The sequence below is a fragment of the Mauremys reevesii genome, unplaced genomic scaffold, assembly GCF_016161935.1.
Source record: "Mauremys reevesii isolate NIE-2019 unplaced genomic scaffold, ASM1616193v1 Contig131, whole genome shotgun sequence".
In the NCBI taxonomy this organism is placed as follows: domain Eukaryota; kingdom Metazoa; phylum Chordata; order Testudines; family Geoemydidae; genus Mauremys; species Mauremys reevesii.
The window spans coordinates 67334-135580 of record NW_024100751.1 but is presented as its reverse complement, the minus strand read 5'-3'; the positions used below and the strand labels follow the sequence as shown (position 1 = coordinate 135580).

The window sequence follows — 68247 nt, the reverse complement described above, 5'->3', positions numbered from 1 at the left end:
ATAAAACAGAGTGGTCTGACAAACTGTGAGACCTGAGTCTAACTTTGACACGGGTGTTGAGTGACATACCAGGCAGAACCGGAGCCAGGGTTCATGTCCAGGCCAGAGGTCGAAGCCGGGTGGTCGGAAGTACGAGCCAAAGTCCATATCCACGCAAAGGTCGAAGCCATGTAGTCGAAATCGGAGAGGTTGGGGAAGATCAGGAGGAGAAGGAGGCAATGCTGTGGAGCGGGTGGCTGGAGGGCCTGCAGCGAGGCTAGAGAAAGGCAAGGAGAATACTGAGCCGGGGTTCATAGCCCAAATCCGGAGCCAAGAAGGGTCACGCCAAAGTAATAGCCAGAGCCCAGAGTCAAGAGTCCAGCCAGAGTCAACAGCGAAGAACCCAGAGGGCAGGGTAGGGCAGGGCAGGGCAGGGCAGGGTGGTACATGCGGGCGGGAATGAGGATTGCTTACTGGAGCCCTGGAGACCCCTCATCGGGGGACTCCCTTCCTAGCAATAACAGAAGGACAGTGGGATGACAAAGATGTCTCTGAGCCTGGGGACCAAGCCAAGGGGAGCTCCCATCCAGGCTGTGTGCCAGGACCCCGTCACCCTCCCTGTTCATTTCACACGCACAGACCCCCTGGCCGGAGGGGAGACTAAAGGGCAGACGCGAAGGTGCCCCTGGGGGAAAGGCTCTAGGCCGGGACCCAGTCCACTTCCCAGATCTACACCCAGGATTGTGTGACCAGGCCCACAGCCCTTCCTCTGCGTCTCAGTTCCCACCTGCCAGACGGGGAGGCTCCTCCCCTGCCCCAGGGTGTTCGGGGGGAGTTTCATTCCTGGCTGGGAAGGGTTCAGATACCAGGTGGGTGGATTGGGCCCCGGCTGGGGATTGGTCGGACATTCGCTGTGTCAGGGGTGACAGGGGCCATGGGAAGGTCTGAGCAGTGACGACGGGGGAGGGGCTCCACGTCAGGCCACCCCTCCCAGACTGCAATGGCTATTGAGCACAACCCCTGGCTCTGCGGATGCTCTCACTTCTGGGCCAGCCCCACAGCCTGATTCTTCCCAACCAGTATCTGGCCTGGCCCCAGCTCCAGGGGTCGGGGTGGGGCAGGGTGCCCAGAGCGAGGTGCTCGGCCTTGGTTTCTCTCAGTGCTGCGGGCTCTATGGCCGCTCCCCCCAGCCCTTCCCCCCAGGCACAGGGAGACAGAGCAGTACCTGTGGCAGAGGGTGGGAGCTGGTCATGCGAACGGGGGGGGGGGTCTTCAAGGCTGCCCCACGGAGCACAGCCCCTGCAGGGCGGCCGGCACCTGGCCCAAGACCCGGATGTTAAATAGGTGGACCATGATGTCGGCTGTGATGTCCCCCTGTTGCAAGGGAACAAGGATCAATCAGAGACTCCGACGCCCACGAGAACGAAGGGTATTAACGGCACCGGGAGCCAGCAACATTTCCTCCCCATGTCTGAGGGACGGATTCCCCCGCCCAACCCCCGAGATGAAATCTTCTCTCTTCTCTGGTGACTTCCATCCCCTCTCCCACCATTGTGAATGAACTCCTGCCCCCACTTCTCTCAGGCCCCCTGCGGGCTGGTCTGCCTCCCAACCCAGCTGGGATTCAGCTCGCTCCCTGAGTCCCCTCAGCCACCCTCGCCCCCCGCCTCACCCTGCCCGCCTCACCCACGCCCGGCACTGCCCGCCTCACCCACACCCGGCACTGTTGTTCTCTCACCTTGGGACTCCCGTCGGTAAGAACTGATTTCACTGATTTGATGCACAGGTGTTTCCGGCTGGCCAGCCCCGGAACTGGAAGAGACGGGCACACAGCGTCACTAAGCCAGAGCCACAGACTAGCTCCGCATGGCCTGGGGCAGGATCACAAAGTCCCCCCACCTCATTGTAACAATGTACCCGTGTGTCACCAACAAGGCCACCTGGTGAGGGCTCCCATGCTCATCCTCACTCCCCTCCTCCCCATCTCTGAGTGCCCCTTGCAGGCTGGGCCCAGGCAGGGGCACCACACCCACACCTGTCCCCAGCCATGGCTGGTGCAGGCAGGCTCACCCTCAGTGTCCGAGTGTGCAGAGCTTTGGGGTGTGTCTGCCCAGCACAGCATGGGAGCACGGGGGGGACTGTCCATTGCTACAGGGAGCAGGTCACACCCAGCGCCCTGCAGCCAGACCCACGGGCCCTGAAGCTGCAAAGCGGGCCCTGTGCTGCACCAGGCGCTCGCACTGACATGATATACGGGGAAGTCTCTGAGCTCTTGCTCCCCTGCTCCTACCTTCAGCACCAATAACATATGACATCAGGGCCAGGATCCCCACACGGGTATCTCCCCTGCCCATCAACAGTTTTCAATGGAAAATCCCCAACAGCTGCGATGGATGGGAACGGGCTACGGGGAATAGGAAACAGAATGATGGGCAGTGAGGAGTGAGCTCTCCTCTCCTGTGCTGAATCAGGGATCTGGGCCCAGCAGCGGGAGCTTCGAGGCACCCCATGCACCGCTCGTCTGGGCTGCAGCCTCTCACCACCACCCCCTTACCGAGTTGCAGGAAGACGTGGGGAATCTCTGTGTGGTTCTCCCTGCAGAGCTGATAGGGCCGCTGAGCTTTGGAAGTGACCTGCAGGGAGATGGGAACAGGTCAGAGGAGCCTGCTCGCTCAAACAGGAACCTCCCAAAGGGACCAGGGCCCGATTCTGCAACTCCTCAGACTCCAGTGCAGATTCACACTGATGGGGCTAGGAGTAGGATTCAGAACCGGATTGGGCCATGTGACCATCACAGACCCTGCGGTACGTACTGTGTATGACATAGCCAGAGCCCTGAGAAGGGACTAAAGGGCCTGATCCTGCTCTCACTTATACCAGAGTAAATCAGGAGAAACACCCCTGGACTCCACACAAGAGAGGAGAACTGGGCCCACAGACACTGCGCGGTGCTGAGCACTGGCGACTCCCGCTGTATGGGATGCTGAGGGCACAGGGAGGTCTCCAGTACAGGGGGTGGGGAGCACTGTGCACGCTACGGATGCCTGCTGGCGTCCCCGAGATCTACTGGCCCCAGCACACCCATGCCAGCCCCACTTCCGCATACCTGGTAGCTCAGCGTGTGGGAGATGGCCGCCACATACACCTCTGGGATCGGGTTCTTGGAGGAAGAGGCCTGCAAGATCTGTCCCAGAACCTGCAACAGACAGGGAGAGATGTCGGGCAGAGCCGGCACAGGGGAGCAGCAGGTCCCAGCTGCACTGACATCAACTCATCAGCCACAGAGGTGTCTGCTTCACCCCTGGCTGAAGGCTCTGGGGAGAAAGAGGTTCTCATCACCCTGGAAGGGTGGTGAAGGGGGGAATTCTGCTTAGTGCAGAGGTCCAGATTCTGCTCTGACCCTGGGGCAGCAGCTCACTGGCCATGATGGAGTCACTCCTGCCTGACATGGGTGGGATTGGGAATTGGAGCCCCAGATCTGAGCAACCCTGACACGTGGACTGTTGGAGTTCTGGATCCTGGTCCAGAGTCGGCCTCTCAGGCAGCCCTCCTCCACACAGTGAGAGCCATGAGCGCTCTGCAGCCTGGGTGCTGGCTGGGTGTATGCTCTGCACCCTTGTGGAGCTGGTGAGAGATCTCCTTCCCTTCCTCCCTCCCTCCCCAGCTACTCTGCACAAACCTGACTGGCTGGGGGGAGTGCCACTCAAACACACAGACTTAACTCGGACCCTGCGGGTGGGGGGGTTGAATGAATGGTGTGGGGCAGCCTGGGAAATTTGGAAAGAAAACAAAGACGCTGCCGGACAGGAGCCCTGAGCTGGGGCAGGGCGGGCGCTGCTGGCAGGAGAGCCGGCTGCTGGTAAAAGGGGATTTGTGTCAACTCTCAGCCTTCAGCAGACAGGAGCTGAGACCACTAACCAGCCCACCATGCTGAGCTCACCCAGCCCGCCAGCACCACCCAGAGCACGGTCCGGCTGGACTGACCCCAGGGCACGGGGCAGAGTCTGTGTGTGTCGAGCCAGGCGTGCAGGCGGGGGTGGGGGGGGACACAGCTGTTTTGCTGTAAGCTGTGCTGTGTAACCCCTACTGGGGATCCTGGCCTGGGTCTGCTCCGGCCTTTGCCGGGGTCACAGAACAGTGTTGTGCTGTTGTTATGTGTGATGGTTGTTCCAGGAGTTAACTCTGACCCCCTAGGAGGGGGGTTGGTGTTGGGACCCCTTCCCAGCCCTGGGAACCCCCATCCAACATCCTGCAGCTGATCTGACAGCTCACTTGCTGGCCCATGGAGCCTGCAGGAACGCCCCCACCTCCTCACCTTGGTGATGTAAAGGCCTCGATGTTCTTCCCGTACAGAGCCAGGAGCAGGGGGATGTCCCCATAGATCTGGTTTTGCAGATCCTTCCTGGGCAGCAGGATGTTCAGCACTGGCCCCAGGGCCTTGAGGACAGCCAGTTTGACCTGTCGAGAGATGGGTACGGGGTCACTGCTGGCTTGGTCCCCTGCGGCTCAGTCACTGGATCCAGTACTTCTCCTTCCAGCACTGGCTCAGGCACCCAGAGCAGTAGGGACCAGCCTGAGATGCAGGGAGACCAGTTTGGCCTCTATGCTGCAGGAGGACATTGGCCAAGGAATCCTGGCTCTTAGCCCTCCACCTCCACAGCCCCCAGCATCCGGTGACATTATCCACCCCAAGACAGGAGAGATTTCCACCCGGGTCTGCTCCTTACAAAGGGGCCAGGGGCGAAAGGGCTTGTGGGGAGATGCAGAGCGAGCGCCCCGTGGCCACAGTGCCTGTGCGAGCCCCTCACCTCTGTGTCCTCGCTGGGCAGCCAGGCGCTGAGGAGGTACCGGTACGTGGGGAGCAGGTGTGCAGAGAAGCGCTGGAGCGTGATTTGTGGATAGGTGCTCCTCTCCCAGCTCCTCAGGTAAGTGCTGATTGCCCCACACGTGCACTCCAGGGCTGTTGGGGGGCAGGGGGCAAAGGGCAGCTCAGTCCAGGGCTGAGACATGGTTCATTACAGAGCAGCTCAAACTCTGCCACTCTCAGGAACTTCAGTCTCTGCAGGGGTCTACTCCCACCTAGCCCCCTGTGTGCCAGGGTTCATGCTGCAGACTCTGCCCCCTGCCCTCTGGGGTTCATGCTGCAGACTCTGCCCCCTGGGGTTCATGCTGCACTCTCCGGCCCCTCCTTCCCAGGGTTCATGCCGCAGCCTCCAGCGGGCAGACAGTGACGTAGGATTGCCAACCCTCCAGGATTGCCCCGGATCTCCAGCAATCAAAGCTGAATCTTTCATTAAAGATTATGTCATGTGATGAAACCTCCAGGAATACATTCAACCAAACTGGCAACCCTAAGTGAGGGTCCTCGGGGCATGACATGAGTCCCTGCAGTCAGCAGGCGTGACAGAGACAAGGCCGGGCCCTGATGCCATGGAGCCAATGATGACACACCTGTCAGTGTGCCGAGATCCAGCACCTACACACCCTTTCCCCAAGACATGGAGGGAACCAAGACCTCCGCTAAAAAGTGCCTTCCATGTACAGGTGTTTCTACGACTCCCACCATCAGAGTAACTGGAGCGCATCCCTGCCCAATGAATTAACCTGCCAGCCCCACCTTCCCCCGGCAGGGAGAAGAACCCAGGGGTCCAGACCATACTGTCCCTCCCCTTCCTCCACCTCCACAGACTAGAGACGGGGCCAAGAGGCAACGCTGGGGTCTGGATCAGGGTTACACACTCAGAGTCCAGGGCTGTTCAGATCCCAGGGTCATGGGGTGCCGGGATCTGGGGCCGAACCAGCTCCATCTCGACCCACCATCTAGAACAAAGGCTTGGCCCAAGTGGTCCCCTCACCGGTGCAGAAGGCCCCTCGTCTCCTGCTGTCATCTATCCCTCGCATCACGGTCTGCATGGTGGTCAGGGTGATGCCCAGGAAAGGGACGCACCTGTACACTGCACAGAGAGATGGACGGGACCGGCTCTCAGGCAACTGCAGGCCCAGGGACACTGCAGGGTGCAAGCATCCCCGAAGCAATGGGCCCACGCGGGGGATGGGGTGGTACCGTACCGCTGGCCGCCATGACCTTGCCCAGGGTGAGGAGGGTGAACTCCGCTGGCAGCACAAAGGGCCTCAGGTGTTTCTGGAGCTCCCGCATCACCGGCCCGAAGTAGCTGCCAGCGAGGGCGGCCAAGGTATCACTGGCAGCCGCCTGGAGCTCGCTCGAGGCCTCCTGCAGAAGGAACGGCAGAGCCCATTAGTGATCCAGAGCCGGGGGGGGGGCATAAGGGCGCCAGCCCCAAGGGGGGTAACATGCCCGGCTGAGGGGGCAGGGATTCAGGTACTAGAGGGGGCACTCACCGAACACTGACCCCGCAAGGCAGAGAATATTTGGCCTGGCCCCTGCCTAGGATGGGTCTCCTTCTCTTCCTGGGTGACCTCCCACCTTGCCTTCTCCCTTCAGTGAAGCTGGCCCACCAGGCCAGAGCACCCCGACATGCAGCCCTGTAAGTGCCCCTCTTCCAGCCTGACTGAAGCCACCCTTGGGATCTGCGCACCGTCTCAGGCCAAGACTCTCAGAGCCACCAAGGGGATTTACATACAGCTCCTCTGAACCCAGTGGGACTTCTGTGTCTAAAACCCCTAGGGGGCTTTGAAAATCTCAGCTCCAGGCCAGAGAGTGCCCTGGAGAGGCCCCACCCCAGACAGGAGGTCCTGGTCAGACGTCTCTTTGGAGCAGTGGATGTGGCTCTTCTAACCAAACTCCTGGGCTTTTCCTCTGGGCAGAGGCACTTTACCCTGATCCTGATCCTGTGGGTGAGCAGAGCTGGTGTAACGGGACAGGACCCCACTGACCCCACTGCACCCGCTCACCCCAGATGGGAACCTGGCACAACAAAACTGGCACTGCACCCGCTCACCCCAGATGGGAACCTGGCACAACCCCACTGACCCCACTGGCACTGCACCCGCACACCCCAGATGGGAACCTGGCACAACCCCTGACCTCACTGGCACTGCACCCACGCACCCCAGATGGGAGCCTGGCACAACCCCACTGACCCCACTGGCACTGCACCTGATCACCCCAGATGGGAGCCTGGCACAACCCCACTGACCCCACTGGCACTGCACCTACGCACCCAGATGGGAGCCTGGCACGACCCTACTGGCGCTGCACCCGCTCACTCTGTCTCCTGAAGGAGCCTCTGGCTCGGGGGAGGTTCTCGGGGGAGCTGTGGGCCGCCCCCTCTTCTGGCTTCTGTGCCTAGGATGGTGCATCTCCTGGTAGGATCCATACGGACCCAGGGGCGGCTCTCACTGAGGGAGCTGGGAGCCCTCTCCAGAGGCCTGTATCCCACGCGGGGCCTGGGGCTCAGCTCCCCCAGACCCACGGAGGGAAGGTTTCACCGCGGGCGTCCCCTGTAGCTGCCCTGGGAGAGTCACTCACCTCTGGAGCCGCCCTCATCTGCTGGGAGGCCACAGCAATGAGGCTGCCGATAAGTCCTGCCTCCATCCCCTGCTCCAGCGGCACAGTCCTGAGGTCCTCGTATGCCGCCACCTTCTGCCCGACAGACACCTGGGGCGGAGAGCCGAGGGGTGGGGGGAGGTCAGTGGAAAGTGGCCTGTGGCTTGGGACACGGAGCCAGCTCCCAGGGACGCCCGCAGGGCTCCAGTCAGGCCAGGAAATGGTGGCATGTGTGAAGCTGGGCTGGATTCAGCTCCCACTTACTCCAGGGACCTCTGGGGACTCCCTGCGGACACCCCTGAATTACGGGGATCAGGGTCGGGCCCTGACTGCCCAACACCTGGCTCTGGGCCATGAGGAGCTCGGGGGATAATGCACCCACATTCAAATCAACCCCTTTGGCCACTGCCTGCTGCCTGTGCCGCTGGTGTGAATCTGGAGTAGCCCCACTGGAGTGCATGGAGTCACTCCAGATTGAGCGGCTGGAACCCGGAGCAGGATGTGGCCTTTTGTTTCTAAAGCTCCTTCCATGGGGGAGACTCGAAGTGATTTACAAACACAGGGACAATCCCGACTCTTCTGACACCAGCAGCCCACTGGCTCCAACTGCACGGCTGGCAGCAGGGCTGGGAGCAGCGTTTGGTCCTCCTCTGTAGGGGTCACTTCACCCGCCACTGAAGTGCGGCCACCTCTGGGGAGGACAAGCACTGTTTAACTGCTCACAACAACACAAGGCAGAACAGGAAGTGTCCTGGCGAGACACAGTGCTTGGGGGCATTATCCTTTGCTGTAGGTCAGCTGGCCGGCCACCTGGAGACAGACAGACCGGTGTGTGACTAAAGGAGCTGCCTTACCTCATCCTGCTGGAGGATCTGGACTAGGCGGGAGGCCACAGCAGCTGGCTGGACCCTGGCTGCCTGCATGATGCCTGCCACGATGTCCTTGTGGCCTCCCTCATCTGCCAGCCGCAGGAGGTTGGAGATCTGATGGGGCACACCTGCAGAGCAAGCAGCTGGTTATTACCCCCCACCCTGGAGCTGCCTGGGGCTGGGAAGGGGCCAGCATTCCCCTGGTATCTAACGGGCAGGACCTGAGTGAGATCTCAGCTCAGCATCACTCAGGCTCTCAGCTAGAGATAGGCCTGGACAGTGACCTGCCCTCAGACACCCCCAGCTCTGGGTGAAATGGAACCTCAATCCAACTGACCCTGCACTCGGAATGGGCTCGGTTCCCCCCAAACAGCTGGGATAATGGTCAGTCTTGGGGCTGGTCTATTTGCTCTGAACCCCTGATCCATGAACAGCACGTCAGGATCAAGGCACATGCAGGATGGATGGAACGGCCATGAGGACAATCCCTCCGGGAACAGCAGTGTCCCTAGGACATGAGAGCTGATTCCCTGACGCTCCTCCTGTATCTCAGGATCTCCCTAGAGAGGAGCCAGTGACTTTTCTCTGAGGCCCATGTCCTACATCTCACAGAGGTTTCAGTCTCTCAGGCCCCAGCCAGGCCTGGTGCTCACTGTTAGTGCTTAATGCAACCGTGCAGAGCTGTGGCTGACAGTCCCAGCTCCTTCCCCCTGCACTGGCAGCTCTGGGAAAGTGTGGCCGGCTGGGTCCAAGCTGGGAGGACACAATGGAAAAGTGGCTCTTCTAGTCTCTCCTTTGCTGCCCTTCCACGGGGTTCAGGGGCAATTCCACCCCAGACCGTCCCATTCTACTCACCTCCAGGAGGTGCTGCAGCTTCTCCATGGTGGGGGTCTCCGTCAGCAGGCCCCTGAGCAGGATGTCCAGGCTCTGGGAATAGGTGTTGTACAGAGCCTGCAAGAAGAGGAAGCACCCATCAGTCATGGGGCTACACCAGTCAGGGGACAATTCGGAGGATTCTCCAGGAGCCCTGGAAAGACTCAAAAGGCACATCCTGGCCTCTCCCATTCACATCACTCCAGGGACACTTAGCAAGAGTTCATGGCCGGATGCCTGCTGCCTCGTCAATCCTTGTTCTTAGCAGTTCTCTGTGCAGGGCCTGGTACCCAGCAGAGTATGGACCAGCCAAACTGCAATGGGTGGGAGGTAGGATCGCCGGGAGAGTCCAGGCAGGAGATCAGAGAATGAGGAGAGGAGGGAGGGCTGGGATCAGCCAGGGAGGGGTAACGCAATCCCCTCTGGAGGGAAGGGGCCCCCCTGCCAGTTTGTCCCGGGCCTGTTCCCAGCTCTGCCCACCCCTCCCCTATTCTCAGCAGCTCCATCAAAGCGAGGGAGCAGGGACCAGAGCCTGCTCCTGCTCCTGGGCCAGAGAAGTAGGATCAGGACCTACCCGGCAGTGTGTGGTGTCCTGCCCAGTGCCCAGGGTGCACATCCTGCTCAGAAGAGCCCGCAGGAGGCGAGATTCTAGCTCCAGGGCGAGCGGTGGCTTCAGTTTGCTGGAGAGGAGCCCATGTTACACTTTGTAGCACCAGCGTGGCGCTGGCACTGCCATGGCCATGACCACCCCGCCCCCCCGCAGTGATCCCCTCCCTACTTTCCTGGAGTGAAATCAACCCCCCGGCCAGGAAAGAGGGGACGCTCCCGCCTCCTCTGCTGGGGGATGGGAACAGCCACAGCCGGGGGGAACCTAGGCGGGGGAGGAGCTGTGACTCCCGGCTCTGGGCCCGGTCAGCACCAGGGTTAGGGCAGCTGGACGGGAGGGTCCTGGTACCTGAGGCTGCAAACTGCGGCCATGGAGCTGGGCATGATGGAGCTCGGCTCTGACGCACCAGGGAGATTTTCAATCAGCTCCTGGGAGACCCCAAGGAAACAAAACTGCATGTGAGACTCAGGCCCTGCAGACGCACTGGCACTTCCCCGGGAGGAGCCCAAAGTGCTCTGCAGAAACAGCCAGTGTCACCCCCACCCCCAACCAGCTGCCCCCCCCCATTCCTCCCATCCATCAAACTTCCTTCCCCCTCTTCCCCCCCAACTCCACCCTCCCCTCCCCCACTGCCAGCTCCCCATCTGTGTCACAATTCTCCCCTTCCCTGCTCCCCAGCCCTCCGCCCCGGGACCCCCTGTCTTCTGCGTCCCGCTCCGGCCCCACTGACGCTTCCTCCCATGTCTGGCTCCCTCGCCCCAGGGCCGGGCATGGGGTCCCACTCACCGCAATGCTCTCCACGAGGGCCGCTTTGGAGACCGGGGGCTCCAGGGTGTCCCGCCCCTGCTTCTGTGCCGAGAAGCAGAGACGCGGCACAGCCTGGAGGAAGCGGAGCTGTTTGGCCCTGTCCGCCACCAGCTAGGGGTGGGGTCGGGGGAGAGAGAGCCTGTTACATAGGGACCTCCCCACCCATCCCAAACCAGCTCCAGGGCTCAGGACCTCCATGGGGCTGGACAGGGAAAGCCGCCCCCTTCCCGAAACCAGTGTCGCCCTGCACAGACATGGGGTTGGGACTGGGATAGTGTCTGCGAGTAGCGGAAACCTTGGCCTGTGTGGGACAAATGTCCCCACTTTGGGGTGCCAGATAACAGAGGAGCTGTGTCCCCCCATTGCGGGTGAGGGATTCTCTGGGACAAGCCCCCCTGCCTGGGTGGGGATGGAACAAGGAGCAGGACAGACTGGGGGGCAGCGCAGCTGGGGGATTTTTGTACCTCAGCTCTGCCCTGGAGGTGCTGCTGGATCACCGTGATGGGGGACGAACCCTCCTCCTCCTCCTCCTCTTCTTCCTCCTCCTCCTGCTCCTGCTCCTCCTCAGGCCACAACACCTGGGCACTGGGGGTGTCTGCACCAGGGAGGGAAGGAGAAAATTCAATCCCTTCTGCTGCTGGGGGGATGCAGTGGACAGAGAAGGCTCCATGTTTCCCCTTTCTCTGTAAGGAGCCCCATGGCAGCGAGGGCCCCACCCTGCCCCTCCCAGAGACGCCCTCAGCCCCATCAGCCTCAGGGCCCCATGGCAGTCAGCCCCCCCCCCAACATGATCAGGGGAGGCTGGAGCTCCCCGACTCCGCCCAGCATCCCCTGCCATGGGGCGTGGCTGTGCCACCCCCACTGGTGTCAGTGGGGCTCACGTGGGTCAGTCCCGGCGCCTTGGCGAGCCGATGGGCACAGCGTGTTACTAGTCCCCCACCGCCCCAGTCCTCCTCCCTTTCCCCTGGGTCTCCCCTCACCTCCAAAGAGGGAGCCTAGAAACTCTGGGCTGCCAGACCCCACGGAGGAGCTGCTGGCCCTGCAGGAGTACGCGGAGCTCCTGGGGTTTGTCGCGCCGTCGCTCAACTCCTGTTCTGGGCTGGCGGGAGGCTACTCCGTGGCCAGTGTGGTAATGGCGGGAGGCTCCTCCAGGGCCAGGGTGGGGCTGGCGGGAGGCTCTTCCGTGGCCAGGGTGGGGCTGGCGGGAGGCTCTTCCGTGGCCAGGGTGGTGCTGGCGGGAGGCTCCTCGGGGGCCAGGGTCGGGCTGGCGCAGGGCCCCTCAGTTGCCATGGTGGTTGGCGGCTCCTGCTGGGCCCTGGGGCGCAGCTCCTGGCTCCTTGGCTTCCTGCGAAGGAAGCCCCAGAGCTGCCTTCCCCGGCTCCTGCCCTCCCCTGGCTCTCTCCTCCACAGCTGTACCCGGGGCCACCTCCATTTTGTCCCAGAAGGTGCCTCAGGGTCAGCTAGGGGAGCTGTTGTCTTCCTCCCCCTCCAGCAGGCGATGCAGCTCCTCTCTTTCCACTGGCCACAAGCCTCTTCCCCGCCCGCGGGGACAGAGGGGCCGCTCTCCTCCTGGGCAGCCTGGCTGATGTTTGCTGCCGACTCTGGAGCCACCTGCCCGGCCTTACTCCTCAGCATCTGCCTGATTCGCTCCATCCTGGAACTAAGTGGGGAGCAGCCATGAGTCTGGCTTCAAAGCAGCCTCTCATTAACGAGCCTGCCTGCTCCCCTGCCCACCTCCCCTCTGCTGAGGCAATTTCTCCTCCCGACACATCCCACCCCAGGGCACAGGAACCCTCAACCTGGGGAACAAACCCTGACAAGGGACGGGCTGGGTGCCCTAGTGGTGGGATATTCCTGGCTTCCTTCACCCTTCTCCTCCATCTCCTGCACCCAGGTGGCCTGCAAAGGGTGCCACACAATGCCCGGCCAGCAGGGCAAGGGTTGAAACCAGGAGATCGAAAGTGGCTGTGAAAACAATACAATGCCACTAGCGGAACACTCCCTTCCAGAGCTGGGAAGTGCCAGCAGGACTCTATTCCCAGTCTCCCTGGCTCCGAGTGTGACCTGTTGTAGTGACTGATGGATTTGCTCCTTGTCCCCCATCCCAAGCCAATAACACATCTCTGGGTTGGCAGTCATGAGTTAGACCTTCTCAGCACCCCTCTGTCTCCCGCAGCCCTCAGCTGTTCCTTGCATTACGGTGGCTTGGACGGGAACAGGACTGGAATTTGTTACTGGCTCACTGGGTGGTTCTAGCCAATGAGAGTCTCAGTCTAGCATCAGAGGCCCACACCCCCAGACACTACAAGTCAGGGTGGATTGATTTCATTCCAAATGTTTTGTAGTTCTATTTTTGAGTTATTTTCCTAATGAGAGATTGATTCTCGTGAAATTCTTAGTGGTGGCCGACGACAGAACGCAGAGCAATGGTCTCAAGTTGCACTGTGGAAGGCTTAGCTTGGCTATTAGGAAACACTAGTTCACTAGGAGGGGGGTGAAGCCCTGGAATGGGTTTCCTAGGGAGGTGGTGGAATCTCCATCCTTACAAGTTTTTAAAGGTCAGCTTGACAAAGCCCTGGCTGGGATGATGAAGTTGGGGTTGGTCCTGCTTTGAGCAGGGGGGTGGACTAGATACCTCCTGAGGTCTGTTCCAGCCCTAGTCTTCTATGATTCTAGGAACAGGGATCCATTCAAACATGTTGACTTGCTGGTTTTGCAGGATACATACAAACAAAAAGGTTGACTGAACCATTTGTTTTCATTTCAAACAAACTGAGGTAAAGAACTATCTCCAGTTCGTGCACTGAACTGATTGTTCCTGCTCATAATGTCCTTCCAGATTTTAGAAGTAGTAGCTCACATCTCCTCCTCTCTAGCCTTTATTCATAGATTACAAGGGGAAAAGAAGCCTTCATCCTTTTTCAACTCCCAGTCAGTTTCTTACATTTGAATGAAGTAGCTGCATCAACGGAAATGAAGAAAATATTCTTTCTGCACCTGCAGAAGAGGCTAGTGCAGCCAAAGTCTGGCTGAGTGTTTCAATAACCTCTGGGCCCCCAGGTGCTTAGGCAGTGATTTCCAGCAGTTCAGTGCTTTGACTTCCTCTGACACTTGGCAGCAAACATGGACTTCTTCATATATGTGTTTATTTAAATTACTTTAATAGGCTGGAGCAACTAGAGGCCTTAACATCGCTTGTCATAGTTTCACATTTTATACTTGATAGGTTTAAAAAAAATCTTTTTCAATTTAAATTTTAAAAACTCAGTTTAAATAAACAAAAAATTTTTTCAAGGTTTTGGGTTGTGAAAAAGACATTCATTGGTCTTGTCCTTGATTTTATAAGAACTACTTCATCTGAGAGAATCAGTAGCTGCTTGAATTCTATTCAAGGAGAGGAGGCAGCAAAATTCATCCTATCAGTAATTTGTTGGGCCTTATTTCCTCAGTCTTGTGGCTCTTCTGTGAACCCGCTCTGATTTATCGGCATCCGTCTCAAATTGCGGACACCAGAAATGGACACAATATTCCAGGCGTTGTTGCCTCAGTGCCCAGTACAGAGATATGGAACCTCTCTACCTCTCCCTGAGGATCTGCTAGGACAGAGTCCCCTATCTCATACACAGAGCCAGTGGTGAGCTGGAGCGGTTCACACCAGTTCACAGGAACCAGTTGTTAAATTGAGAAGGCCTTTTAGAACCGGTTCTTCTGGGACATCCAGTTCTATAAGGGCTTTATTTATCAAAAGCTCCCGCACTCTGAACCGGCCCCAGCTCACTTCCCCCTCTTTTCCTGAATGCTCCGCCCCCTTCTCCTCCCCCTCCCCTGCTTCCCACGAATCAGATGTTCACGGGAAGCCTGAAACAAGCAGCAGGCAGGAAGGTAAGCTGGGGCACGGGGAGAGGGGAGGTGCGGCCGGCTCAGCGGCTCCCTCCAGCCCAGCTCATGGTCCGGCCAAGCGCCCCTAGCCCTGTCCTGTCCCGGCCCCAGCTCAGGGTCCCCAGCTTCGACCCCACGGCTCCAGCCCAGCCCCCCTCAGCGCCGGTGCTGGGCCTGGCCCCCACGGCTCCGGAGCCAGTCCCGGCCCCCATGGCACTGGCGCTAGTCCCAGCCCAGGCCTGCAGTTGCAGTTCCAGCTCCGGCGCTGCGGCTCCGGCATCGTGGCGCCGGTGCTGGTCCCAGCCCTGGCCCGCGGCTGCGGCTCTGGCCCTGCAGTGCTGGTGCCGGTCCAGTCCTGGGCCGCGGTTGCGGCACAGGCGCCAGTGCCGGTCACAGCCCAGTTGCGGCCGGCCCGCGGTTGCGTCTCGGTCCCGTGGCGCTGGCCCGGCCCAGCACGGCCCAACCCGCGATTGTGGCTCCCGCCCGCAGCTCCAGTGCGGTCGGCCGGGGCCCACGGTTGCGGCTCCGGCCCCGCGGTGCTGGTCCCGGCCCGGCCTGACCACGCAGTTGTGGCTCCGGCCCCGCGGCGCCGGTTTCAGTCTCGGGCCCGGCCCGGCCTGACCCCGCGGTTGCGGCTCCAGCCTCACCCCACGCTGAGCTTTTCATAGAGGCATCGGTTGTGAAACAATTCAGTCTCCTAATGTGGCCTCTATTTCACCGGCTATAAAATTTCACACACTTTGCACCATATGAAGCCCAATTGCTTGTAAGTCACTAAAAGGCACCTTCCAGAATGACAGGCAGTTGTGACGTGAGGACACCAGGAAACAGAGACTCCGCCTCTCCCCTGGGTAATTTGTTCCAGTGGCTAGTCTCCCTCACTGGCATAATTACATTTGAAATTGACAACCTCTGATAAGGGCCAAATGTATGACAATCTTTTAAATAATTTAAACAGAAGAGAAAAAATAACATCAAGTAGAACATGTTCACTGCCAAGTTTTTCAGACAGTCGCACCACTGATGTGAGAGCTAAGGCCCTGGAAGCAAAGTTAGCTGAAATGCTAACCCAGCTTTGGGCAGCAGTAGCTTCCTTGAAAGGTGCAGAAAATATTGTCTTCCTTTCAGTTTAGTCAAATAGTTCAGTTCCATCGACTAGTTTGCTGAAATTCAAGAAAGCCATTGGGAATTCACAAAACAGGCAAACTTGTTTTCCTCCCTCAATCTATGGATAAAAACTAGGGGATAGATCTACTGGTTCATCAATCTAGAAACACCTGGAGACAAGAATGTATCATTTCACTTCACTAACCACGCAGCAAATTGCCTTTGTTTAAAAATCAGTTAGTTTGAAATGCAAAACATTTGGATACAACTTCTTTCTTATGCTTCTCTTTCTAGCTCTGGCATGGCCTTGCTGTGTGACCACAGAGAGGTCACTTCTTTTCTCTTTCCCTCGGTATCATGGGGGATGGAGAAAATTCTCTCAGCCCTAGCAGGAGAGAGATTTGAGCAAGTCAGGCGTGTTAGGGCCCTCGTGCTCTAAAGGACAATGGGCGATCCTTGTTTGGGGTAAGAATCCCAACAGATTTGTTACTTGTCCCCCAACCAAAGCCTATAACACCTCTCTGTATTTTCAGTCATGAGTTAGACCTTCTCAGCACCCCTCTGTCTCCCTTGGATTAGGGAGACTTGGATGCTAAGAGAACTGAAATTATTTTACTGGCTTCCTGGGTGTTACTAGCCCATGAGGGTCTCAGTCTGGCCCCCAAGGCCCACACCCCAGACACTAAAGATCAGGATGGGTTGATTTCACTCCAAGTTTTTTGAAGTTGCATTTTTGAATTATTTTCCTATTGAAAGATTGATTCTCATGAAATCTTAGCGCTGGCAGATGACAGAACAAGGAGCAATGCTCTCAAGTTGCAGTGTGGAAGGCTTGGATATTAGGAAAAACTTTTTCACTAGGAGGGTGGTGATGCCTTTGAATCTGCTAGGCTAGAGTCCCCTATCTTGTATTTAGAGCCTATATCTTTTCTTACCTTCTACACAGATGACAATATCTTTGAAACAAATCCACTTTTCTTCTGCCTCCTCCTCGGCCTCTCTGCCACGTGCCGAGCGCTTTCTCTTCACGCCCGCGCTGGGGGGCTCACATGGCGGCTGTGCACACAGGCGGTTGGAGGCCACAGGTTCCACGCCGCGGGTCGAGGAGTGACTGGTGATGGATGTGGCCGTGGAGGGCTGCTGGCTTGGGTCCCTGGGGCCAGCAGGGGCAGAGACCCCCTCCTCCGCTGTGTCCTCAGGGCTCCCAGCAGAGACGTCCTGATGAGGGGGCGACTCCCTTGATCTCTGCGACTCTGAAAGCAGAATGAAAGCCCAGGTCCTGCGGCCATCGCCCCCTGCGGTGAGTCCCCCACCCGCTCCCAGCCCTGTGTCCCAGGCCCAAAGGGCCCCCCGCGGGCAGGGGGAGGGGGTGGGGAAGGGGACTCACTGAGTGCGACTATCAGGGGAGCGCCCGGTCAGGGGTCCGACACGCTGCCCCAGGGAAGGGCCAGAGCCCCCTCGCTGGGCACACTGGAAACTAGGCTGGACAGAGCCCTAGAGAACGTCCTGTCGGTGCCCATGCTGCCCTGGCCTGGGGGGATGGACACTCTGCCCCACTGGGCTGCCTCAGCCCTGACATCTGTCACCCTGGCAGCCTGCGACCGGGCTGTGCCCATCTCCAAGGCCCCTGGCTTAGGCTCCTCACCCCAAGGGCACAGGACTCTTCTCCTCTGGGACCTCCCTCTCGCCCTCAGCTGCCCCAGCACCCGGTAGTACACGCGGCAGCTGAAGCCTTGGCGCAGCCCCTGCTTCACATGGTGGGTCAGGGCCTCCAGGCTGGGAAAGACTCGGCAGCAGGCCAGGCACCGCAGGCCCTGCTCGATGGTGAGGAGCCACTCCGGGGGTGCTCCCGTCGGCTGCTGCGGCGCCTCCTCCGCCGGCCCCTCAACGCCGCACTCTGCCTCCGAGTCCACGTCCCCCAGCTCGGACTTGGTGTGGGAGCTGCTCAGGTCCGAGCCGGCAAAGCTTTCTCCTCCACTATACTTGGCCTTAAAAATGCGAGGCCGCTTCCTAATGTCTTCAAAGCCGGCCCCGGTCTCCCAGGCCACCAAGACGCCGTTCACGGCCTGGACCTTCATATAGAAAAGGGCCTTTTCTTCTGCCTCCTCCTCGGCCTCTCTGCCACGTGCCGAGCGCTTTCTCTTCATGCCCGAGCCGGGGGGCTCACATGGCGGCTGCGCACACAGGCGATTGGAGGCCACGTGTTCCATGCCGCGGGTGGAGGAGTGGCTGATGACGGATGTGGCCGCAGAGGGATGCTGGGTTCCTGGGGCCAGCAGGGGCAGACACCCCCTCCTCTGTTCTTTCTTCATGACCAGGGTTTCCGGCAGAGACCCCTGGGGAGGAGCCACTGGGTCAGTTGCTCCTAATAAATACAAGGAAGTGGTGTTAGTGGGGTCAAAGAATTTTTCTTACCTCAAAACCAAATGGGGGAGCTGAAGGGGATGCTTGTGTTCATTTTGGATACAATCAGTGATGAGCTGCCAAAATCTTAACAACGGGTTCCCTATAAAAAGTTCTGATTTAACAACGGGTTCCCTATAAAAAGTTCTGATTTAAGGGATGTGCGACAGCATGTATTTTTTGTACCAATGGGTTACCATACGTCCATATTTTCCCAGGAGGTGATTAAGAACCGAAAAGCCTGACATGTCCAGGAAAATACAGATGTATTTTAACCCTACCTAAAGTTCTTTTTTAAAAAGATGGGGCTGAACTAGAAATGAGCTCCGTTTCACATGTGTGGGTGGTGATCAGGGACAGTCTCAATTTTTGGGTCTTTTTCTTATATAGGCTCCTATTACCCCTCACCCCCGTCCCGATTTTTCACACTTGCTGTCTGGTCACTCTAGGGTGTGCACATGTGTGGGTCCCAGCTGCTCCCTGCCCCCCCCCCCCATTAAAGCAGGTGTGCAGGGTTACTGCCCTGGGAACTGCAGGGCACCAGTGGATGTGGGGCTGGCTGCAGATAGGGGCGTGGGGCAGGGCTAGCTGGAGGCAGGGAGTGACACGGGCTGGCTGTGGGCAGGTGATGCAGACGGGCGGGCTGCGGTGGCTGTGGGCAGGGGTGGCTGCGGGCGGCTGTGGGCAGGGGTGGCTGCAGGCAGGGGTGGCTGTGGCAGGGGCTGCAGGCAGAGGCTGGCTGCGGGCAGAGGCGGCTGTGGGCGGGGCTGGCTGCGGGTGGCTGGGGCAGGGGCTGGCTGGGGTGGCTGTGGGCAGGGGTGGGCAGGGGCTGGCTGGGGGCAGGGGCTGGCTGGGGTGGCTGGGGGCAGGTGGCTGGGGCAGGGGCTGGCTGGGGGCAGGGGCTGGCTGGGGGCAGGGGTGGCTGCGGGTGGCTGTGGGCAGGGGTGGGGCAGGGGCTGGCTGGGGCTGGGGCTGGCTGGGGGCAGGGGTGGGGCAGGGGCGGCTGGGGGCAGGGGCAGGGGGTGGCTGGGGGCAGGGGTGGGGCTGGCTGGGGTGGCTGCGGGGTGGCTGGGGCAGGGGCTGGCTGGGGTGGCTGGGGCTGGGGCAGGGGTGGCTGGGGCAGAGGCTGTGGCAGGGAGGGCTGGCAGGGGAGGGCTGTGGCAGGGAAGGCGGGAGGGCTGGGGTGGCTGGGGCAGGGCAGGGGCTGGCTGGGGTGGCTGGGGCAGGGGCTGGCAGGGGCTGGCTGGGGGCTGGGGCTGGGGCTGGCTGGGGCAGGGGTGGCTGGGGCTGGCTGGGGGCAGGGGCAGGGGGCAGGCTGGCTGGCAGGGGGTGGGGCAGGGGTGGCTGGGGCAGGGTGGCTGGGGGCAGGCTGGGGCAGGGAAGGTGGGAGGGGCTGGCAGGGAGGGCGGGCAGGGGTGGCTGTGGCAGGGGCAGGGGGAGGAGGGCAGGCTGGGGAGGCGGGGAGGCGGGAGACACTCACACGGGGGGGGGGCTGGGAGCAACCGGGGACTCACCAGGCAGCAGCAGGAGCCCCAGGGGCAGAGGTCCGAGGAGCAGGAGCAGCAACAGGGCCAGGCGGCAGCTCACGTGGCTCTCTCAGCGCAGCGCCCCCCGGCGGCCGGGAGGAGGAATTACAGGCTTCCCAGGCAGAGCCCATCAAAGCTTCCCTCGCAGGGAAGCCAGTTAACAAGCGGTTCTAAAACCGCTTCTAAATTTAACAACCGGTGCCTGCGAACCGGCTCCAGCTCACCCCTGGGTACAATGTGCTTTGCAGGGTACTTGTGCCTAGGGAAGCCCACTGTGGCTCACCAGCCTCGGAACATTCTAGAGAAAGCCGGGGGGGGGGGAGGGGGGGAGCTCAGCATGTGGCATGGCGCACTATGAGCATGTGATAAACATGGGTTTGTTTAACTGTGATTGGTTAGAGCTTCCTGTTCTATAACTTGTTCTATAAGTGCCATGTGCTATACACTAGCTAGGGGAGGGGCTCCTGGCTGGAGGGACTCTGCCCGATTCTTTGTCCCAGGGGCTCTCCTTGTGCACATATTGAATAAAGCCTTGTTGAATTGAATCGCATGGAATCGAAGTCCCTTGATTCTACCCAGCATCGGACTCACTGGGAACCACAGAATCCCACCAGTCTCTTGGCGCAGTGAGCAGGGTGAGAAATATCCTTCTGGATCACGACCTACAATCAAATTAGAGGGTGAGTTTGTTCATTTTTATTTGGTTGTGTGTCTCTGACCTGACTGGTGACTCTCATACCTTTTGTGGTAAGCAAGTCTTGGTGCTGGGGAATTCAGGGAGTTTGTTGCAGTCTTAAGATATTGCACTTAGTGTGGGGGCTGGCTAAGCTGTAAGTTCCTCTGACTAAGGGTATGGCTACACTTACGGTTTGCAGCGCTGGTCATCCAGCTGTGCAGGGCCAGCGCTGGTGTGTGGCCACATTTGCAGCACTGTTGGGAGTGGTGCATTATGGGCAGCTATCCCAGCATTCAAGTGGCCGCAACGTGCTTTTCAAAAGAGGGGGGTGGAGTGGGGTCTAGTGTGACAGGGAGTGGGGGGAGAGAGAGAGGGGATTTTTGGAGCCAACACTGTGTGTTTAGCTTCCTGCCTTGAAAAATCAGAACATGTTTCCGACCCCTTAGTCTTAACTCTTAATTGCAAACAGGCTGCAGCCAACACGACTCCCCGCAGTTTCATTCACTGCCTGCCTGCCTCTCATCTGATTGGTTACAGCCAGGTACAGATGATCACAGCAAACAGGAGCTCTGTTTGTTTTTTAGATAAGCAGCAGCGGCAACGGAGCTCCGCGTGGAGCTCGTTCATAACAAAACAAAGAGAGTAATTTATAAAAGCATTCTGGGATACATCCTTATACCCTGGAGGCCAATCACAGCGCTGGTGTGTGGCCACACTTGATGACCAGCGCTGCAGCACCAGCGCTGGAATCCTTATTCCCCATGCTGAGTGAGGTGTACGGCCAGCGCTGCAGCCAGGGAGTTGCAGCGCTGGAAGTGCCCTGCAGGTGTGGCCACTTACTAATTGCAGCGCTGGTGGAGGCTTTCCAGTGCTGCAACTCGCCAGTGTAGCCATACCCTAAGTGCTGTTGAAGTGGGAAATCAAAGAGGCTGTAAGGAGCAATAGTTAGTGTAGGGGCAGGTAGATCCCTAAGTACCTCTAGCGAATGTGTTGGCTGGCCCTGATCTCCCAATTGGACATTGTAATTGTGCAGATCAAATAAATTGGAAAAAGGATTAATCTGCTGATTGGTCATTTTAGTCTGGGGTGTTTGATTTGAATACATTGTTATTAGTCTGTAAACAGAATTGTGTTTAAAAATTTGGAGATTGGAGGATATTTAGGTTAAAAAAAGGGAAAGATGAAGGGATATAATAATCCACAATATGAAGAGTGTATGATTAGTGTTTTTATAACTTGTAGCAGTAAGTTTATTAGTTTTCTGGTGAAAATATTTTGGCTGTATGATTGAAATAAAGAAGGACAAAATGGCTGGTATGTGTTCAATTGTTGATTATAAACTGCTGGTTAGAAAGAGTGATGTGCTAAAAGGAAGGGTGGGAGAGTTAGAAGCAGAGGTGGGAAAACTGCAAGCAGAAGCAAAAAAGTATAAAGAAGCAGACTTGCAGGGAAAGAAATCTTGTCCCTCAGCACCTTTGGACCCTACATGTGTAACATGGGGATATCAGTCTAGTTTCATGGCTCCGGTGAGAGTGCCCACTGTCCCTAATCCTAACCCAGGGGAAGGGGGCCCTGCTGCTGTTAGTCACCTAGAGCACACTCCTATAAGTCCCTCTGACTTGCGGAGCATGTTAAAAGAATTGTCATCTTTGCAGCTTAATAACCCAAACCTACCCTTCTGGGAAAAGGTACAGGAGTGGATGGTAGAGGGAGGCTTACGTGCTTTTGATGATCACATAGAGTTTTCAGCCTTGGACATTAACAATGGCTTTTGGTCTATTCCTGGGCACCCTGACAGTCAGTTTTGGTTTGCATTCACTGTTAAAGGGAAGCAATATACCTTCACTCGCCTCAGCCAGGGTTTCTATAACTCACCTACTTTGTTTCATAGAGTGTTAGCTGATGTGCTGGCAAAGCTGCCAGATGTGGCTTCTTGTGTTGTACAGTATGTTGATGATCTTCTTGTCTCCTCACCAGATGGCCAAACGCACATGAAAGGCTTAGAAGTGATCCTGCAGCACTTGGCAGACAGTGGGGTAAATGTAATGCTAGAAAGGCTCAGATCGCAAAGGAGGAAGTATCCTATCTGGGGTATCTCATATCCAAGGGGTACAAGTGTTTAACTGTTGACCGCATTGAGGCTATTAATGCATGCCCACGACCAATTACGGTCAGGGGAGTTAGGAAAGAGTTGGGGCTATTTAATTTCTGCCGAACTCAAATCCCAAATTATTCAAGGATTGTCCAGCCCCTTAATAATCTCCTGACGGGTGCTGGTGGACCACATGATGAAATTGAATGGACATTTGAATGTGAACAGGCATTTACCACACTGAAACAGAGGCTAAGTACTGCCCTAGGGTTGGGACTTCCTAATCCATTAATGCCTTTTACATTGTACACGCATGTCAGAGAGGGACATATGACAGCAGTGTTCTTGCAAAAACATGGGGACAAACAGTGCCCAGTAGCACACTACTCTTCTAAACTAGATGCTGTCACTCAAGCAATGCCACCGTGCCTCCAGGTGGTGGAAGGAGCTTCTATGGCCCTAAATCAAGCCTCACCACTAATTGGTGTGCAGGATGTAATTATTGTCGTGCCTCACGCTGTCCTTGCTATTTTATCAGGAAAGAAATCTCCGGCAGTCCAGGTGGCAAGATGGACTCGATGGGAAACGATTATTTTGATTGTAAATATTATTATGTATTATTTCATTCTGTTCTCAAAATCATAGTTAATTATTGATAAAGTTAATTATTGCTCCTAATAAATACAAGGAAGTGGTGTTAGTGTGGTCTAAGAATTGTTCTTACCCCAAAACCAAATGGGGGAGCTGAAGGGGATGCTTGTGTTCATTCTGGATACAATGTGCTTTGCAGGGTACTTGTGCCTAGGGAAGCCCACTGTGGCTCACCAGCCTCGAAACATTCTAGAGAAAGCCAGGGGGAGGGGGTGAGCTCAGCATGTGGCATGGCGCACTATGAGCATGTGATAAACATTGGTTTGTTTAACTGTGATTGGTTAGAGCTTCATGTTCTGTAAGTTGTTCTATAACTTGTTCTATAAGTGCCATGTGCTATACACTAGCTAGGGGAGGGGCTCCTGGCTGGAGGGACTCTGCCCGATTCTTTGTCCCAGGGGCTCTCCTTGTGCACATATTGAATAAAGCCTTGTTGAATTGAATCACATGGAATCGAAGTCCCTTGATTCTACCCAGCATCAGACTCACTGGGAACCACAAAATCCCAACACAGGGTAAGCAGATTCATATAGCCCAGAGAACCCCCTCTAGCCTTAGGTTCACAGTTACAGCAAACAGAGGTCAAATCCTCTCAGCCAAAAGGAACATTTACAAGCTGAGAAAACAAAAATAAGACTAACACGCCTTGCCTGGCTATTACTTACAAGTTTGAAACATGAGAGACTGATGCAGTGGGGTGTTGTGGGACGGATGGGTCTCTTCTTTTGGGAGACGTGTAACAATTTCTGTAGAAGAGCAGTTCTCCAGTCTACTTAGTGTCCCTCTCCTGTCTAGCCAGGGGCGGCTCTAGGAATTGCGCCGCCCCAAGCAGGGCGGCGCACTGCAGGGGGCGCTCCGGTGGTCACCAGTCCCGCGGCTCCGGTGGACCTCCCGCAGACATGCCTGCAGAGGGTCCGCTGGTCCCGCGGCTCTGGTGGACCTCCCGCAGGCATGCCTGCGGATGCTCCACGAGAGCCGCGGGACCAGCGGACCCTCCGCAGTCATGCCTGCGGGAGGTCCACCGAGCCGTCTGCCTGCCGCCCTCCCGCAGCACGCCACCCCAAGCATGCGCTTGGCGCGCTGGGGTCTGGAGCCGGCCCTGTGTCTAGCGATTCAGACACTCGCAGAGGCTCACACGACACCCGCTCAAATGTTACACTGCAGTGTGGAACGCAGATCTCACAAGTCAGATTAATGCAGGCAGCAACGCACAAGCATCCGAAAGACTCCGAACACTAACCGCTTTCTTATCGTTCAAACTAGATAAGTTCTTGGAGGACAGGTCCATCAATGGCTATTAGCCAGGCTGGGCAGGGATGGTGTCCCCGGCCTCTGTTTGCCAGAAGCTGGGAATGGGCGACAGGGGATGGATCACTTGGTGATTCCCTGTTCTGTTCATTTCCTCTGAGGCACCTGGCATTGGCCACTATCAGAAGACAGGATACTGGGCTAGATGGACCTTTGGTCTGACCCAGTCTGGCCGTTCTTATACCTATTTTATCAACTTTAACCCACAAGTGAGCCAGACAGATTCCAGCTCTGTAACTGTCAGTGCCCAGCTGGGACACGGGGACCTGGCATGAACTGGCACCTGGCCTGCCAGCCAGGGCCGGCTCCAGACCCCAGCGCGCCAAGCGCGCGTGTGGGGCGGCATTTTGCCTGAAGGGCGGCAGGCGGCTCCGGCGGACCTTCCGCAGGCATGACTGCGGAGGGTCCGTTGGTCCCGCGGCTCGGGTGGATCTCCCGCAGGCACGGGACCAGCGGACCCTCCGCAGGCACGTCTGCAAGAGGTCCCCCGGAGCCGCGGGACCAGCGACTGGCAGCGCGCTCCTGCGGCGTGCTGTCCTGCTTGGGGCGGTGGAATTTCTAGAGCCGCCCCTGCTTCCAGCATCAGAGCCCCAGTCCTGGACCGGGAGTCCATTACGCTAGGTGCTGTACAAAGACAGATGAAAGACATGGTCCTTGCCCCAGGGAGCTTGCAGCCTGGTACCCAGCATTTGAAGTGCCAGCACCCTGTGGATGCCTGCTAGAGGAACGCTAATTCCCCCCATTGCTCCCTCACGGACGCCGCCTGGGAGGAAGACGGCGCGTTCAGCGACCAGTATCACAGACACAGCCGCTGTGATGCCGGCTGCTGCCTGTACGTGGGCGGCAGAGAGCAATCCGCAGACGACGGGTAGGCAGTTAACCTCCCAGGGCTTTGCCCCGGGCGCATGGTCCATGCTGCGCCGGGGAGGGGGTGGGGTTGGATTCAGTCTAGGTCCCGCCCCTTGCTGGCCATTGGCAGCTCAGCCGTAGCCCAGCAGGCGTTGCACGGCAATGGCCGGCTATTGGCGGATGGGGTGTGCCGGCCCGCTGGCGTGAAGGGAGGCGGGTGCCTTTGTTCTGGTCTTTGCCATCTCATTGCAGGGAGGAGCCGGGGCTGCAGCCCAGATCCTCAGATGTATTTAGGCTCCTAACAGCCACTGAAACCCAAGGGAGTTAGGAGCCTGGGGAACCTCAGAGGATCTGGGCCACCATCCCACCTTCGCTCGGGCCGTTCCCGGCCCTCCAGCTGGGAGGTGCCGACACCGACCTCTTTGCTTTCCCAGCCCGTGGCAGCTGCTGCTGTGCAGCTCGTGTGGCTCCCAGGGGACCCACCACCGCTGCTCCTCGCTGGGGGCCACCAGGGGCCTGTGGGAGTGTGAGGACTGCGCGGAGCCCGCAGGGGCGGGTAAGGCGCCTCTGGAACGCAAGGAAGTGCTGGGCCCTGGGTTTGTCTGGCGGGAGCTCAGGGCTGACGACTGTGGCCGTTTCCCTCGCTGGGCATCGGGGAGGAGAAGGCGCCGTGCTGGGAGGGCCTGGCCCAAGGCCCATTGCAGTCGAGGGGAGTCCGTCACTGGCCTTGGGATCGGGGCCGGCGAGATTCCTGGCTGGACGCTGGCTCCTAAGGGCTAAATCCTGGGCCGGCCCTGAGCCGCCTCCCCCGTGGGGGGCTCTGTAACCCCTGGGAGCGTGGGACTGGCCCCAGGCCCACCAACAGGGGTGGTAAAGGGGGAATTGCCCAAGGGCCCGGGGGCCCCCTGGGATGGGGGCCGGTGAACCCCGGGTTTGGGGAGGCCGCCCTCGGCCCAGACCCCCCGTTCTGCCTGAGGCCCCTCCTTAACCGCCAGAGCTCCCCCCCCCCGGCGGGGCGGCCAGCCCCCCGGCCCCCCCCCCCGGCCGCCCCCGGGCCGCCAGCCCCGGCCCGCCGGGAGGGAGGGTGAGTGGGAGACGCGCCCCACCCCCATCCCCGGAGCACAGGCTGGCCCCCATTAGCCCCCAGCCTGGGGGGAAGAGCCCCCAGCAGCGCAGCCCAGGAAGCAGGAAGGGGCCTGAGTGTGGGCAGGGCCACGCAAGGCTGTTTGGGGAGGTCCATCCTCCCCCTGCCGTTGAGACCCACCGCCCATGGCCCTGGGCCCTTTGAAATGGCGTGGGGGGGCCGCAGGGCTCCCAGGCGCGCACTGGGCGGTGCCGGCTGCGGCGAAGGCAGCCGGGCGGCACGGGGATGCCCTGGCCGAGCCGGAAGAACACGCCCAGCAGCGCAGCCGGCAGCACCGCCCAAAACCTCAGCCGTCCCTTTCTAGGGGCCCATTGGCTGTTCTGTCGATTGCTGTCGGCCAGCCTGGAGATGGCGTGTGCACAGACCTGGGCACACACGTGCCCGGCCGCCCGCCTGAGGGGTCCAGTTAGAAACGTGGCCATGGGGAGTGGGCAGTGCTGGGCCGGATCACCCCGCTCCCCGAGGGGAGACAGCCCAGCACCACACCCATGAGGAACAGCTCCTGCCCTGCTCTGTCGGGGCGGGGTTAGCACCTCCATGGGACAGTCCCCGCAGGTCATGGGCGCCTGTGGGACACTGGGGCACCTGCCTTGGGCTCTGCGCCCCCACTGCCACAGAAGCCTGTCTTCAGCGCCCCTTTACAGGGGTTTGTGGGAAGATAGCGCTGCACGGGGGAGGGGCAAACCCCATGCACAGAGGTGCCTGCCCCTGTGGAGAAGTGGGGGGTGTGACTGACCCAATGTTGGCCAGAAAGTGCCACCCAGGTCCCCAATCCACGGCTCTGCTCCCCTGGAGAGACTGACTGGCAGAGCAGCAGACTCTGAGAGCCCCATCGCTGCCTCTCCGCAGCATTGCCGCCACCGGCCAGCCATCGGGCGTTTGCCACGCTGCGGCTCAGCTCAGCTCCTCCAGCACAAGGCCACTAGCTTCCCACTGGCCTCTCCTGCCCTAGTGCCGGGCACTGCTGGCTTTCCTGGGCTCTGCTGGGGGCTGCAGGGCGGTGATCGTCAACCATCTGCCTCTGATTCCAGCATCCCGCCAGCTCTCTGCCCCGGGGAGACCAGCCACCAGCCAGGCTGCGTGTGGAACCAGGGGCAGCTCGGGTGCGTCTGCCAGAGGCAGGAGGCCAGGACCTACCACACTCACCCCGAGAGCCAGACTTTCCCGTCCCCGGAAGTGAAGACCCTTCGCTGCCCCGGTCCCTGGCTCTGCTACCTACAGGTCTGTGAGCCCGTCATTCTCTGGTGGTTTATTGCAATGCAACCCCCCCTCCCCCACCAGCGCTCACCTCTCCCACCTCTGCCGTCCGGGCTCTCCCTGGCACCCGCCGGCTCACCTGCTTTGGCAGAAGGCGGCTGTACAGCTGCCAAGGCGTGGATGTCCCTCGAGAGATGGGGCAGCTCCCGAGAGCGCGCCCTGCATTCCCTGCTGGCTGGAGCTCACTGTCTCAGGCGGGATCTCAGTTCTCTGCCCATGGCTCCAGCTCTCCTTCCGCTCTCTCTCCTCCCTGGGGCTCCCCAGCACTCCCAGCTTGGCTCCCGCTGCTGCTGTGGCGTCCTGCCGTTTATCCACTGCGCTGTGTCACTGGGGGAGGTGAAAGAGATGGGCCCCGACGCTGGACAATACACATCCCTATAGAACCCTGTGAACTCGCTCGGGATGGTTAATGTTGCCACTGGTGTCTGAGCGGGAGAGCAAGTCACAATGTGGCACTTCCCCGCGGTTCAGAGGTTCCCTCGATGCCACGCCCTGCTGTGGCACCCTTAGTGCAGGGACGAGAGCCCTGGGCACGACTGGCTCAGGCACCCAGCCAAGACTTTCCAAAGTGCCCAGCAATTTTGGGTCCCTCGATTTTTGGGCCCCAACTCGACACAGTTTAAAGAGGCCCGATTTTCAGAGGGTGAGAATAAGCACTGAAAATAAGGCCTCTTGCATGTGTCTGAAGATGGGCCCTCAAAATCACTCGTCACTGTAGGAAATCTTGACCATTTCCTCGGCTGCGGGCACAGCCTGCCTCACCTAACCCCCAGCACTGTTCTTTGCTCACGGTCCCATCATCGCTGATGCCTCCACGCATTATTTCTGCCATTCTCTTACTCGAAATCAAAGCTAGATTTTCCAGGGGGGACTTTAAGGATCTCTCATTACTGTATTTGAAGAGTGGCAGCTCATTTGCTTCTATCTTGGGCCTTGTCTACACAGGAAAATTAATCTGGATCCAGTAAAGGTGTGAATTAAACTGGATTAATTAAACTGGATTAATCCCCTTTTTTCACACTGTCATTTGGAATAAAATTGGCCTTAATTCAAGTTTAGTTCAATTCACATCCTGATCCAGTAAATCTCCCCCTGCAGACAAGCTCTAGGACTTCACTTCCCCTCTGGCTTTTCAAAGCCACGTGCCATTGGGTTGATAAAGTCAGTAGCTAATCTCTAAACAGGCCGGGATGCCCCAGCCAGACATGCTGATTCGTATGTAATCCAGCTCCCCCGCGGTTCCTCTCACGGGCCTTTTGCCAGCGGTTGGTTAAGGCGACCCAGTCCCAGTGGCGGTTTTCAAGGGTTCGGGACGTCCTTTTCAAATCTTTGGGGCTGAAGAGCGGCTCGGCGGCATTAGCTTCCCGTGGGTTGCTACTGGACTAACGGATGGGCTGTTGTGTGTTACAGAAATGTCCCCACGAGCTCTCACAGCGTGAGCGACGCCAGCAGGAGTGAGAACGGCATTGCCCGCTCAGGTGATCCCCTCGGTGTGCCGCAGACCCCCCCGGGAGCACCAGTGGAGCTGTCTGCTAGAAAGGGGACTGATTTATGGCTGCTAATTAGGGACTGGATCGGGGTCCGCCCCCGGGGGGGACGGGGAGGCTGCCAGGAACGATGGCTTAGGGCAGCAGATTGTTCGGCTAGAGGCACATGGACCAAGCAGACAGCCCCCAGCCAGCGTGGGGAAGGGACCGGGTCCTGGCTGTACCCGCTGGTCTGCAGAGGGGCAGGGTGGGCAGCTGGGTGGTGCAGGGAGCGTGCTGCGTGCCAGGCTGCTTGGGAGGGGTTTGCTTCCAGCATCACAATCATCACAGCCCCGACGCAGCGCAGGGCCCAGATGGCAGGACCCAGCCTGTGGCAATGGAGAAATGAATCTCAGCCTAAGCCTAAGGTGCTTGGGCAACAGGTGCAAGGCACCAATACAGTGGCGCCAGCGCCCTCTAGTGACTGCACGTGTAAATACAGCGCGTCTGCGGGCACAGCTGCCTCCCAGGTGCAATGACCTCTGACACCAGTGGTACAATTTTTCTCCGGGCCTGCTGCCTTTGTGGTCCTTACGCAGCAGCCATTAGCTGCGAGGACACGAGCTTTTGGGGGGGGGGTCCGCTCCCCCGGTCACCAATACGTTTTTGCGAGGAGTGTGGTTAAGTCCCAATGGGTCAGGATTGACGTTCATGTCGAGATCCTGGTTTCTGAACTTCCTTAACTCTGTCTGAGCCAGGGAAAGTTTGCAAACACTTCCCCCCAGCACCAGCACTGGGCCAGCCCCATGGGTCATAGCGGCCGTGGGAGCTTGAGGGTAGGTGGGCTGCTGGCTTTTATTAGACACCGTGTTAGCTGTCCCTGCTCAACGTAGGTATCATGGAGAGGGCACTGAAAACAGCGCCTGTAGCTGCTGTCTGAGAGAGGTGGAGCCCGAGCAGTGCCAGTGTAATGAGATCCCTCTGGACGGGCACCATTGGTAGTGACTTGAGACCTCTGGATCTAAAAGCAGGATCAGGCGCTTCTCATGCCAAAGAACCCAGCTGTGTTAACCCAAGCGCTGGAGGGGACGTAAAGCGTGGCCACTAGAGGGGGACAGAGACACCGTGTCAATGTGGGTTACGGTAGCAATAGTGCAGACAAGGCTGCGGCGGGTCGGGCGCCGGCAGGGTTTGCGGCACACAGCCCTGCAGCCAGGCAATGACTGGGGCGGTTCAGCTCAAAGTGGCAATGGTTTTTTTAACCCTTTAATGAAGACCCCAGGGCAGTCGTGCAATGACGTAGTGTAAGAACATCGCTGGGACGCGGGATCGTAGCAGGGGCAAAGCTTGGGTGAGAATCCAACTGGAGACGTCACCAGAGGGTCTATTTGTTACAAACCCAGTGTCACAGCACGGGCAGCTCATGATTTTGGTGTTTTTGCCTAAAGCCCCAGCTCCCAGACTCCTGTGCTCCCAGGGGACTCCCGGCTTTCGTTTTTCTTTGAAGCGTGACCCCTCGAGGTTCAGACACCAGAAGGTCGGCGCTCTAGCCTGGGACACAGGAGTCTGGCTTCAGGCCCCGCACTGCCGCAGGCTCCCTGTGTGACCTAACTTCCACTGAGTCTGACACCTTTGAGCTTCTGGGCCTTAGTCTCTCTCAGCCTCATCTCCCCAGCTGCCTGGTGGGGATAACAGCCCTGCCTCACGCGGTGCTGACTGGGGGATGCCCAAACACTACGGGGATGGGAGACTGGGGTAACTTTAAGAAAAAAAGCTCAGGGTTGTGAAGTCAGGCTGACTAGTCGTCCTGGAATGCCTGGGCTGAGCCATGCTGTGGTCACAGCCCCATCTACTGCTAAGGTTAAAAAACCCTGTCTGGGCACCTCTGCAAACTGTTACCCCTACAGCTAATCTCTGTCCCGCTGCCTGGCGGGACCCAGGAGCGTGCGTACCAACCCCAGGGCACAAACCCCACACTGGCTGTGAATTCTACACTTAGATTTCACCAACCAATCCTCCAGTGCAAACTCCTCAGGCACTAAAAGAGCCTAACCACGGAGGCACAGCCAGTCCCTGTGGGTACTCCGATCTGTCTCGCCACCCAGGGGAGCTACCCCTCTGGTGGATGGTCCCTTACACCAAGAGTCACAGCAAGATTCAGGTTATTCCCAGTCCCAAAGGACCAGTCACTTACCCCAGGTCAATGGCACCTTAAATCTCACACCAAAGACAATGTTTGTAGACAATCCTACAATAAACTCGATAGGGATTTATTAACAGGAAAAAGAAACTAGAGCGGTATTGACACGGTTAAAGCAGGTGAACATACACACACAAATGAGTTACAATCTTAAGTTTAAGAAGGTAACAGAAGTCTATAATTAACAAGCTCTATGTGTCTTTTAAGACTAAGCAAATGGGGATCTCTTGCTTATGCCTAACAAATCTTGCCCCCCTCCCAGACTCCAAGCAGCACAAAGATAATCAGTGCCTCCTTGTTAGGGGTTTTATCCCCCTCCTCTCACGTGCGCTGAGCTGCAAACTCAAGGGATGTGAGGAATCCAATTGCAGGATGCATCTTCTTTGGGGGGGGGGGAGCAGAGCAACAAAGTCTTTTGTCCTTTTTAACGTTCCACAATCGTCCATCTGGTGTCAATGGGCCTGTCCTGCTAAGCAGGACATTGCAGATCCGTATGTCACACTAGTTAATCTCTCTCTCCAGTCGGGTGATTTATACAATTACAGAGGCTTACAATATAACTGCCCAAATACTACTTTGCCAGATAGGATACAGAGATTTACATTAGATTAAAGCTGCAGCAACTCACATGCATTTAATGCAGTCTAAACGCTAAACACATTCTTATAATTCAAATACCTATTTTAACAACACTAATACACAGGGGCGGAAGCCTGTTTCCAGCTCTGTATTTGGCAGTGTTCAGCGGAGACAGGGACCTTGGCATGAGCGGGCACCTGCTCTGCCAGCGTCACAGTCTCACGCGGCACCTGCCGAGAGCAGCAGGCTCCCAGGAGAAGCCAGAGCTGGGATGAGAAAACGTGTGCAGGGCCGTAGCAGACATGGCCTGCCCCCCTCAGCCTTGTCTGCAAATGGAATCCCCTGGGGAAGCAGATAACGCTGGGTGAGAACGCTCCCTGGGGGGTTCGCTGCAATCTCTCTCTCTTTTCTTTCACAGCACCAGTGCTGGGAAGAGCTGTGGACCCCCGGGGTTTCCCTGCTGCTGCTCCTCTCCGTAACATCCCAGCCCTGCCGGAGCAAGGGGTTGCCCCCCAGAACACACAGAATGGATACAAATCACTATTTTGCCGGAAGACCAGCTCCCCAGGGATTTCATGGCTGTTGGGCATTGTAGGTCTGTGCAGTCCATAGCAGCAGAGAAACCCCCACGGAAAATTAGATCCGAGTACAGTTTTGTTCTGAGACGTGTCTGTCAATGCTGCACAGCTCAGTGCCCTGCGTGGATCCGCGGCACGGCTGCGAGGCGTCTAAAACCCTGTTGTACTGCCTGTTACAGAGCCAAGGTGCCCATAGGAGGGGAGCTGGGGTCTTGTGTATCCTTCACCAAATTCGCACTTGAGTGATGACAGTGGGGTGTCCAAGGGGGGTTACTAGGTCATCACCTGATGACAGTGGGGTACCTACAGGTGATGTTAGATTGCAGGCCTGCAGCAATGGGTATGTTACCTCCAGGAATGGTAAAGTTAAACAGGAAACCTCCCATTAAGAAACCCAGGACATTCAGAGCAAAGATTAATCTGTAGAGCTGCTCAGGAAATGGCAACAACGTAGACAAACTTTTTTTTTTGCTTTCTTTGATGTTTTCAGGGGCTTTTGTTGAAAAACAGGAACTCCCAAACCCCCAAAATGTTGAGCTCTCAGTTGCTGGAAACCCAAAATTTTGGTTTTTGGCAAACCCCCCCCCCCCAATCTTGCACTGGAAAATGTTGGAGCAGCGTTGGTAAACTGAAAGGGAGGAAGTTGATAGTTTCTGTAACCAAACTCTGTTCCTGTCGCAGGTCAGGGCTGAGCTGCACCTCTCTCAGGGCTTGTCCACAGGGCGAGTTAGTGCACAGCAAGCCAGGGGGTGAAGCTGTAGCATGTGAACTTGCTGCGCAGGGAGACAAAACGTCCGTCTCTCCGGGGCTCCCTTTCCAGCGATGAGCCGGCGCCGGCACTTCTGTGCGAGGGAATCTCGCCTTCCACCCCACTGTGACCCTGGCTCCCCAGCCCACAGCACCATTGTTCCCCTCAGCAGCTCCAGCAGGTTCGGCCCCGTCTATAGACTCCCCCGGGAAGCTGCCAGCAGCTGATAAACACAGCGACACCCAACAGCTGCGTCACAGCCAAGGATTAGTTCTGCACAGGAACATGGCAAACGGGAAGCGAAGGGCACAGGCGGCAGGTCATATGGGCTCGAGGTGCCCGAGCACCAGGAATATTCAGGGCTGGGGGCCCTGCTCCAGCAATATTTGGAGCTGGGTCTCTCCCCCGGCCCTGCCTGGATCGGGCCCCGGCCCCCGCGGGTCTCCCCCCGCCCCGCCAATTCCCTGCCTGAAAGAAAGCGGCGCCTGCCTCTCCCGGGCCTGCTTGTGCTGCCGGTGTAGCACATTCCTATGCAGAGCGGCTCCCGGCAGAACTGCTGTCTGCTGCCCCAGGATCCTAGCACCCCCCATCCCCTAATGGCGAGGCAGGCTGCCCTTACCCTGCCCTTCCGCCCTAGCCCTGAGCCTCTCCAACGCCCCAAACCCCTCAGCCCCAGCCAGAGCCCTCATCCCCCCGCACCCTAATCCTCTGCTCCAGCCGGGAGCCCCCTCCTGCATCATGAACCCCTCATCCTCAGCCCCAACCCTCATCCCCCTGCACCCTAATCCTCTGCTCCAGCCCTGAGCCCCTCCTGCATCATGAACCCCTCATCCTCAGCCCCAACCCTCATCCCCCTGCACCCTAATCCTCTGCTCCAGCCCTGAGCCCCCCCTGCATCATGAACCCCTCATCCTCAGCCCCAACCCTCCTGCACCTAATCCTCTGCTCCAGCCCCCTCCTGCATCATGAACCCTCCTCCTCAGCCCCAACCCTCATCCCCCTGCACCCTAATCCTCTGCTCCAGCCCTGAGCCCCCCCTGCATCATGAACCCCTCATCCTCAGCCCCAACCCTCATCCCCCTGCACCCTGATCCTCTGCCCCAGCTCTGAGCCCCCCTGCAGCATGAACCCCTCATCCTCAGCCCCAACCTCACCCCCTCCTAATCCTCTGCCCTCCCTGAGCCAGGCCCTGCATCATGAACCCTCATCCTCAGCCCTCCCAACCTCACCCCCATGGCAAAGGGGTTCAAGTGGCAAAAGGTCTCCCCCTCCCCTTCCCCCTCCCAGCACACACACTGTCTGAGCTACGTTTAGAATTTCTCTCCAGAATTAGCTAGGCCCGACTGCGCCCTGGTGCCCCTGCTCTTCTGGGGCAGCTGACTGGCTCTTTCTCTGCAGACCCTGCTTCTCTGGGAGCTGCAGGGAGCGTCTCTAAAACCAGCCAGGCCCTTTGGGCTGCATCCACCCACTGCCCCACTTCGTGCCACAAGCCACCAGCACGTGGTGTCCAGTTTGGATGGCGACCACACGTCCCAGGTCCTGGCCCCTGTCCTGTGTGTTACGCACTGGGGCTGGGGCTGTCTAGAGCCCTGATGCCCGTTCCCGCAGAACAAAGCCACCGAGGACTGAGTTAACCCTTTGCAGCCTGGGGCAGGCGGCACGATTGCAATCAGAGAGACAATTCCTGAAAAAAATCCCCATGTCTCCTCTGTTCTTCACAGTCCCACAGACCCTTCTGTGCCTGCAGCGTGTCACAAAGGGGCACCAGACACCGTGTCTCTGACAGCTGGCGTGGTGCGTTGATACCACGCTAAGGTTAGCTTTTCCCCGTGCTCTGATTTCAGCACATGGCATGTGTGGTTTGCATACAGGAAGACACGAGCTCTGTCTGCTGGAGTCCCCAGCACAGCTGGCCCCAGGCCTGGCTGGCGTCTAGGCACCAGTGCAGTATAAATGCGACGTGATAATAATAGCCTGGCATATGGAATTATGGGGCCTGATCCTGGAAGGGTCCCGAGTGCCGTTAAGTGACCTCAGCACGTCCCAGGATCGGGCCCCTAGTGAAGACTGGAGAATAGTTGCCTTCAGCGTGACTGCTTTGCTTCAGAGCGCCAGGGAGAGTTCAGAGGGGGCTCAGCGTTTGCCTTCTGCCTTCCGTGGTCCTCCTGCTTGAATGAGATTCTTGTGGCACAAGATGTAAAGCTCCTTTTCAGCTGCTGCCGTCTGCCCTTAACAAAGGACCCAGCGATGCTACAGGAACGGGGATGTGGTCAGCTACTGCTGGGTCTGCCCCGCACTCTGGATGCAAACCGTACCAACGACCTCCCCTGTGAACAGAGAGAGCTGTGAGCCAGGTTCCCTTGAGAAATGCAACGTCACACACAGCCGCTGATGGCGGCCGGCAGCCATGCGGCCAGGGCAGTTACTGTGAGCGAAGGCGCTTGTCCCGAAAATGCCTCCTCTTTGGAGTGAAACCGGTTCTCTTGAACGCAGGAGGCTGACAGAGCTGCCCGGGCCCAGGCACGGTGCTGTGGGGCTGTTGCTGTGGGCACCTGCCTCCCCCAGCTTTGACACACACCTCGATCCGGACCTGCAACATCCTGCGCTAGTGCAATCTGTGGCCTCCCCATGCAGCCCGGTCAATACACCAGGATCTTGGCCTGCTGTGCTCCCAGCTACCCCAGCACAGCTCCCACCCGCTCTGCCAATGCACTGCTGCCCTAGGCTGGAGTATCCCCTGCCAGTCCCGTTCTGCTCCCGGCCCCAGCTCTGCCAAAGCACCTGCCTGCAGGGCCCAGTCCCTGCTCGCCCAGCGCTGTGGATGGGCAGAAACAGATATTGTCATTAGCCAACAGCGCCACCTAGCGCCAGCTGCCCCTTCGTCACAGTCCAGCCAAACCTCCTTTTTTTTCGGGAGCGATTGTTTTTGTTTGGTTATTTGCTCAAAAAAAAAAACAGGGGGCTGAGAGGACTCAGGGGGGGGGGGCAAGCATTTTCAGGGGCCCTTTCCATAAAAAAGTTGCAATACTATAGAATACTGTATTCCATGGGGCCCCTAGGGCCAGGGGCAAATTGCCCCACGGCAGCCCTGAAACAACCCCTGCTCCCTCCCACAGTGGGGTGACCAGATGTCCTGATTTTATAGGGACAGTCCCGATTTTGGGGTCTTTTTCTTATATAGGCTCCTATTACCCCCCACCCCCATCCTGGTTTTTCACATTTGCTGTCTGGTCACCCTATCCCCCAGCAAGTTGCACACATGATAAAGATAGGTGAGAACCAGGGCCGGCTCCAGGGATTTTGCCGCCCCAAGCAGCCCCCCGCCCAACAAAAGCCACAATTGCGATCTGCGGCATTTCAGCGGGAGGTCCTTCGCTCCGATCAGGAGTGAGGACCCTCCGCTGAATTGCCACCGAATAGCTGGACCTGCCGCCCCGCTCCAGAGTGGCTGCCCCAAGCACCTGCTTGCTAAGCTGGTGCCTGGAGCCGGCCCTGGTGAGAACACCATATCCCGCAATGCACGCTGCTCCTTTAGCTTGATATAGGAATGCTCCACAGCATTTTTAGTATGATCTTAGCCCTGCGAGTCCTCACTACAGCCTCTGCTACTAAAACTCTGTTCCCAAGCGGGAGGGTTGGTGGAGATGAAAAACTGGGTCTGAGAATCATCAGGCTTGTGGAATAAGGGCAAGCGATGGTTTTGGTCACCTGCTACGTCGGTCACACGGATATTTACCTCCTGGCCGGATGGGGGCAAGCGGCACCCTGAGTAGGTCACTTCGGAAGCATTGGGTTGACGTTGTTTCTGGAACACAGTGGTCTTTATGGCAGTAGTTGCGGCTCCCGGCTGGGAGGAAGAGAAAGGGAATGAATACTAACACCTCGCTGTGATATGGCACGTTTCAGCCACAGATCGCTAAGCGCTTTATCGTGGAGATCAGAATCCCCTTTGTACAAACAGGGAAACTAAGGCACACAGCAGTGAAGTGACTTGCCCAAAGTCACACAGCTGGCTAGCGCCAGGACTAGAACCCAGGTCTCCTGCAGCTTAGTCCAGGGCTGTATCCACTAGGTCACACTGCCTCCAACAGGGCATAGTGCCCTCGATAACAATGGATAGCTGCATGGAACTGAACATATCAAAAGAACATATCAGGACCGGCTCTCGGTTTTTTGCCGCCCCAAGCAAAAAAAATTTTGGCTGCCCCCCGTCCCAGCCCTGGGCTCCCCGACGCACCCCCCTGCCGCCCCAGCGCTGGGCTCTCCCACCCACACCCCCTGCTGCCCCAGCTCTTGTCTACCCCCTTTACCCCCTACCTGTGTCCTCACCCCACCCCGCTGCCGCACCATCCCTGGGCTCCCCCTTTCCCCCCACCCGGGCCCCAAACACGCACCACGTGCCACCCCAGCCCTGGGCTCTTCCGTCCCCCCCCCCCACACCCTCCTTCCGCTGCAGCCCTGGGTCACTGGTAACTCGCTCCCAGGGCGGGTCATTCAGCAGGAATTTTGGATGTGCACAAAACACTGACAGGTTTGGTTTCCATATAGTTACAGAGCTGCAGTAAAGTGGAACAATTTTCAGCTGGTGTGATTGGAGGATATCTGGATGCATATTATAAGACTCTCCTCCATAAAAGAGGAAAAGTTGAGGTGCCTTTATTATTCTTTTGTTCCACTCTTTCTTTCTATGGGGAATTTGCCAATGCAATATCACTGTCTTCCTTTTAAATAAACAAACAAACAAAAGGCAATGGCTGTTGAAAATAGCAATTCCAGTCCTGATAACCACTGGGAAGCATTTCTTGCTCAATTTTATCCTACTTTTTCTACAGCAAGTTACAGTGGATCAGTATATTTGATTTGGGAGAAATGAAGTAAGAGCTGCCCAAACTGAGCGGGAGCACTCCTGAATTTTGAGGTGTTCAAATCTGGAGGGCAGGTGCTGGGGTGGGGGCGGGGCTGTGGGCGCCGTGGGGGAGCACGGCAGGATGTGTGCAGCAGCGTGTCTGGAGCTGCACGGAGCCAGACACGCTGGTCTGAGTGGCACGGTAAGGGGACTGGGGGCTTGGAGAGGGGGTAGGAGGTTCCGGGGGGGCAGTCAAGGGACAGGGAGCAGGGGGGGTTGGATGGGGCAGAGGTTCGGGGGCGCAGTCAGCCGCAGGGAGGGGGAGTTAGATGGGTCAGAAGTGCGGGGGAGCAGTCAGGGGACAGGCAGCGGTTGGACAGGCATGGGAGTCCCAGGGGTGTGTCAGGGGACAGGTAGGGGGTGGGGTACTGGGGGGCAGTTAGGGGCAGGGGTCCCGGGAGGGGGTGATCAGGGAGCGGGGGGGTGGAGTTGGATGGGTTGGGGTTTCTGTGGGGGGGCAGTCAGAGGAAGTGGATGGTGGCAGGGTGGGGCTTCCCTCCCCCTGGAGTGTCCTGTTTTGTGAATGTTCAAATCTGGTCTCCCTGCCATCCACAGCACTCGCAGCACGCTGCCGCATGAGGTCCCCTCCTTCCTTTCCAGTTGGTAGTGGCCAAGGGAACGCTGGGAATTGTAGTTCTTTCCCTGCGCCAGGGCTGGCTCTATAGGCAGGGAGCTAACCAAAGAACTACAGCACCCAGGGCCCCCTGTTGGTTCTCAGCTCCCATGCTGCCCCTGCAAATGGGCTGCCCCAAGCAGGTGCTTGCTTTGCTGGTGCCTAGAGCTGCCTCATGGTTTTTTTACCAGAAATATGGAGCCTTCCTCACCCCTGCACTACCTACACACACACACACACTTTTCTCCCCCTCCTTCCCTCTTTTTTTTCTTCTTTTTTTAAAATGTTTTTAAAAATCTAAACCAAGGACAAACTTTTTTTAAAAAAGCCAGAGCCACAGAGATCAGGCCATGGGGTAAGAAAGCTGTCCCGAGTTTTAGGGGGCATGTTGCTAACTCTTTTAGTGAAACGGTTTTGTAGGTAGCCTGGCTGTGTAAGTTGTTAAGCTTTAGCATGGGCAAGCGTTTATTATTTGAAAACACTTTTCCATTTTATGAGGTATTCTCTCCCCCCATCTTACGACCTATCAGAAAAATTAACAAAAACAAGCTAAAAGATACATTGTAGCAAGGACTGCAAAGGAATAGTTACAATATTGCTGATTATTACCTTGTCTAAGCGCCTGGAGAATGTATTTTGTTTTGTTTTTATAAAAGACTTTTATGCAAACTGTAACCCTAGGTGATGTACAGCATTAAATAATATGAAACAGTGGATGAGAGGCCTGAGACATTGTTGAAATCAGAGGGGTTATGATTAAGTCCCAATGCAGAGGGCCTTGGGGTGGAAGATGAGAAGGTACAGCCGAAGCGGAAGATGGTATGATTTAAGAGGGGTTCTGGGGCTGCTTTGCAATGGTGCAGAGGGAGCCTGTAACCCTCATGCACAAACACCAGGGCTGGGTGAGGTGGTTGGGCCTTTGTTAGAGGAACAGGCCTTTCGTACACCTTTTGTTGTTGTTGTTGACAAACTGTAAGATAACTGCGCGTATACTACGGGGGCAACCTACTGCCCTTTTCACAAACCCCACATCCCTGGAACTCCATAAAAACATGCTTTACACAGTTATTTTCAACTGACATTTTATTTTACACCACGGCCTATTTTATTCCCAAAACACCCTCTAACTGGTGTTTGTGCATGAGGGTTATAGGCTCCCTATGCACCATTGCAAAGCAGCCCCAGAACCCCTCTTAAATCGTACCATCTTCCCTTTCGGCTGTACCTTTTCATTTTCCACCCCAAGGTCCTCTGCATTGGGATTTAATCATAGTCCCTCTGATTTCAGGGTTACAGTTTGCATAAAAGTGTTTTATAAAAACAAAAGAAAATACATTCTCTAGGTGCTTAGACAAGGTAATAATGAACAATACTGTAACTATTCCTTTGCAGTCCTTGCTACAATGTATCTTTTAGCTTGTTTTTGTTAATAGATCGTAAGATGGGGGGAGATAATACCTCATAAAATGGAAAAGTGTTTTCAAATAATAAACGCTTGCCCATGCTAAAGCATAACAACGTACACAGCCAGGCTGCCTACAAACCGTTTCACTAAAAAAGTTAACAACATGCCCCCTAAAACTCGGGACAGCTTTCTTACCCCCATGGCCTGATCTCTGTGGCTCTGGCTTTTTAAAAAAATGTTTGTCCTTGGTTTAGATTTAAAAAAAAACATTTTAAAAGAAGAATAAAAAGAGGGAAGGAAGGGGAGAAAAGTGTGTGTGTGTGTGTAGGTTGAGCGGGGTGAGGAAGGCTCCATATTTCTGGTAAAAACCAGGGGTGGCTCTAGGCACCAGCAAAGCAAGCACCTGCTTGGGGCAGCCCATTTGCAGGGGCGGCATGGGAGCTGAGAACCAACAGGGGGCCCTGGGTGCTGTAGTTCCCTGGTGAGCTCCCTGCCTATAGAGCCAGCCCTGGAGCAGGGAAAGAACTACATTTCCCAGCATTCCCTTGGCCACTACCAACTGGAAAGGAAGGAGGGGGACCTCATGCGGCAGCGTGCTGCGAGTGCTGTGGATGGGAGGGAGACCAGATTTGAACATTCACAAAACAGGACACTCCAGGGGGAGGGACGCCCCAAACTGCCACCATCCACTCCCTCTGACTGCCCCCCACAGAAACCCCAACCCATCCAACTCCCCCCCGCTCCCTGATCACCCCCTCTTGGGACCCCTGCCTCTAACTGCCCCCCAGAACCCCACCCCCTACCTGTCCCCTGATGCACCCCTGGGACTCCCATGCCTGTCCAACCGCTCCCTGTCCCCTGACTGCTCCCCCACACCCCTGACCCAACGAACTCCCCTCCTGCCGCTGCTGACTGCCCCCCTGAACCTCTGCCCCATCCAACCTTCCCTGTCCCTTGACTGCCCTCCTGGAACCTCCTACCCCTCTCAACCCCCAGCCTCCTTACCGTGCCACTCAGACCAGCGTGTCTGGCTCCGTGCAGCTCCAGACACGCTGCTGCATACATCCTGCCGTGCTCCCCCACGGAGCCCACAGCCCCACCCCAGCACCTGCCCTCCAGATTTGAACACCTCAAAATTCAGGAGTGCTCCCGCTCAGTTTGGGCAGCTCTTACTTCATTTCTCCCAAATCAAATATACTGATCCACTGTAACTTGCTGTAGAAAAAGTAGGATAAAATTGAGCAAGAAATGCTTCCCAGTGGTTATCAGGACTGGAATTGCTATTTTCAACAGCCATTGACTTTTGTTTGTTTGTTTGTTTGTTTAAAAGGAAGACAGTGATATTGCATTGGCAAATTCCCCATAGAAAGAAAGAGTGGAACAAAAGAATAATAAAGGCAGCTCAACTTTTCCTCTTTTATGGAGGACAGTCTTATAATATGCATCCAGATATCCTCCAATCACAGCAGCTGAAAATTGTTCCACTTTACTGCAGCTCTGTAACCATATGGGAACCAATCCTGTCAGTGTTTTGTGCACATCCAAAATTCCTGCTGAATGACCCGCCCTGGGAGCGAGTTACCAGTGACCCAGGGCTGCAGCGGAAGGAGGGTGCGGGGGGAGGGAAGAGCCCAGGGCTGGGGTGGCAGGAGGTGTGTGGGGGGGCACTGGTGCGGGGGAAAGGGAGCCCAGGGCTGGTGCGGCAGCGGGGTGGGGAGGACACAGGTAGGGGAAAGGGGAAGACCAGCGCTGCGGCAGGGGTGTGGGTGGGAGAGCCCAGGGCTGTGGCAGCATGGGGTGCGTGGGAGCCCATGGCTGGGATGGGGGGCAGCTAAAAATTTTTTTGCTTGGGGCGGCAAAAAACCGAGAGCCGGTCCTGTAAAAAACAGTTAACTTTTTTTACAGAAGCTATTCCTTCTTGTGTTTTTTTGTATAAATCCGAACTTTAAAAAGCAATATTGGGGTTTTTTAAATTAAAATACATATGTAAACACCCCTCAATTGCCAGTTTTCATATTCTTACCCAGTTGTTGTTTTGGTACTTTAAAAACACTATTTTTAAAAGAACAGGCTAGTATCTAAAGCCTTTTTAGTTCACTAAACTTCGACAAAATATCCCTGAGAGGGGCCTTGTTTTGTTACAGCTCAGGCAATACTGCTTTTTCATAATAAACTTTAAAAAAACCAAAATGCTTCAAATATATGGGGAGGGAAAAAAAAACTTCTCTCTAATCCACTGGATTACAAAATCAGGGGGATATAAACTAGCTCTTACTAAGGTTCTGTGGCTTTCACTCTGGCGTGTTTTCTGCGTGCTCTCTTTTTTTAATTAAAACATTCATGTAAAATGTTAAATAAAGAGCTCTGTATTCATATAGCCTTGTCTTTTAAAGTGTTTATTCCTCTACAAAACTTGATAACTTTCACTTGTATGTGTTAAAAAGCAGGCAAAGAAGCAGCCTTCTTATCTCTGACCCACTGGTTTACAGAGGCTGTTTTTGCTGACAGCTGCTTTGCCGCAAAAGCCTGCTAAGAAAATGACCAGTGCGAGCCTAAACCTAGGGAAAAACGTTTATAAACAGGCTTTCTGTGTTTTTAAGCCTGGGTTGTTTCTGCGGACTTGCATGTTATTGAAACACCTATGCCTAAGGGGTAAATGAAGGTTATGGTTCTTCAGGTAGGCTGGTCTTTTCAAGTGTTTATTCCTTTCCAAGCCTTTCACCTCTCTCTGTTAAAAAGTGGGAAAAGAAACAAACTTCTCCTCTCTAATCCAATGTTAACAAAAGAAGGGGAATATAAACCGTCTGTTCCTACAAACCTGGGGTGCTTCTGCCTGCTCTGTTACATTTCAATGAAACACTTACGCCAAGGGGGCTAAATAAAAAACAAGTGTCTTCAGGGAGCCTGTTTTTCAAAGGGGTCGTCTTCTTTTCTAATCCTCGACTTTCAAACGGCTGTTTCAAGTGGTTCTCACTAAAAACCTTGGGGGGAAACTTATTCTTAGTAAGGGTTTTGTGGGTTTAGCTCTGGGGTGCTTCTGCATGCTCTTTTTTTTATTGAAACACCCCTACAAATAAAGGAATGTGTCTTCAGGTACGTTTGTTATTTCATGTGTTTATTTAATACGTTAAAAAAGGGGGGGGGTTGTTACAGGGTCCTGGTTGTTTACATAAGAGCAGAGCAGGGCTTTGCTGCACCTTCACAGTGTTTACTCTAAAATAGCCAGAGCTAGTCTAAAACCTGGGGGGGGGGGGTTGTCACTATTCATTACTTTTATAACCCTAGACTGTTCCTGCATGCTCTTTTTTTTATTAAAACACCTATGACCAGTGCGAGCCTAAACCTAGGGAAAAACGTTTATAAACAGGCTTTGTGTGTTTTTAAGCCTGGGTTGTTTCTGCGGACTTGCATGTTATTGAAACATCTATGCCTAAGGGGCTAAATGAAGGTTATGGGTCTTCAAATAGGCTGGTCTTTTCAAGTGTTTATTCCTTTACAAGCCTTTCCTCCCTCTTTTGTTAAAAGACACAATCTTCTTATCTCTGATCCACTGGATTACAAAATAAGGGGAATATAAACTGTCACTAAAAACCTGGGGTTTTAAACCTAGGGTGCTTCTCCATATTTATTTATTACAACACCTACAAAAGGGATGTGTCTTAGGTTTGTCTTTTCAAAGTAACTTTAACTCGTGTTTATTAAAAAGTTTGGGAAAGAAGCAGCCTTCTTAGCTCTGATCCACTGACTCACAGAGGCTACTTTGCTAAGAGGAGCTTTGCTTCTTTGTCTTTCTAATCCACTGGTTTACAAAATAAGGGGTCTATAAACTGTCTGTTACTAAAAACCTGGGGTTTTAAACCTAAGGTGTTTCTGCCTGTTCTTTTTCATTGAAACACTTATGCCAAGGGGGTTAAATAAAAAAAAGTGTCTTCCTTTAGGCATGTCTTTTCAAGTGCTTATTCCCTTGAAAGCCTTTCACCTCTCTTTGGTAAAAAGTGGGGGAAGAAGCAATCTTCTTTCTAATTCAATGGTTTACAAAATAAGGGGTTTATAAACTGTCTGTTACTAAAATCCTGGGGTTTTAAGCCTAGGTTGCTTCTACCTGCTCTTTTTTTATTACAACACCTACAAAAGGGATGTGTCTTAGGTTTGTCTTTTCAAGTCATTCTCCCTTTGCAAAACTTAATGTAACTTTAACCTGTGTTTGTTAAAAATGTTGGGAAAGAAGCAGCCTTCTTATCTCTGATCCACTGACTCACAGAGGCTGCCTTGCTAACAGGAGCTTTGCTGCAGCTTCACATTGTGCTTACTAAAAAAATAACACGTGTTAGTCTAAAACCTAGGGAAAAAACTGTTTAAAATGGTGTGTTACTAAAAGCTTATAGTTTTAACTTCTATAAACACTCCTCTGTAAAAGGGCTACATGGTGGGAAAATGCAGGGGGGGGGTCCGTTTCTTTAGATAAGAATAAAACAGTTAAAGGAGAGGGGGAAAGGTGGGAGTTGGCTCTTGTTTAAAATCTTGGGACTCTAGGATTGGTTCAGGAAAATGAATTCTGTAAAACTGCTGTAAAACCACCTCTGACTGGGTGATCCAAAGGTGGTGAGGAGTCTGAACCAGGTCTGAACCAGAAGAGTTGCCTCATTCTACAGAAAGACTTCAAAGGTGAGAATTCTCTCTCTCTCTCTGATTCACCACCATGTGCTCTCTAGCTTTGCCCTTGCAGAGCAGAGGAGCTCTCTTTCTTGCTCTTCTTTCTTTTAACCTCTCTCTTTTTTTCTTAACCTACCCTGATACTGAATGCTTTTCTATTTACTTTCTTACCCTGTGCTCACCAAACGGGCTCTGCCTGCTTCTCTCTCTCATTCTGATTTCACCATGTGCTCTATCTTTGCTCTTTGCACAGAGGGCTCTCTTTTCTTCTCCTGTTCTTTCTTTTAACCTCTCTCTTTTTTTTAACCTACACTGGTATTGAATAGTTTAAATGCTTTTTTTATTCACTTTTTTACCCTGTGCTTACCAAACGGGCTCTGCCTTTCCCTTTTTAAACCTAGTTTACAATATTATTTAATTTTTTCTTAACCCACCCTGACATTTCATACACCTTTTACATTTATCTCCAAATTTTCTATTCTCCAAACTCAGCCTTTACCATCATCTCTCCTTACTCAAACTCACTAAAAATCTCTCTTCTTTCAAACTAAAACAAAAATCCTTCTATTCTTTCATAACCAGCCTCTTTTCTTCAATAACTTACCTCTCTTCTTTCAAATTTCCTTTTTTCCACTAAACCTCACTCACTTTCTTTTTAACTCTTCACACTCTCTCACACTCTTCCTTCAAACTTTTTCTCTCCATGTACCAAGCACAAACAAACACAACACTTCCCCTAGTCAAACACACACACACATTTTTTTCAAAATGGCCAATGGCGCCACACTCTGGCGCCAACGGAAACGGGGTGGGAAGGCGGGACATGAGACCTAAAAGGGGCGTGGAAACCTGTCAAAATTGCATGGTGATGAATACTAGTGAGTTAATTACTACCTGCTACCTCTCCTGCCAAGGGGCGTGAAGCTGCATTAATGAATGTTGGTGAAAGCCTTTCGTCCCCTCAGCTGAAGGGCGGGCGGGCGGCTGTGGCGTGTGGTGCACGGTGGGGAATGTTTTCCCTGCTCTACAGCTGGGATCTGAGCATGTCAAAGCTGCCTAGCAGATTTTTATGTCCCTCTCGCTCAGTTGAGCACCTGACCGAGCTGGGCCAGGCGCTGAGGAGGACACGGGCCCTTTGCCTGGACTAAGACACGGGCTGGGGTTAAGGTCAGGTGGATCTAATGTGGCTCAGCTCAACCTGCTCCTAGTGAAGATGCAGGTCAGAGCTTTAGCTCCATTGTGGCTGGTGGAGTTGTGGTGTGGCCAGAAGCCAAGGCCGGACCTGGGACAGGTGAATCCAGCCCACGGGTGGGGTGCAGAGGAAACGGGTGGGGGAAGAGGAGCGGAGTTGTGGGGAGGGAGGAAGGGCGTTTGGGGGTGAGAGCAGGACAGGAGCTGGGCTCTGTGGCACAGTGAAGGGGAGAGGGGGATTTGGGGACTGGGGGGGCGGTGGGCTGGAGGGAGGGGCAGGTAGTGAGAGCCAGATGGAGCCCTAGAGGAGCGAAGGGTTTGGCTGTGGGGGGAGGCTGAGGACGTTGATTTTGTGGTGGGGAGAATGGAGGAAGGGGTAATGGCAGGGGAGGAATGAGGTGAATTCTGTAGGGTGGGGATGGGCTGGGTCCATCCAGTCACTACCCACACCCCCCTTCCACCCATCCAGCCCCATGTCCCCCACCCACACCCCCATTCCACCCATCGAGCCCCCTGACCCCCACCCATCCCCTTCCTCCCATCCAGCCCCTGAACCCCACCCACAGCCCCTTCCTCCCATCCAGCCCCTGAACCCCACCCATCCCCCTTCCTCCCATCCAGCCCCTGAACCCCACCCACACCCCTTCCTCCCATCCAGCCCCTGAACCCCACCCATCCCCTTCCTCCCATCCAGCCCCTGAACCCCACCCACCCCCTTCCTCCCATCCAGCCCCTGAACCCCACCCATCCCCCATTCCTCCCATCCAGCCCCCTGAACCCCACCTCCACCGCCCTTCCTCCCATCCAGCCTCCTGAACCCCACCCATCCCCCCTTCCTCCCATCCAGCCCCTGACCCCACCCATCCCCCTTCCTCCCATCCAGCCCCTGAACCCCACCCCACCCCTTCCTCCCATCCAGCCCCTGAACCCCACCCATCCCCTTCCACCCATCCAGCCCCTGAACCCCACCCATCCCCCTTCCACCCATCCAGCCCCTGAACCCCACCCACACCCCCTTCCTCCCATCCAGCCCCTGAACCCCACCCCACCCCCTTCCTCCCATCCAGCCCCTGAACCCCACCCACCCCCTTCCTCCCATCCAGCCCCTGAACCCCACCCACACCCTTCCACCCATCCAGCCCCTGAACCCCACCCACACCCCCTTCCTCCCATCCAGCCCCTGAACCCCACCCACACCCCCTTCCTCCCATCCAGCCCCTGACCCCACCCATCCCCCTTCCACCCATCCAGCCCCTGAACCCCACCCACATCCCCTTCCTCCCATCCAGCCCCTGAACCCCACCCCACCCCCTTCCTCCCATCCAGCCCCTGAACCCCACCCACACCCCTTCCACCCATCCAGCCCCTGAACCCCACCCACACCCCTTCCTCCCATCCAGCCCCTGACCCCACCCATCCCCTTCCTCCCATCCAGCCCCTGAACCCCACCCACACCCCTTCCTCCCATCCAGCCCCTGAACCCCACCCACACCCCCTTCCTCCCATCCAGCCCCTGAACCCCACCCACACCCCCTTCCTCCCATCCAGCCCCTGAACCCCACCCATCCCCCTTCCTCCCATCCAGCCCCTGAACCCCACCCACCCCTCTTCCTCCCATTCAGCCCCTGAACCCCACCCATCCCCTTCCACCCATCCAGCCCCTGAACCCCACCCATCCCCTTCCTCCCATCCAGCCCCTGAACCCCACCCACACCCCTTCCTCCCATCCAGCCCCTGAACCCCACCCACCCCCTTCCTCCCATCCAGCCCCTGAACCCACCCATCCCCCTTCCACCCATCCAGCCCCTGAACCCCACCCATCCCCCCTTCCTCCCATCCAGCCCCCTGAACCCCACCCCCACCCCCTTCCTCCCATCCAGCCCCCTGAACCCCACCCACACCCCCTTCCTCCCATCCAGCCCCTGACCCCACCCATCCCTCCCATCCAGCCCCTGAACCCCACCCCTTCCTCCCATCCAGCCCCTGAACCCCACCCATCCCCCTTCCTCCCATCCAGCCCCTGACCCCACCCATCCCCTTCCTCCCATCCAGCCCCTGAACCCCACCCCATCCCCTTCCTCCCATCCAGCCCCTGAACCCCACCCACACCCCCTTCCTCCCATCCAGCCCCTGAACCCCACCCCCTTCCTCCCATCCAGCCCCTGAACCCCACCCACACCCCCTTCCTCCCATCCAGCCCCTGAACCCCACCCACCCCCTTCCTCCCATCCAGCCCCTGACCCCACCCACCCCCTTCCTCCCATCCAGCCCCTGACCCCACCCACACCCCTCTTCCTCCCATTCAGCCCCCTGAACCCCACCCCCACCCCCCTTCCTCCCATCCAGCCCCTGAACCCCACCCACCACCCCCTTCCTCCCATCCAGCCCCTGAACCCCACCCATCCCCTTCCACCCATCCAGCCCCTGACCCCACCCACCCCCTTCCACCCATCCAGCCCCCTGACCCCCACCCATCCCCCCTTCCTCCCCTCCAGCCCCCTGACCCCCACCCACATCCCCCTTCCTCCTATCCAGCCCCCTGAACCCCACCCACACCCCACTTCCTCCCATCCAGCCCCTGACCCCACCCACACCCCCCTTCCAGCCCTCTGCCCACACCCCCCTTTCTCTCACCCAGCCCTTGCCCACATTCACCTTCCTGACCTCCAGCCCCTTGCCCAGACCATGTAGCTCCCTGCCCAGCTCACAAGCCCCTGAGACGCTCCGTGACCCCAGGGCATCCCCCCGCCCCGACGGGAACCCCCAAAGTAAGTCACTTAGCTGATGTCTGTGCCGGCGGCGCCTCCCAGCTCGCTGCTCTGTGGGGCAGAGGCCAGGGCTCAGCCTTCAGGGGCTGTGTGTTGTAGCCGCCCTGTGCGTCCATCTCTGGGGATGCTGCAGAGAGACGTCTTCCCATCACCTTCCTCCCGTCGATGGGCTGGAGTCCGTGTGCGTCTCTAAGGACGCGGATCTGCTACCGACCCTCCATCCCTCTGGGCGGCCGGCGGCCAAGGCTTTAGGCTGGGGCCTGGCAGGGGGAGGGCTGGCTGATGCCGTCAGTTCTTTCCCCGTCGCTGGTGGCTGGTCCGGGTCGGCCAGAGCCCTGTGGAGGGGTGGGGCCCGGCGTTGCTGTCTGGGGCTCTGCTGGCATCCGCAGGGCCTTGCTGCGGGAGCTGCGGGTTGCTCTTCCGGCCGGGCTGGTGGAGGGGAGGGAGTCCGGCAGCTCCGGTTCGGCCTGTTGGCCCCGGGGCGGGGGAGCCCGGGGCGGGTCTGGAGTGCTGGGCTGGGATGCAGTTGGCCTGGCGCTGCTGGAGCTGCCAGTTCTCAGCCCTGATGCTCATAGCGCTGGTCTTTCCCAAGCAGGGACCCGGGCATATCACGGCGAGGCCCAGAGCTCGTTGTCCTGGCCTCAGGTGGAGATCGGGTCTGGCTGGCAAGCCGGGAGCGGGCAGGGCTTCCTAGCCGGGGGCAGCGACTGGCGTGTGTGCCCCGGACCCGCTGCTGGCGGCACTCGCCACCCTGTGGCTTCAGGGGTCCTCTGGCAGAGTCGTTTCCGGTCTCAGCCAGCAGCTGGGCTCCCCCCGGCACGGCCTAGCCAGGCCTATTGGGCAGCCTTGCGTGGGCGCCGTATCTGTCCCCCACACTTGCTGCACTCCCGGACGCGTGGCTGGCGTCCCCGGCCCCCGCGTTGCCGTCTCCCCTGGGACCTGTCTCTCGCCCTCAGCTGCCCCAGCACCCGGTAGTACACGCGGCAGCTGAAGCCTTCGCGCAGCCCCTGCTTAACATGGTGGGTCAGGGCCTCCAGGCTGGGAAAGACTCGGCAGCAGGCCAGGCACCGCACGCCCTGCTCCATGGTGAGGAGCCACTCCGGGGGCGCTCCCGTCTGCTGCTGCGGCGCCTCCTCTGCCGGCCCCTCAACGCCGCACTCTGCCTCCGAGTCCACGTCCCCCAGCTCCGACTTGGTGTGGGAGCTGCTCAGGTCCGAGCCGGCAAAGCTTTCTCCGCCGATGTACTTGCTCTTAAAGATCCGAGGCCGCTTCCGAATGGCTTCAAAGCCGGCCCCGGTCTCCCAGGCCACTGAGACGCCGTTCACAGCCCGGACCTTCATATAATAAAGGGCCTTTTCTTCTGCCTCCTCCTCGGCCTCTCTGCCACGTGCCGAGCGCTTTCTCTTCTCGCCTGAGCCGGGAGACTCACATGGCGGCTGCGCACACGGGAGGTTGGAGGCCACGGGTTCCACGCCACGGTTGGAGGAGTGGCTGGTGACAGATGTGATCACAGAGGTGTGCTGGCTTTGGTCCCTGGGGCCAGCAGGGGCAGAGCCCCCCTCCTCTGCTGTTTTCTCAGGACCAGGCTTTCCGGCAGAGACCCCCTCCACTGCTGTTTCCTCATGAACTGGGCTTGCGGCAGAGACCCCCTGCTCCGCTGTTTTCTCAGGACCAGGGCTCCCGGCAGAGACGCCCTGATGAGGGGGCGACTCCCTTGATCTCTGCGACTCTGAAAGCAGAATGAAAGCCCAGGTCCTGCGGCCATCGCCCCCTGCGGTGAGTCCCCCACCCGCTCCCAGCCCTGTGTCCCAGGCCCAAAGGGGCCCCCCACGGGCAGGGGGAGGGGGTGGGGAAGGGGACTCACTGAGTGCGACTATCAGGGGAGCGCCCGGTCAGGGGTCCGACACGCTGCCCCAGGGAAGGGCCAGAGCCCCCTCGCTGGGCACACTGGAAACTAGGCTGGACAGAGCCCTAGAGAACGTCCTGTCGGTGCCCATGCTGCCCTGGCCTGGGGGGATGGACACTCTGCCCCACTGGGCTGCCTCAGCCCTGACATCTGTCACCCTGGCAGCCTGCGACCGGGCTGTGCCCATCTCCAAGGCCCCTGGCTTAGGCTCCTCACCCCAAGGGCACAGGACTCTTTGCACTGGCGTTTCTACATGGAAGAGCCATTTCGTGCCCCCAGATATGATCTCCTGTGTGTGTGTGTGTGTGTGTGTGTGTGTGTGTGTGTGTGTGTGTGTGTGTGTGTCCCTCTTCCTCTTTTCCATTGAACCATCTCGAGGGCTCTGTCTCTCCTCACGTGGGGAGTCTGTTTCCCCCACTGTGCCCTGGTGGGGGGGGGTCTCTGTTTCTTCCCCCCCCCCAACCTCCCTGGGGAGGCAGAGAGAGTTCGAGTTCCTCCTTGACCAGGGACCCCGAGTGTCCTGTGGGCCCAGGGAATGTCCTGCTCACCTGACCCGTCCTGGGCAGCTCCAAGGTTCGTCTCTGGGGCCTCGGCAGGAAGCCCTTGGTTGTGCACCATGGTCCTGGCTCTGGGGACTCGGGCCAAGGCTGGTGCTTGTCACAGTCCTCGAAACCTGCTGGGGTCTCTGTCCCAGCACTAGCCAGAAAGTCCGGGTCTCTGCGGGGGAAGGGATGGCGGTTCTGGTCCAATTCTCCAGCTAAATCTCCAACTCTCACAGTGCAGGCAGCAGAGACAGGAGCACGACTGACCTGAGCCAACGGTTTGATCCAAGGGGCACCAGAATGTTGTGGTCTGAATAGCCCTGGAATGTTCTGCTCCAAACGGCATCCGGCTGTTTGGGTCCGAATGGCTCAGAAGTTCTGAGCTGGGTGAGGTCATTGCCAGCTGGGATGACAACGCCGAGTTCCGGGCCACCTGCTCTTGGGTCCGGCAGAGCCTCCTCGAGTCCCATCCAGGGAGGGCCGAGTTCATGACGTCCCAGCCAAACCACTCAGCTGGGTCTATGCTGCACAAGCCCCGGGAGGGCCCATCCGGGCTCCGATCAGGGAGGGTGGAGCCATATCAGCCTCTGGCTTTGCGCTGGCACAGACCGAAGAGCAGGACCATTCATATTAGTGTTGATTTGGGTTACGGTGGGGCCGAGAGGCCCAGTCAGGACCAGGGCCATTGCCGGGCGCTGCCCAGGCCAGAGTGAGAGACGGTCCCTCTCCCGATGAGCTGCCAGTCTAAATGGACAAACAGAAACAGACACTGTCGGCAGTGGCCCCAGCACAGAGCTGCTCGGAGATGCCTCCCCCAGCCCCCGTTCTAATTCCCCAAACCACCACTCCCCTCTGCCCACGGGCCCCAGGCAGGCCTGCTCGCTGTGCTGCCATTCACCCCACCCTGACCCCACAACTAGCGCTGCAGGCTCCAGGTGGGGAGGGGGAGATGGGGGGCACGTGTCCCCTGCTCAGGAGTGTCCAATGGTGGCTCCTGGCTGCTTTTCTTCCTCCCCCTGGAGGCCTCTCAGACCCCCACCAGGATCTAGCTGCCCCCCAAGGAGACCCCAAATCAACCAAGGCCTCTCAAGGCTGAACTCATGCCAAGGTTCGCTGCTGTCTGTTCAAAGGGACACACCCCAGCCATGGCCGTGTCACTGCCACCTGCACCCAACCCCACCCAGTCCGAGGGAGTGGATGGTGCAGAGGGGGGCTTCCCTCCCCCTGGAGTGTCCTGTTCTGTGAATGTTCCAATCTGGTCTCCCTGCCATCCACAGCACTCACAGCATGCTGCCGCCTGAGGTCCCCTCCTTCCTTTCCAGTTGGTAGTGGCCAAGGGAATGCTGGGAAATGTAGTTCTTTCCCTGCTCCAGGGCTGGCTCTATAGGCAGGGAGCTCACCAGGGAACTACAGCTCCCAGGGCCCCCTGTTGGTTCTCAGCTCCCATGCCGGCCCTGCAAATGGGCTGCCCCAAGCAGGTGCTTGCTTTGCTGGTGCTAGAGCCGCCCCTGCTTCCAGTCCTTGGCTCTGGGGTTCTCAGGCCTCCATCGTAGGTGGGCTCGTAAGGGGACACTGCCCAGAGCCTCTGTAGGAAGCAGAACTGGGTTTCCCCTCTTCTAAACCTTCCCTACACACTTGACACCTTATACAGGTGTAATGCGGGGGGGCTGATAGGGGCACAGGCTTCCATTAACCCCTTCCTGCTCAGAGTGGCGTCTCTACACCCCCTCACATCAACGTTTATACATTAAAAAGATCTCCGTGTTTATAGGGCAATCTCATGATGTTGGGGCCGGCTCCTGAGTTTGGACCGCTGGGGGCTGGCCGTCCTGATCTCGCCGCCCGCTCTGACCACCGCCACAAGCGAAGGAGTTCTGAGTCACGGCAGCGGCTGGAAGGGAGAGAAGTGCATCTGCTGCCAGGATGTCAGTGGGTCAGAGAAGAGGAGGAAATGAATCATGGCCCCAGACAGTCAGGGTGGGGAACTCCCCTGAGAGAAGAGAGTTAAGATCTGGGACTGTTTCGTCTGGAAAGGAGAAGTGTCAGGTGATGGCTGGGTACAATTTCTGAAGGGTAGGTGCAGTGGTGGCCAATTTCCCCTTTCCCACAGTTCGAGAACAAGAGATGCCCCAAGGACATTAAAAGGCAACTTATTTAAAGCAGGCAAGAGGAAGCACCTTGGTACACAACCCAGAACAAACCGTGGAACTCACTGCCACTAGCAATTATTGAGGCAAAGGGCCTGAGAGGTCTCAAAAAAGGATCAAGGGGGAGATTCTCCCCTGCTCCCGCCCCGGAGCCCCTTCCCGTTGCACGAGAGGGCTGGAGCGGTGTGAAGCCCCACATCCAGCCGGAGCCGATTCCTCCTACACAGCCATGGGGCAGCCGACGCTCGCTGCACGCTTGTAGGGGGTGTGCTGGGGGAAGGTTGGGGTGGGACGGGCCTGTCATGGGGCAGATTCTGAGCAGTTCTGTGACCCTTCGGGCACCCCAGGAGGCTGCTGTCACGTAGCCAGGCTCCCAGGGCTGGCTGGTAAAGCAAGGGCTGCCCCAGCCTGTGGAGCAGCTGAGGCTGGGGAGGGTGCAAAGGTGGCGTAAAGCCCCCTCCTCCCCATCCCCTGGGCTGTGAGCTCTGTGCTGCATCTCTTCGCCCAGCCCCCTGCGTGTCGAGCTGAGAACAGCATCGCAGACTCACCAGCCCAAGGAACACTCCTGGGGCTGTCGGCCCCTGTGCGGTTCTGGATCAGTGGATGCCGGATGAGCAGGATCAGTCTCTTCTGCGTCTGGGCTAGTATCAGCTGGGTCGGTAGCAGGGGGATATGGGCCTATCTGGGTACAGCAGGAGCTGCAGATGGAAGTTCTGGAGGGGGAGCCCTGCGCTGTGGGTGAATTCCCTGCTCTGCCAGCGACTCCCTCCATGACCTTGGGCCAGTCCTTTAGTCTCTCTGGCCTCAGGTCCCCGCTATGAAATGGCATTAATGACACGTCCTTTTCCCTCACTCCTTGCCTGATCGCTTAGAGTGAAGCTCTTCAGAGCAGGGGCTGCCTCTCCTCTGTACGTGCAGCACCAGGCACACGGGGCCCTGATCTCTCCTGGGGCCTGCAGCTGTCCCTGGGCTCTGAGGAGGGATGATAGTGGGCTGGTGAGACCAGGAGCCTGCGGTGCTGTCGGAGAAGGCGGTGATGGCCAGTGGAGTGTTGTGTACAGCAGGAGCTGGGATGCCAGACCAGCCGCAGAGCAGATCTGTGCTGATCCGGCAAACCTGCCCTCCTAGGAATTAGGGAACCCGACACTGCGAGGCTGGATAGTCTGGAAGAGCCCATAACCCCAGTCAAGTCAATGGCAAGACGCCCACTGACGTCCCTGGGAACTGGCCTGGGGCTTTATAATCTGAGCTCTCTGGGGCAGGGCTGTGTCTGGCAGAGGGCTGTGCGCATTCACAGCACTGTGTACACACGTGTAACAATACTCCCCGTCCTTAGCTGGCCGTACTGCCGGGTCGCTGAGCAGGAGCAGGGACTGGCCGTATGTGCTGGGATACTGAGCTCCGGACGGAGCAGCAGCCCCCGTTCCTGTATCCTTATAGACTAGCCGTGCAACCTCCTAGCTCCATCTGTGGGCCCCATCACCATAGCAATTCTCTGTCATTAATGAATTTCCCCCTTCCTGAAGCATGGCTGTGCCATTATCTCCACTTTACAGATGGGAAACTGAGGCACGGAGCGGCTGAGGGTATCTCTACTGTGCAGGTAGACACCTGCGGCTGCCCCCTGACAGCTGACTTGGGCTCGGGCTAAGGGGCTGTTTAACTGCACTGTAGACATGGGGGTCTAGGACCCCACAATTAAACCCAAGCCCCACGAGCCCAAGAAAGCTGGCAAGGGCCAGCTGTGAGTGTTTGTGTGCAGAGTCGTCATATCCTGTGTGACTTGCCGAAGGTCACCTGTGGTAGAACGAGTGAATCAACCACCCCCTTCTCGCACCCTGAGGGGTTGGGGCGGGGGAGTCTCACTCTGGTGTCTTTTCTATTTGTGGGTTTCCAAGATCAAAGGAGCGATTCTGCTCTCGGCTCCTCTCTTGCGGTTCCTCTGAGCGATCAGAAACATACCACATCCTGCCTGTGTCGCCCTCCTTCCCCAAGCCCCTGGAGATGCACACAGGACCCCAGGGCTGTCATGTCTTGATCTGGGGGCTCTTCCCCACCCCCCGGCTCCCCCTTCTCCCACCCCATTTCTGTGCCATGCAGAACCATTGAGATCTTTGTGCTTCTTCTCTCTGCCGGCCCCAGGCCCAGCAGGCCAGGCTTGCCCGGGCCCATCGCACCAGAAATTAAACACGTGACCTGAGCTGGCTTTCAGGGCAGTTCCTGCTGGCAAGGTGTTGCGGTTTAGTCTGCCTGGCCAGTGCAGGTCAGCCACAAGCATCGTGGTGAAAAAGCTCCGTTATCTTGCCTGGGATCAATGTCAGACTGACAGGCCTATAATTACCCGGGTCAGTCTGTTAATTCTTTTAAAATATTGGCCCCACGTCAGCTTCCTTCAGCCATCAGATCTCATTCTGCCTTGGTCTGCTAGACTAAAAAGCCTCCCCGTAGGGTCAAGTACCTCCTCCCTGTGTAGGTACTTATAAACCGAGATCAAGTGGTGACTTAACCCCTCTCTTTGGTGAGCTAAAGAGATTCCTCGAGTCCGGCTGAGCACCTTGGCCACAAGGCCTCCGCCCTGGCTGAAGGGAGGGGATCTGAGGGATCTCGGGAGCACCCATAACTGTCGCACACAGGTACTCAGACAAGGAGAGTGGAGTGGAAGAGAGGGGAGAAGAGGGAAAGGGAAAGGAAGGGATAAAACAATAGGGCGAGAAGTATAGGGATGGGGAGAGAGGCTTGTTGCTGGGAACACCTCTCTGGGGGGACAGGGACCCTGATGGGTTCCCCAGGCCGCTGATCCCGTTATCTGAGAGATCTGAGCCATGAGCTGTCCCTGCTGCATGCGGGCAGAGCTCACCAGAGGGGCCAGGTGTTTGGCAGTTCTGCTCCCCTGAGCAGCAGGCAGAGCCAGGCAGCCCTAGGCCCAACCACAGCCCCCAGAAGGCAGCAGAAAGCGCAGTTGGATTCAGCCTCAGGCCACAGCCTCCGGCAGACGGTGCGTCAGAGTGAGGGCAGGTGGGTGCCGCCAGCGGGAGCAGAGGAATTCACAGCGACCGGCTACATCAGCCTAGTGAGTATGGTGAGGCCTCCCTGGCCTAGCCGCCGACATCATTATAGCAGGGCAGGCGGTGGAGCCCCAGCTGGCTACCAAACCGGCCCCTGGTTGTCCTGGACTCTTGGGAGCACAGACTGTGAGTGAGGAAATCGGGGGGGCCCTGAACTGAGAGGGGGAGGCCAAAAACGGCACCAGCCACTCAGGGTCCAATTGTTTGGTTCTGTGACTTGTGCACCGTGAGGTAACCGGGGGTGCGAGGCGTTAAAGTGTAACTATTTGTCTCAGGTCAGCCTGGCCTGTCCCTTTTCTCCGGTCCCCTCCATAAAGTTTGTTTGTTTAAACCTCTGTGCTTGCAAGAGGGGACGGATTTGCCTAGCAAAGGCACCTGGCTTATAGGTTCCCGCATTATGGGGTGGGGTCTTGAGCCAAAAAAGGAAGAAATTGTAGGGAGTCCCCTAAAATAAGGACCCGGCCCTTGTTGCTGCTGGCGCGATTGGCAGCGGTTACATTTTGCCCTCTGCATTGGATATGGGGCTTCCCATGGGAGGCTCTTTGTGCCCGAATGCAGCCTTGTATTCAGACCTGGCCCGCTACTGTGATCATCTTTGTACAAAACACGCCTCAAGAGGTATCATTTGAAAACTAATCACTAGGGATGTCAAGTAATTGCAGTGAACTCACACGATTAACTCAAAAAAATTAATTGTGATTAAAAAAAATAATCACGCTTAATCAGTTTTAATCAGATTGTTAAACACTAGAAACCAATTGAAATGTATTCAATATTTTGGATGTTTTTTTACATTTTCAAATATATTGATTTCAATTACAACACAGGATACAAAGTGTAAAGTACTCACTTGATATTATTGTTATTACAAATCTTTGCACTGTAAAAATGATAAAAGAAATAATATTTTTCAGTTCACCTCATTCAAGTACCATAGTGCAATCTCTTTACTGTGAAAGTGCAACTCACAAATGTAGCTTTTTTTTTTTGCTACGTAACTGGACACAAACATAAAACAATGTAAAACTTTAGAGCCTAGAAAGTCCACTCAGTCCTACTTCTTGTTCAGCCAGTCGCACAGACAAACAAGTTATTTACGTTTATGGGAGATGATGCTGCCCGCTTCTTGTTTACAGTGTCACCTGAAAGTGAGAACAGATGTTCGCATGCCACTTTTGTTGTCAGCATTGCAAGGTATTTACAATATTTATATCTTAAGCTGTTTGTGTAAGCCTTTTGTTTTGTTTTCCCCCTCACCCCTCCTTTCCCAACAGCAGTTACTTTAAACATTACATTTTAGCGTGTTAGAAAAGTTCCCATTTGCATGCTTATCTTTGGCCTTGTCGGCCCAGGCGCATGTAGACTTTCCCCCTTTCTATCACTACTGCTTTTGCTAGTTTGAGTGAAGCTACAGCTGTTAGCTGTTTGCTAGAAAAGCTGACTGTTACACATTTTGCTTTTAGGCTGTTAACATTTAGGCTGGTTGAAGTTCACAAGATGGAGTTGCTTTGGCTCACGTAGACCCAGAGCAGGGGGGCTTCATTGACACTCGTGGTCTTCCACCCCCCCCGAGTTACCTAGATTTATGCCTAGTGACACCAACAGTGGGGTTTCCCTCCCCCTGGAGTGTCCTGTTTTGTGAATGTTCAAATCTGGTCTCCCTGCCACCCACAGCACTCGCAGCACGCTGCCGCCTGAGGTCCCCTCCTTCCTTTCCAGTTGGTAGTGGCCAAGGGAATGCTGGGAATTGTAGTTCTTTCCCTGCTCCAGGGCTGGCTCTATAGGCAGGGAGCTAACCAGGGAACTACAGCTCCCAGAGCCCCCTGTTGGTCCTCAGCTCCCATACCGCCCCTGCAAATGGGCTGCCCCAAGCAGGTGCTTGCTTTGCTGGTGCTAGAGCCGCCCCTGCTCCGGGGGCTCCCTTCCCAGCGATGAGCCGGCGCAGGCACTTCTGTGCGAGGGAATCTCGCCTTCCACCCCACTGTAACCCTGGCTCTCCAGCCCACAGCACCGTTGTTCCCCTCAGCAGCTCCAGCAGGTTTGGCCCCATCTATAGACTCCCCCTGGGAAGCCGCCAGCAGCTGATAAACGCAGCGACACCCAACAGCTGCGTCACAGCCAAGGATTAGTTCTGCACAGGAACATGGCAAACGGGAAGCGAAGGCTGGTGAGAGACAAAAGTTTATTCGAGATCTCAGAAAAGGCACTAGGAGACCAGCATGTCTCAGATCAAGCGCGCTGATACAAGCAGCTTTCCCTTTTTATACCCAAGTTGTTTACTTCAGCTTAGTTTCCCCCTTTCTCCCCTCCCCCCTTCCTTCCCCTAGCAACCTTGGCTGCTGCAATTTGTAGCTTGTTAGTAAATTTTCCTTCTACAAGTTATTTTGTCCCTGAGCTAGCGGTACCTAGGCCCCCCCATGTTACTACTGCTTTAGCCCGGTTTGAGCTGTGCTGCAGTTGATAGCTGACTGTTACACATTCTGTTCTGCAGTTGCTGGCAGTTTAGGTCGGTTAAAGTTCAGCATGGAGGAGCTTTGGTTCACTTTGGCCTAGAGCAGGGGGGCTCCATCGAAACTCGTGGTCTTCCACCGCCCCGAGCTACCCAGTTATGCCTAGTGACACCAACAAGGTGCCGAGCACTTTCTCTTCACACCCGTGCCGGGGGGCTCACATGGCGTCTGCGCACACAAGTGCTTGGAGGTCACAAGTTCCATGCCGCGGGTGGAGGAGTGGCTAGTGACGGATATGGCCGCAGAGGGGTGCTGGCTTGGGTCCCTGGGGCCAGCAAGGGCAGAGACCCCCTCCTCCGCTGTGTCCTGAGGACCACGGCTCCCGGCAGAGACACCCTGATGAGGGGGCGACTCCCTTGATCTCTGCGACTCTGAAAGCAGAATGAAAGCCCAGGTCCTGCGGCCATCGCCCCCTGCGGTGAGTCCCCCACCCGCTCCCAGCCCTGTGTCCCAGGCCCAAAGGGGCCCCCCGCGGGCAGGGGGAGGGGGTGGGGAAGGGGACTCACTGAGTGCGACTATCAGGGGAGCGCCCGGTCAGGGGTCCGACACGCTGCCCCCAGGGAAGGGCCAGAGCCCCCTCGCTGGGCACACTGGAAACTAGGCTGGACAGAGCCCTAGAGAACGTCCTGTCGGTGCCCATGCTGCCCTGGCCTGGGGGGATGGACACTCTGCCCCACTGGGCTGCCTCAGCCCTGACATCTGTCACCCTGGCAGCCTGCGACCGGGCTGTGCCCATCTCCAAGGCCCCTGGCTTAGGCTCCTTACCCCAAGGGCACAGGACTCTTCTCCTCTGCGCAGGGCTGGCTCCAGGCACCAGTCGTACAAGCTGGTGCTTGGGGCGGCAGATTCCAAGGGGTGGCATCCCACCAAATCCTATTTCTTTTTTTGCGCTTCCACGCTTGCGCCGCCCTTGCAGGTTTTTTTCTTTTTGGTTTGCTGCTCCTGCTGCCCTGTAGGGGGCGGCGGCACAGAGGAGGGGAGCTGCTCGGAGCAGTGCCAGGTCTGCAGCAAGCCCGGCACAGCAGCCCACGTCCCTCCCTGCCTGCCCCCCGGAGCAGCGCGGAGCCCTCCCGGCAGGCGGCGTGGCAGGAGGGGCCGCATGGTGAGCGTCCCGCTTAAGGAAGCCCTGGCTACCCTTCTTCTCTCTCTCTCTGCCCCGCCAGCTGGGGTGTGCACTCCGCTGCCGGGGTCTGCAGGGCTGGGAGTCCCTGTGCACCCGCGCTCCTGCTGTCCCATAGGTACTAATTTTGTTTTATTTTCTTCCCTTCGCCGTTCCTGCCGGCAGGTTTATTTCACAGCCCTCCCCCCGCTCCTTTGCTGCTCTGGCCGGCAGGTTTGTTTCACGGGCCCCCCCGTCCTTGCTGCTCTGGCCGGTAGGTTTGTTTCACGCCCCCCTCCCTGTCCTCTCTCCGACTGGCTGGCAGGTTTCCTTCCCCACTCGCCCTTTGCTGCTCCGGCCGGCCAGCAGGTTGGTTTCCTGCCCCTCCCCTTGCTGTTCAGGCTGGCTGGCAGGTTTGTTCTCCCCCGCCCCTTCGCCGCTCCGCCCCCCATGCAGGGTTTTTTTGTTTTTTTTTGCTTGGGGTTACAAAAAAGCTAGAGCCAGCCCTGCCTCTGGGACCTCTCTCTCGCCCTCAGCTGCCCCAGCACCCCTGCTTCACGGCCTCCAGGCTGGGAAAGACTCGGCAGCAGGCCAGGCACCGCAGGCCCTGCTCGATGGTGAGGAGCCACTCCGGGGGCGCTCCCGTCGGCTGCTGCGGCACCTCCTCTGCCGGCCCCTCAACGCCGCACTCTGCCTCTGGGTCCACGTCCCCCAGCTCGGACTTGGAGTGGGAGCTGCTCAGGTCCGAGCCGGCAAAGCTTTCTCCTCCGCTGTACTTGGCCTTAAAGATCCGAGGCCGCTTCCTAATGGCAACAAAGCCAGCCACGGTCTCCAAGGCCACCGAGACGCCGTTCACGGCTTGGACCTTCATATAATAAAGGGCCTTTTCTTCTTCCTCCTCCTCGGCCTCTCTGCCACCTGCCGAGCGCTTTCTCTTCTCGCCTGAGCCGGGAGACTCACATTGCAGCTGCGTACACAGGCGGTTGGAGGCCACAGGTTCCACGCCACGGGTGGAGGAGTGGCTAGTGACGGATATGGCCGCAGAGGGATGCTGGCTTGGGTCCCTGGGGCCAGCAGGGGCAGAAACCCCCTCCTCAGGAACCTGGCTCCTGGCAGAGACCCCTTCCTCTGCTGTGTCTAGAGGACCAGGGCTCCCGGCAGAGACCCCATCCTCCGCTGTGTCCTGAGGACCAGGGCTCCCGGCAGAGACCCCCTCCTCCACTGTGTCCTGAGGACCAGGGCTCTCGGCACAGACGCCCTGATGAGGGGGCGACTCCCTTGATCTCTGCGACTCTGAAAGCAGAATGAAAGCCCAGGTCCTGCGGCCATCGCCCCCTGCGGTGAGTCCCCCACCCGCTCCCAGCCCTGTGTCCCAGGCCCAAAGGGGCCCCCCGTGGGCAGGGGGAGGGGGTGGGGAAGGGGACTCACCGAGTGCGACTATCAGGGGAGCGCCCGGTCAGGGGTCCGACACGCTGCCCCCAGGGAAGGGCCAGAGCCCCCTCGCTGGGCACACTGGAAACTAGGCTGGACAGAGCCCTAGACAACGTCCTGTCGGTGCCCATGCTGCCCTGGCCTGGGGGGATGGACACTCTGCCCCACTGGGCTGCCTCAGCCCTGACATCTGTCACCCCGGCAGCCTGCGACCGGGCTGTGCCCATCTCCAAGGCCCCTGGCTTAGGCTCCTCACCCCAAGGGCACAGGACTCTTCCCCTCTGGGACCTCCCTCTCGCCCTCAGCTGCCCCAGCACCCCGTAGTACACGCGGCAGCTGAAGCCTTGGCGCAGCCCCTGCTTCACATGCTGGGTCAGGGCCTCCAGGCTGGGAAAGACTCGGAAGCAGGCCAGGCACCGCAGGCCCTGCTCGATGGTGAGGAGCCACTCCGGGGGCGCTCCCGTCGGCTGCTGCTGTGTCTCCTCTGCCGGTCCCTCAACGCCGCACACTGCCTCTGGGTCCACGTCCCCCAGCTCCGACTTGGTGTGGGAGCTGCTCAGGTCCGAGCCGGCAAAGCTTTCTCCGCCGATGTACTTGGCCTTAAAGATCCGAGGCCGCTTCCTAATGGCTCCAAAGCCGGCCCTGGTCTCCCAGGCCACCGAGACGCCGTTCAAGGCCTGGACCTTCATATAGTAAAGGCACTTTTTTTCTGCCTCCTCCTCGGCCTCTCTGCCACGTGCCGAGCGCTTTCTCTTCACGCCCGCGCCGGGGGGCTCACATGGCGGCTGCGTACACAGGCGGTTGAAGGCCACGGGTTCCTCGCCGCGGGTGGAGGAGTGGTTGGTGACGGATGTGACCACGGAGCGGTGCTAGCTTGGGTCCCTGGGGCCAGCAGGGGTAGAGACCCCCTCCTCCGCTGTGTCCTCAGTACCAGGGTTTCCGGCAGAGACCCCTGGGGAGGAGCCACTGGATCAGTTGTAAATGCCATTACTGAAATCTAATAATAGGGACTGGGTTAAAATTTGTCTGTAGCAGGAATGACAGTTCATTGTGGTGAGAGTGGGGCTCACGTCTCATCAAGTTAGCTATTCCCTTAACTCAGCAACAGTTGGTTAGGTCCTCACTGTTGTACTCAGCCATCTATTAACAACTACTCAAATGTATAAGCAAACATTGGTCTAGGCATGTGGAAAAATTGTGTTATCTTCCTGGCATGGTATCTTCCTGGTGTTCAGCATGAGAGTTGCACCCCTGATAGGAGACTCACTCGTGCTACAGGTGCCATGTTGGGTGAGAGCTGCAGTTCTCAAAGACTGAATGTCTTCACCATGGATGGTGGCAGGGGAGGGGTCCCTATCAATAATAGGGGTATGTTGAGATGGTCATTGCATCCTTGGAGGGGTGTTAATTCCTGAACTGGAGGCTCAGCGAGTGCACCCACTTCCATTTGCATGTCACAGACACCTGTATACAATAAGGGCCGGAGATAACTATATGGCTTTCCCACGGGACCAATGTTCCATCCTGGAGGATGGGTTTTGTGTACGGAAAACCTGAAGTCAGGACAAGCCTTATCTCAAATGTTGGGACCTGACTTAATGGTGCATGTAATGTAATTCAATGGATGATACAGCAGTGAGGAAGACTCCAATATCTGGTATGGATGTGGGTGGTTAACTGTGGCAGGCAAGCCTTGCTTAAATATCTCGTTCTTCCTATTGTGTTAAGCCTTTTAAAAGATATTATGAAAAAAGTGGTAGGGCAATTACAGTGATTCAGTGGATAGAAGGGTTTGCTATTGTGGAAACAAAAATTCCATGGGGAATGGATTTGGGTTGTGTTCTCACAGTGGTATGTGGACTTATTATTTTGATTGCAAATATTATTATGTATTATTTCGTTCTGTTCTCAAAATCATAGTTAATTGTTAATAAAATTAATTATTGCTCCTAATAAATACAAGGAAGTGGTGTTAGTGGGGTCTAAGAATTGTTCTTACCCCAAAACCAAATGGGGGAGCTGAAGGGGATGCTTGTGTTCATTTTGGATACAATGTGCTTTGCAGGGTACTTGTGCCTAGGGAAGCACGCTGTGGCTCAGCAGCCTCGGAACATCCTAGAGAAAGCCAGTAGGAGGGGGTGAGCTCAGCATGTGGCATGGCGCACTATGAGCGTGTGATAAACAAACCCCTATATGGGTTTGTTTAACTGTGATTGGTTAGAGCTTCATGTTCTGTAAGTTGTTCTATAACTTGTTCTATAAGTGCCATGTGCTATACACTAGCTAGGGGAGGGGCTCCTGGCTGGAGGGACTCTGCCTGATTCTTTGTCCCAGGGGCTCTCCTTGTGCACATATTCAATAAAGCCTTGTTGAATTGAATCGCATGGAATCGAAGTCCCTTGATTCTACCCAGCATCAGACTCACTGGGAACCACAAAATCCCACCAGTTTCTTGGCGCAGCGAGCAGGGTGAGAAATATCTTTCCGGATCAAACCTACAATCAAATTAGAGGGTGAGTTTGTTCATTTTTTATTTGGTTGTGTGTCTCTGACCTGACTGGTGACTCTCATACCTTTTGTGGTAAGCAAGTCTTGGTGCTGGGGAATTCAGGGAGTTTGTTGCAGTCTTAAGACATTGTACTTAGTGTGGGGGCTGGCTAAGCTGTAAGTTCCTCTAAGTGCTGTTGAAGTGGGAAATCAAAGAGGCTGTCATAAACAGATAGTTAAGGGTTCAGGTCTCTTTTACCTGTAAAGGGTTAACAAGCTCAGTAAACCTGACGGACACCTGACCAGAGGACCAATCAAGGGACAAGATAATTTCAAATCTCTGTGGAGGGAAGTCTTTGTTTGTGTTCTTTGTTTTGGGGGCTGTTCTCTCTTTGGATCTAAGAGGGGCCAGACGTACATCCAGGCTCTACAATCTTCATTAAATATTTCCTTCTATTCAGTATAGTGAGTATTAGCAAGGCGGATTAGTTTTGTAATTAATTTCTGTATTTGCAAATGTGTGTTTGCTGGAGAAATATCTTTATTTCTGTTTGCTGTTACTTTTGATTATTCTGAGGGGGGGGAGCCCCTCTAGGGTTATAAGCTAAACCCTGTATATTTTTTCATCCTGGTGTTACAGAGATAGTTTTTACTTTTCTTTCTTTAATTAAAGCTTTTCTTTTGAAGAACCTGTTTGATTTTTCCCTTGTTTGAAACCTCAGGGGATTAGTTTGACTCACCGGGGACAGGTGGGGGGAAGGTGAATCCCTCTTTGTTTTGATTCAAGGAGTTTGAATCAAGGTGATCTCTCCTGATGGCGAAGGGAGGGGGAAGAAGGTGGGGGGAATGGTTTATTTCCCTTTGTGTTAGATCCAAGGAGTTTGGATCGGTGTTTCCACGGGAAAGTTTTGGGGGAACAGGGAATGTGCTAGACACTGGAATTTCTAGCTGGTGGCAGCATTACCAGATCTAAACTAGGATTTCAGTTTAGAGGAGCCCATGCAGGTCCCCATCTTGTGGACGCTAAAGTTCCAAGTGGGGAATAAACCTATGACAGAGGCTGTAAGGAGCAACAGTTAGTGTAGGGGCAGGTAGATCCCTAAGTACCTCTAGCGAATGTGTTGGCTGGCCCTGATCTCCCAATTGGACATTGTAATTGTGCAGATCAAATAAATTGGAAAAAGGATTAATCTGCTGATTGGTCATTTTAGTCTGGGGTGTTTGATTTGAATACATTGTTATTAGTCTGTAAACAGAATTGTGTTTAAAAATTTGGAGATTGGAGGATATTTAGGTTAAAAAAAGGGAAAGATGAAGGGATATAATGATCCACAATATGAAGAGTGTATGATTAGTGTTTTTATAACTTGTAGCAGTAAGTTTATTAGTTTTCTTGTGAAAATATGTTGGCTGTATGATTGAAATAAAGAAGGACAAAATGGCTGGTATGTGTTTAATTGTTGATTATAAACAGCTGGTTAGAAAGAGTGATGTGCTAAAAGGAAGGGTGGGAGAGTTAGAAGCAGAGGTGGGAAAACTGCAAGCAGAAGCAAAAAAGTATAAAGAAGCAGACTTGCAGGGAAAGAAATCTTGTCCCTCAGCACCTTTGGACCCTACATGTGTAACATGGGGATATCAGTCTAGTTTCATGGCTCCGGTGAGAGTGACCACTGTCCCTAATCCTAACCCAGGGGAAGGGGGCCCTGCTGCTGTTAGTCGCCTAGAGCACACTCCTATAAGTCCCTCTGACTTGTGGAGCATGTTAAAAGAATTGTCATCTTTGCAGCTTAATAACCCAAACCTACCCTTCTGGGAAAAGGTACAGGAGTGGATAGTAGAGGGAGGCTTACATGCTTTTGATGATCACATAGTGTTTTCAGCCTTGGACATTAGCAATGGCTTTTGGTCTATTCCTGGGCACCCTGACAGTCAGTTTTGGTTTGCATTCACTGTTAAAGGGAAGCAATATACCTTCACTCGCCTCAGCCAGGGTTTCTATAACTCACCTGCTTTGTTTCATAGAGTGTTAGCTGATGTGCTGGCAAAGCTGCCAGACGTGGCTTCTTGTGTTGTACAGTATGTTGATGATCTTCTTGTCTCCTCACCAGATGGCCAAACGCACATGAAAGGCTTAGAAGTGATCCTGCAGCACTTGGCAGACAGTGGGGTAAATGTAATGCTAGAAAGGCTCAGATCGCAAAGGAGGAAGTATCCTATCTGGGGTATCTCATATCCAAGGGGTACAAGTGTTTAACTGTTGACCACACTGAGGCTATTAATGCATGATAGAGGACATGATAGAGGTATATAAAATCATGAGTGATGTTGAGAAAGTGGATAAGGAAAAGTTATTTACTTATTACCTGAGGAGGTTGTGAAGGCTAGGACTATAACAATGTTTAACCTTTCTTATGTTCTTATGTTCTTATGTTCATGCCCACAACCAATTACGGTCAGGGGAGTTAGGAAAGAATTGGGGCTATTTAATTTCTGCTGAACTCAAATCCCAAATTATTCAAGGATTGTCCAGCCCCTTAATAATCTCCTGAAGGGTGCTGGTGGACCACATGATGAAATTGAATGGACATTTGAATGTGAACAGGCATTTACCACATTGAAACAGAGGCTAAGTACTGCCCTAGGGTTGGGACTTCCTAATCCATTAATGCCTTTTACATTGTACACGCATGTCAGCGAGGGACATATGACAGCAGTGTTCATGCAAAAACATGGGGACAAACAGTGCCCAGTAGCACACTACTCTTCTAAACTAGATGCTGTCACTCAAGCAATGCCACCGTGCCTCCAGGAGGTGGAAGGAGCTTCTATGGCCCTCAATCAAGCCTCACCACTAATTGGTGTGCAGGATGTAATTATTGTCGTGCCTCACGCTGTCCTTGCTATTTTATCAGGAAAGAAATCTTCGGCAGTCCAGGTGGCAAGATGGACTCGATGGGAAACGAGCTTGCTAATGCCTTCAGTACATCTGCAACGAGCGTCATCGCTAAACCCTGCCACCCTCACGCCTAGCCCAGATGAGGGACACCCGCATCAGTGTTGCCTTAAGGAAGAGCCCATGGACCTTCCATTGGTAAAAGAAACTGCAATACCTGGTGCCCCTTGCCTATACGTGGATGGTTCTTCCTCCTACATGGATGGCAAGCGACACACAGGATGGGCCGTTTGTATGCAAGATGGGCAGCTGGTGACACCTGGCAGTTTACTTGGGGCATCAGCACAAGTAACAGAACTGCAGGTGTTAGTTGCGCATGTGAAGCCGCGGAAGGTCATGCTATAAACATAGATACTAATTCTAGATGTGTGTTTGGGGTTGTAGATAATTACATTAACTCGTGGGTAAATCGGGGATTCCTGACAAGTACAGGATCCCAATACAAAATGGGGGGATAGTGCAGAAACGTCATGCAGCCATGCAGAAACCTACCGACATAGCAGTGATAAAAGTGAAGGCCCACACAGAAGGGAGGGGAACCGAAGGGCAGATGAACTAGCTAAACAAGCAGCAGTGGAAGGTAAAGAGACCCAATTGGTTGCAGCAACACAGCCTCTCATAAAACCCCCAAAATTTTTTGAATTACAGGACATTCAGCACACTGCCCCAAGGGCAGAGAAGTGGTTATGGATGGATAATGGGGGCAATCTGTGTGATGATAACACTTGGAGAGGGCCAGGGAACACATTAGTGTTACCAAATGTGCTAATGGGAACTATTATTCAAGTGTATCACATGTTGGGACATGATGGAGCACGGAGGGTGATCCACCGTATGTCAAACACCTGGTGGCATCCTAAGCTTAATGCAGACGTGCATGATTATGTGAGAAGGCGTGTAACGTGTGCTCAATATAATTCTGCTCCCACAGTGAAAATGAAAATGCAGCATCAGCCAAGACCAACACAGCCCTTCACGCAGTTACAAATAGATGGAATTGGTCCCCTGCCAAGGTGCAGAGGGAAAGAATATGTTCTGGTGATCATGGATCACTTTACTAAGTGGGTAGAAGCTTCCCCAGTGGCCAAGACCACTGCATCTGATGTAGTTAAACTATTGATGACTGAAATAATTCCCTGACGGGGACTTCCATGCTTCCTACTAATCCACATTCCTTATCTCCTTTTGAAACGCTGGCAGGGCGGGCGATGAGGACGCCAGGAAATCTGTGCACTGCAGGGGGGGAATTGTATGTCATGGGTGACCAGCCTGTTGAATATTGCAAATTGTTATCGCAGTGTGTCTCACAGGACCCCTGAACTGAACCAGACTCAAAGGCTGCAAAGAGGACATATGTGAGGTGCAGCCTGGTGACCAGGTGATGGTGAAAGCCTATAGAAAACGAACCTTTGAACCAGCCTGGACTGGGCCTCACACGGTTCTCTTAGTAACTCCTTCAGCAGCCCGGGTCACTGGAATTCCAGTTCGGGTGCACCTGTCACGTG

The 68247-nt window shown here is 56.2% G+C and overlaps 3 protein-coding genes and 2 long non-coding RNA genes across 6 annotated transcripts; 2 read left to right on the top strand and 3 right to left on the bottom strand.

Annotated features, from left to right (window-relative positions):
• Positions 1-1251: 1251 nt before the first annotated feature.
• LOC120392990 (maestro heat-like repeat-containing protein family member 2A) lies at positions 1252-11124 on the bottom strand. The gene is made up of 15 exons (XM_039517641.1): positions 11068-11124; positions 10583-10714; positions 10145-10224; positions 9172-9267; positions 8302-8444; positions 7430-7558; positions 6049-6211; positions 5835-5933; positions 4788-4939; positions 4295-4437; positions 3920-3983; positions 3086-3175; positions 2534-2612; positions 1718-1791; positions 1252-1353 (listed from the first exon to the last, which is right to left on the bottom strand). The coding sequence occupies exons 5-15, from the start codon at positions 8368-8370 to the stop codon at positions 1252-1254; spliced, it is 1164 nt and encodes a 387-aa protein (XP_039373575.1). The 5' UTR covers positions 8371-8444; positions 9172-9267; positions 10145-10224; positions 10583-10714; positions 11068-11124.
• Positions 11125-11669: 545 nt separating this feature from the next.
• Positions 11670-19519, bottom strand: LOC120392993 (protein FAM170B-like). The gene is made up of 4 exons (XM_039517643.1): positions 19507-19519; positions 17235-17954; positions 16525-16842; positions 11670-12263 (listed from the first exon to the last, which is right to left on the bottom strand). The coding sequence occupies exons 2-4, from the start codon at positions 17899-17901 to the stop codon at positions 12232-12234; spliced, it is 1017 nt and encodes a 338-aa protein (XP_039373577.1). The 5' UTR covers positions 17902-17954; positions 19507-19519; the 3' UTR covers positions 11670-12231.
• A 5472-nt stretch (positions 19520-24991) lies between these two features.
• On the top strand, positions 24992-32772 carry LOC120392992. Its single transcript, XR_005591840.1, has 5 exons — positions 24992-25113; positions 25529-25650; positions 27270-27459; positions 28906-28973; positions 32159-32772. It is a non-coding gene; the product is annotated as an uncharacterized LOC120392992 (long non-coding RNA).
• A 16443-nt stretch (positions 32773-49215) lies between these two features.
• LOC120392986 (protein FAM170B-like) lies at positions 49216-51335 on the bottom strand. Of its 2 annotated transcripts, XM_039517638.1 has the most exons (3): positions 51057-51335; positions 50294-50331; positions 49216-50248 (listed from the first exon to the last, which is right to left on the bottom strand). In XM_039517638.1, exons 1-3 carry the CDS (start codon positions 51124-51126, stop codon positions 49436-49438), a joined length of 921 nt encoding a protein of 306 aa, XP_039373572.1. In that variant the 5' UTR covers positions 51127-51335; the 3' UTR covers positions 49216-49435. The 2 variants fall into 2 exon arrangements, with proteins under 2 accessions (XP_039373572.1, XP_039373571.1); XM_039517637.1 differs by having other exon boundaries at positions 49216-50331.
• A 13954-nt stretch (positions 51336-65289) lies between these two features.
• On the top strand, positions 65290-66894 carry LOC120392988. The gene is made up of 3 exons (XR_005591839.1): positions 65290-65446; positions 65898-65956; positions 66702-66894. It is a non-coding gene; the product is annotated as an uncharacterized LOC120392988 (long non-coding RNA).
• Positions 66895-68247: the final 1353 nt, after the last annotated feature.

Excerpts from the sequence above, each read along its gene's own strand:
- LOC120392993 (XM_039517643.1), bottom strand. The coding sequence starts at position 17,901 with ATGAAGAAAGAACAGAGGAGGGGGTGTCTGCCCCTGCTGGCCCCAGGA. Across the intron at positions 16,843-17,234 it reads AAGAGTCCTGTGCCCTTGGG|AGTCGCAGAGATCAAGGGAG; the intron begins GTGAGGAGCCTA and ends TTCTGCTTTCAG. Across the intron at positions 12,264-16,524 it reads TATTGTCATCTGTGTAGAAG|TTCCAGGATGGAGCGAATCA; the intron begins GTAAGAAAAGAT and ends CTCCCCACTTAG.
- LOC120392990 (XM_039517641.1), bottom strand. The coding sequence starts at position 8,370 with ATGCAGGCAGCCAGGGTCCAGCCAGCTGCTGTGGCCTCCCGCCTAGTC. Across the intron at positions 5,934-6,048 it reads CAAGGTCATGGCGGCCAGCG|TGTACAGGTGCGTCCCTTTC; the intron begins GTACGGTACCAC and ends CTCTCTGTGCAG. Across the intron at positions 3,176-3,919 it reads GGGTGGTGCTGGCGGGCTGG|GTTCTGGGACAGATCTTGCA; the intron begins GTGAGCTCAGCA and ends TGTCTGTTGCAG.
- LOC120392986 (XM_039517637.1), bottom strand. The coding sequence starts at position 51,126 with ATGGTGCACAACCAAGGGCTTCCTGCCGAGGCCCCAGAGACGAACCTT. Across the intron at positions 50,332-51,056 it reads AGCTGCCCAGGACGGGTCAG|AGTCGCAGAGATCAAGGGAG; the intron begins GTGAGCAGGACA and ends TTCTGCTTTCAG.